This window comes from Pan troglodytes, chromosome 10 (assembly GCF_028858775.2).
Source record: "Pan troglodytes isolate AG18354 chromosome 10, NHGRI_mPanTro3-v2.0_pri, whole genome shotgun sequence".
Taxonomy (NCBI): Eukaryota; Metazoa; Chordata; class Mammalia; order Primates; family Hominidae; genus Pan; species Pan troglodytes.
The window spans coordinates 15,690,230-15,742,180 of NC_072408.2; the positions used below are offsets into that span (position 1 = coordinate 15,690,230).

At 42.5% G+C, this 51,951-nt stretch overlaps 2 long non-coding RNA genes and 1 other non-coding gene across 3 annotated transcripts; 2 read left to right on the forward strand and 1 right to left on the reverse strand.

Annotated features, from left to right (window-relative positions):
- Nucleotides 1-1,726: 1,726 nt before the first annotated feature.
- LOC134807461 (uncharacterized) lies at nucleotides 1,727-17,870 on the reverse strand. Its single transcript, XR_010147979.1, has 2 exons — nucleotides 17,431-17,870; nucleotides 1,727-2,063 (listed from the first exon to the last, which is right to left on the reverse strand). It is a non-coding gene; the product is annotated as an uncharacterized LOC134807461 (long non-coding RNA).
- Nucleotides 14,199-15,999, forward strand: LOC107967434 (uncharacterized). The gene is made up of 2 exons (XR_001707823.4): nucleotides 14,199-14,948; nucleotides 15,457-15,999. It is a non-coding gene; the product is annotated as an uncharacterized LOC107967434 (long non-coding RNA).
- Nucleotides 17,871-47,594: 29,724 nt separating the features above from the next.
- Nucleotides 47,595-47,726, forward strand: LOC112205157 (small Cajal body-specific RNA 11). The gene has a single exon (XR_002939008.3). It is a non-coding gene; the product is annotated as a small Cajal body-specific RNA 11 (non-coding RNA).
- Nucleotides 47,727-51,951: the final 4,225 nt, after the last annotated feature.

Below are 51,951 nucleotides of genomic sequence, written 5' to 3' on the forward strand. Positions count from 1 at the left end.
GCAGGAGAATGCTGTGAACCCGGGTAGGCGGAGGTTGCAGTGAGCCAAGATTCCCCCACTGCACTCCCGCCTGGGCGACGGAGCAAGACTCCGTCTCAAAAAAAAAAAAAAAAAAAAAAAGAATGCAAACTCCATGAAGGCAGGATTGTTTTATTGTTGTGGTCACTTACTCTGCTCTAGTTCCAATGCCTAGAACAAAGTTACAATAATAACTAGTGTTTGCACAGCATTTACTATGTGCTTTGTAACTAGGATGATTATGTAATTTATATTTCTAAGTGGGGCACTTTTGAGAGTAAAGAGAAGGCTCTATTAATAATTATGCCAGAATGATGGAAATAATGAAGACTGTTCCAAGCCAGCTAGGATGCACGGCCACTCTGTGTGTAACTATTCTAGATGTTTTACATGTATTTCCTCATTTAATCTTCATTACAACACTTGAGGTAGTTACTGTTGTTATTCCCATTTTACAGATAAGGAAACTGCAGCATAGACAGATTAAATAATTTAGTTAAGGTCACACAAGCAGTATTTGGGGAAGCCAGGATTTGAGTCCAGGAAGTCAGGGTTCAGTGCTCATGAATATCCTGATATAGAATAAAATATTTGTAGCTGAAAAGAATGAACCAGACATATCCTCTCTGATATTCTCTGTTGTTTCAAGTTCTCTCTATCAGGATATTCTGAAAACGGGTTATTCACTGTTTTCCTCCATAAAGAATAGCATAACTACATGACTCATTAATAGCTCTGTCCAAACGAAAGAAAAATCTGAGAGCAATTTGGAGCTTAATGTGAAATGGTGTACTCACAATAGATTCATATATTAGCTCATTCAAATAAATCTATTCTAGGTATGGGTAAATATAAAAGCAGATACAAATTAATGGAAAGCAATTTTATGTTTAGCATACCAAACAGTTAGCTTTTCATTGAGGACTGCTCAGGCCTCAAACTCTCTATGTTTTGGGGTTGCTATCTGCCTCATGATGCAAAGTGGAGGGTTTGACTTCCGGGAGGACAAAGCCATTTTCTCCTCTGAGAAAGCCTCCTACATAGTTGCCTTGTGATTTTCCAGGAATAGGAGGGCAGGGAGTGAGGCCTCATGAGTCTGGGCTTTCGGCTGAGGTCGAGAGAGAAGACAGGGATGGTAACCAGAAAATTTAGAGTGGATGTAGCAACCTCCAGAACTCATTGCTGTCAACTCAACCTGGGCATCATGACAAGCAGAGAAGTGGATTCTTTGATAACAATAATAAAAAGAGTTCAACCCTCCCTCCCCCAGCCCCAAATACCAGATATTTAGATTATTCTGGATGATATTTTTACAATACTGACTAAAATTCTTTCCAACAAAATATAAGGTCCATTATATGTGACACATTTCTAAGGACATAGTTATCTCAAGTATAGAATTGATGTGGAGAGAAAGGGGAGTGAGACAGAGTAAGGAAAATTTATTCCATTTTTCCACTATTAGAGCCTAACACAATCATTATCTCAAGATTATGAGTGATTTTCTCTGGAAATTTTTGAACTTTCTCTGGAAATTTTTGTTGGAAATTTTTTCTAGAAAATTTTGTTTCTCAGTCTGTCAATGTCCAGATATCTCAATAATGAAGATATTAATACCCACATTCATAGCATTGTTATTTTTTTGTTAACCATTACTCAAAATTATATTTGTCCAAGACCTTCAGAAAACATATGTCTGGCTCAGGAGAAAGCACATGACATTGATATTTAATATTTAATACACCAACAGACCACAAATTTTAAGCTTCCAACATTTTTACTTGAATTATGCTCACGTATTTTCTAGAGCTTTGAAAGAACACGGAAACAAATAATAGACAACGGCTTAGTCCTTTCCCCTCACTTAGAATCTTAGCAGAGGAAGTACAAATGAAAAAACATACATCTTTGTGTGTCACTAGAGTTCCAAGTGAAGAGGGACAACATGGTAAATTTTGGAAGGTTCATGAATTTTGGAGTCAGACTTTCTGCATGCAGGCTATGCCGTCTAATTTGTTTTTCTCATTAATCCTCTCTTTCTTCACCTACAAAAATAACGATAAAACGTTTTTCATGACCTTAGTAAAGTGATCAAGATTAAAATAACCAAAGTACATATATATCCACATCAAGAACGTCCTGATAGGGTGCACTGGAAAGAGCACACAATCTGTGGCATCCTTCCCAACAGTGCTTGAGCTCAATCTATTGATGAGAAAACCTCAGACAAACACATATTGAGGGGGCATTCTGCAAAATAACTGATGAGCCCCTTTCAAAAGTGTCAGAGTCACAAAGACAAGGAAGAGCTAAGGAACCATCACAGGTTGGAAGAGACAAAGGAGACAGGACAACTAAATCCAAAGTGCAATCCTGGATTGGATCCTGAAGCTGAGAACTGATGGGAAAATTGGTGACATTCAAAAAAATGTCTATATTTACTAGGAGTATCATACCAAGGATAATTCCTTCATTTATTTTATTATTATGTACAGTATGTAAAATATTATTATTTTATTATTATGTACGATATTAACATAAGGGAAAACTGCATAAAGGGCAGAAGGGAAGTCTGTGCTATTTTTGCAACTCTTTTATAACTCTAAAGTTATCTTTTCTAAAAAGCTTATTGTGGAGACTTTTAAAACAAAATATTCTGTTTTAAATCTGCAGTTTGATTTTTAATTTTGCTGCTCTTCATAGGCTCAGTTTGTTACATCAGTGAGCCTGAAAGGCTATTTCGTTTGCAGGAACTTGTCAGCATTACTTTTTACTTCTTTTTAACTTTTCTAATTTATTCAGCCTCTTGGGCCAGGCAATTATTTGAACTGCCAGAGGTGTTGATTTTGTTGACAATCCAAAAACAGAATACAACTCCATGGCTCAGAACTTTTCTAAAGTATCAGGTTTAATAGGGCATTAACCAGCCCCTGGAGGTTTGCATGCTTCCAAACATATTTTTCACCTATTGCCTTGGTACTAATTGGAGGCAGGTGCACAGCCAGAGGCCATTAACTTCTCAAGGCCTGTAATTTCTGTTTGCGAGTGAAAGGAGAGAAAAGTAATAACAATATTAATGAATGAACGTGAACTTTTTATCATAGCAATAAAAACAATATTGCCTTTAGGAGATGCCAACTTTGGCATCTGGTCTCAATGGGGTGTTAGGAGACCTGTTGCTCAGCACAATCAGAAAGTTGCTAAAGTTTGTTAGAGTAGCACCTGCTCCCTGTCACTGTTCTCGTGGTCCACATCTGATGCTTCAACCAAGACCCTCTATCATACCGTGTCCATTTGTTTGCCAGGCACCCTCTAGCGCCGCCTCTGGTGGATCACCACAGTTAGCTCACCTTAAGAGATAACTGTTTCTTGTTACTATGTAACATCTGTCCTTCCTACTAACCTAACTCTACCTCCATGACCTCATATGAGGCATGATTTTGTTAGAAATTAACGAAGACTTCCTTTTATATTTTCAGCTATTATATTTTAGAGAAGTCTTTCAAACCAAGAGAAGTGGATTAATGGTAGGATTAAATTCACTCTGACAGGTGGGTTGAGGCAACTCCACCCAGAAATTTTTTATTCTGTGGATGTCTATCCCAGGAATGCAAGAATTTGAATGTCCTATATTTATAAGGTTGTCATTGATTACCTGAAGATGAGCCTAATGACTTACCTGCTGAGCAGACCTTCCGAAATGTTTTGTTCAGTAAACATGAAGTTAAGTAGATTTTGTATAATTTATAATTACTCAGAAATCCAAGGATTTGGTTTTAGTTGTTAATATTGCCCAGATATTCCTAATTTATGTTTTTCAGTACTTAAAAAATAGAGGACCAGATGTTTTAAGATAAATTATCTAATAAGTAACCAAGACACACGCAGTTCTGCGGAGAGTTTCTGGACTTTTTAGACCCTTAGAAAACTGAGTGCAATATACTCCAAAGGTTACAATTATAGAGAAATAAGAAAACTTTTGTTCATCAGGTTTGAACTCATCATTTTAATAATAATATAAATATAAAATAAAATATAAAATAAATATAAAATAAAAAATAACTGATTTGGCCAGGTGTGATGGCTCACACCTGTAATCCCAGCACTTTGAGAGGCCGAGGTGGGTGGGTCACCTGAGGTCAGGAGTTCAAGACCAGCCTGGCCAACATGGTGAAACTTCATCTCTACTAAAAATACAAAAATTAGCCAGGCATCGTGGCGGGCACCTGTAATCCTGGCTACTTGGGAGACTGAGGCCAGAGAATTGCTTGAAACTGGGAGGCGGAGGTTGCAGTAAGCTGAGATCGCATCACTGCACTGCAGCCTGGGCAACAAAAGCAAAACCCCATCTCAAAAAAAAAAAAAAAGTAACTAATTTAACCTAATCACACATTTAATTTGTGGTCCAGATATAGCTAGAATCCATAACTCTAGATGGTCAAGTGTGCTTTCCACCGTAGTGTGCTATTTTTTTTTAACCAATAAAATAGTTCTATGAGATGAACTAATCAGAGCCTGAAGCTCAAGACAATGGTCTGAGGTCCTGGAGTCTGAGTCATAGATCAGGAATTTGCTGAGCAAGCAACCTAAATAGTGAGATAAAGAAAATTCAGAAATTAAATTGAGTAAACAGACCAACACTGATGACTGAGAGAGAAAGCTGCCCTGCTTCTTCCCTCAGTGGATATTTTTGGGGACCATTTGCTATAGCAATGTGGCGGCCCCCATAGAGGCAGAGTAAGTATAGCAGATGCCTCGCCTGAGCAGGCAGGTGCCTGAGCAGGAGGAGTAAGGCCTTCAGCACATCTCCACAGATGGGGACAAGTCCCTGCAAAAACACTTTCTTTGAGCCTAATGACCTCCCTGCATCCTTAGGCATCATGTGGCATCATTTCCTGCCACTGAGTCATAGCCACTTGTGTCCACGGAGTCTGCAGGGCGGTGCAGGAATGTGGCTGGCCACATAAAGAAGGAGTACATTAATGTTGCTGGATTTGGAGATCTATTTATTAAATGCTCACTTGTTCCAGAGTATTTTGTCACTTGATGAGGAAAGACTATTATGACAAATAATGAAGATTATTTATTAGAACTTACTCTGTGCTAAGCACTCTTCAAAATACTCTACAGGTAGTGGCATACACGGTTGGCCTATGCAAGAACCTTTTTCATTTCCATTTCTTCTTTGTTAGCACAGCCTCCCTTCTAAGAAAGAGGCTAAAAAGGCCACGTACATCCATTCACAGCCTCCTTTGTATGAATGACCATGTGACATAGCACATCATAAGAATTAGCACTCACACTTAACATGTGTCTGGCACTGTTCTAAGCGCTCTGTCACATATATACATACATATGTAATCAATCTTCATATAAGCTCTTGATGTGGATACTATTATTCCCATTTTATAAGTGAAAAATTAACATATAGTGAGGCTTAAGTAACATGCCCTGGTCACATAGTCAGCGGTGGAGCCAGGATTCTATTTCAGACAGTGCAGCTCTAGAATCCCAGCTTGGAGCTAGCACAATGTTGACTCTCAGGAAGGAGACAAAAGGGGAAGATTTGTTGGTAGGAATTCTGGAAAAGGGTTTTCTCTCTGCCCAAAACAGAAAGATGTAAGAGAAGGCTGCTGTCCTCCTTACTTCCTAGTTTTTAAGACTGAAGTGTTGCAGGTGTGACACTTGAGGCCACAGCATCCTGCAACCATGCACGTGGCAGCACTCGGGACACAGGATGAGGTTACAGTGGAAAGATGTGAAGCACTTGGATTCATTTGACATCAAGGAACCACCCATCAAACTCTCAGGCCATCTTAAACTAACGTAATGGGAGATAAATGTTAACAGGTTTTTAACATTTATTTTTAAAGCCAATTTGGTTAGATATTCTGTTTTCTACAGCTAAAATTAGTTAAGAGATCATCTTCTGTTATTTAATCCTCAACCCAACCTTACAAAAAATGTATTTTTGTTATCCTTGTTTTACAAATAAGGGAGCTGAGGTCAAGAGTTTAATGTATGCAGCTGTTGATTGGCAAAGCCAGGATTCGAATAAAAACAGTCTTTAACCAGCATGCTATGCTACTTTCTGTCAATGTCTTCATTCAAAGACCACCAGGAACACACCTGTAGTTAAACAAGTTGTTTTTTTTTGCAGTGAGGGAAAATGCATGCCATGGAGGACCTTGTGGTGCTTCATAAGAGGGTGTTAGAAATAATTTATTATAGGATTTGGGCTGATGTTAGGTAGTTTGGAGAGGGTTTAAACAAGCAGGGTTTTGTTCTGGATTGGATGCCGTGATGGTTAATATTATGTGTCAACTTGACTGAATTACATGCCCAGACAGCTGGTAAACATTATTTTTGGTGTGTCTGTGCGGGTGTTTCTGGAGGAGATGACCTTTTCAATCAGTAGACTGAGTGGAGAAGATTACCCTCACCAATGTGAGTGGGCATCACCCAATCTGCTGAGGGCCCAGGTAGAACAAAAAGGTGGAAAAAGGAGGAATTTACTCTCTCTCTTTCTCCTTGAGCTGGGGCTCCATCTTCTCCTGGCCTTGGACATGGAGCTTTGGTTTCTTGGGCCTTTGGACTTGGAGACTTACACCAGCCTCCTCCTACCTCCCAGCCCTGGGGTTCTCAGGTCTTTAGCCTCGGACTGAGAGTACAGCATCAGCTCCCCTTGTTCTTAGGCCTTCAAACTCAGGCTGAATCACACCCCTGGCTTTCCTCATTCTTCAGCTTGCTGATGGCAGCTGATGGGACTTTTCAGCCTCCATAATTATGTGAGTCAATTCCCCTAAAAAGTTTCCTTTTCTATATCTCTTTATATTCTATTGACTCTGCTTCCCTGGAGGGCCTTGACTAATGCAGATGCTGTCAGGAAATGAGACTAATTCTACCATTGAGTATATTGATAAATCTTTTCTAGAAGGAAGAATAGCTACAAGAAGTCTGAAGCTTTATTTGGTAAAGAAACAACACTAACCCATAGTAGTCAGAATAGGAAGATGTGTGGTCATTTTGGTGGTTTGAAAAATGTTTATGCTTCTCTGCTTTTATTGTGTGTCCATGATTGCGAAGTAGTCTTGTTTTCATCTTGCTCCTTGTCTGAGGTTGGTGTTCTGTGAAATTTTTCTGCTGCACAGGACAAGGCCATGGAGAGGTCCTCTGAGTGTCAGGTTAGCTCCCAGATGTCAAGGGATGCTTTTCTCGTTCTTGTTTATCCATTTTCAGAAACTGAAGTTTTTTTCTTAAGGTGAGTTTTTTAAATACCATTTTAAGATGTTTTAAAATTTTGCTTTGCTTTGGTACTTTTAATACATGTAGCAAACATCTTCCTAACAATGATATTCATTTTCATACTTTCTTAATCTGAATATGCTGAAAATAATTTGAGATTTCTTAATCACGTAGGGTCATTGTTGTAAAAGATGTTCTCTAAACACAGTTTAGAAATACAGTGCAATGGATACTGACATGTATATGATTGTTTTTTCCTTGACTATTTAATTCCAGACTGAGATAGTTGTATATTTTGATTTCTCACTATTATCGGCTTTCTTTTCACTGATGTCACTTTTTGGTTTTTATATTTTTTTCCCTTCAACCTCTTTAGACCTGCTGTATCTAATCCACTGTGAACATGAAAACTGTAAGGCCAATTACATCTAAATTTAACATTATGCTTGATTAGAGACCATAGACAAAGTTCATGGAGTTTGTAAGATTAAAAACAGTTATGAAGTTGGAGCATGGTACTGTAGGTAATGGATCCACTTTAAGAAATTTCTGTTTGAGGCGCAGTGGCTCATGCCCGTAATCCCAGCACTTTGGGAGGCTGAGGTGGGCAGATCATGAGGTCAGAAGATCGGGACAATCCTGGCTAAAACGGTGAAACCCCTTCTCTACTAAAAATACAAAAAATTAGCTGGGTGTGGTGGTGGGCGCCTGTAGTCTCAGCTACTTGGGAGGCTGAGGCAGGAGAATGGCGTGAACCTGGGAGGCAGAGCTTGCAGTGAGCCAAGATCGCACCACTGCACTTCAGCCTGGGCGACAGAGTGAGACTCCATCTCAAAAAAAAAAAAAGGAATTTCTGTTCGAGACCGGGTGCGGTGGCTCACACCTGCAATCCCAGCATTTGGGGAGGCTGAGGCAGGCAGATCACTTGAGATTGAGAGTTCGAGACCAGCCTGCCCAACATGGTGAACCCCATCTCTACTAAAAATACAAAAATTAGCTGGGCCTGGTGGCGCACGCCTGTAATCCCAGCTACCCTGGAGGCTGAGCCATGAGAATCACTTGAACCCAGGAGGTGGAGATGCAGTGAGCTGAGATTGTGCCACTGCACTCCAGCCTGGAGGGCTTGCCGATGCACAAGAACCTTTTTATCTACACCCTGCTGTAAAAGAAGTTCACTAGACACATTTCTGGCCAAACCATCTACAAAAGTAGCTGTTTGTACTGATTCAGTAATAGATGCTACAGCAACACTAGCAGTTGCTAGGATGACTATGGCTGAGACTTATAAAGGCTACAAGTGTAACTGTGAATCTCTTGTGTCTGACCTGGAACAGGGCACGTTCTAAGGTGTCAAGGGCAGAGGAACCTTGCCAATCATGCGTTAAACTGACTAGTAGGAAAGCCTCAGATTGTCTCCTCAATACCATGACATTAGGAATATTTAAATTAGATATAATTAGAGATACAAGAGGCAAACCAAGCCTGTCCCTGCACTCAGGTCACAAACGTGGAGTTTTGGGGTGTAATAGAAATATTGGTTCCCATAAGGAAAACATATGGATGGGTAGTGCAAGTCAGGCACTGATCAGTGTCATTATGGAAAACGGTCATAGTATAGTTGTGACTAGAATTATGATACGTCCCACACCAGATGTTAAGGGGGGTGCTGAGATGTCCCAGGTGCCATAAAGTGTCTTGAGGTGGGATGGACTCTACTTGGGGTCTGAGATATCCCATCCCCCCTTCAGCCCAAATTATAGGGGAATGGGACTTGGCTATGAAACTATCATTGATGCCATGATAGACGCAGACATCAGTACGATCGCCCTGCAAATGGCTGTGGGGGTTCCAGTCTAAAATGTTATAATTGCCTAACTGGAGGCTACGAGCCTGTTCCCCATGACAGATCTCCCAGCTAAAGTGGAATCCATTATTTTCCTGGCTTTGTTCTTTAGCACAGGCAGGAATGTTTGGGAGAGTGGTATTGATTGCATTGGCAGTTTGAGGCTACCTGGAACTAAGGCTGTTAAGGCATTTCCTTTGCCATGATGTAGCCATAATTGTGTTTGGGCAGGTACACAGTAAGGGTTAGAACTTTTATAATTTGCATACAGTGGGAGGATAGCAGAGTGATATGTAGTGTTACCTGGCACTTAGTCCCATGTGTGCTATTAATGAGGGACCCCACTGCGGGTAAATCTATCCCTCCCAGCCAAGCAATTATGTTATTAGAGGCTGGGAAGCAGGTGTCTGCCCAGGTGGCAGGGCAAAAGAAAGCCGTATCTAAGATATGAGCCCAACAGAGTATAGCAGGTACAGGTTAAAGACAAAGTGAGAGCATAAAAAGAATCAATACACTACGCGAGTTGTGATGTACAACAGAGAGCATAGCATGCAACAAATTATCTGGAGTGAATGGTGTCTGTGTCCAGAGCAGGATTTGCTCGGCCTCCTAAGTTATCCTCTTCAGGATCCCCTAGGTAATATCTGGGGCTTGTGTCATCCGAGGAAGCCGCATCATCCAGGGCTGTTGGTCCTGTAGGGTCATTTTCTTCATTTCTGGTACCGGGTTGGGTCCTAGCCACGCCGCGGTATGCTTTGATGCGTCGTGCTGGAATCCAGAGAGGACCCGAGGGGGTGTGAACACAAACATATCCTCTCCTCAACGTTAACAATTCATTTGGACCACACCATATATTACTGTTTACGTCTTTCCATAAAACTGCATGTTTTACATCTTGAGAGGTTTTAGCAAAGTGCTTTTCTACAGCTGATTAAAATTTATCATCTAAATTTTAAAAATTAAGGGTAAATAAGGCTTGTGCTAGTAGTGTTGCAGGGTCCTTACTCATATTCCCACTTTTTTGTTTTCTGAGCATATTTTTAAGGATGGAATGGATACATTTTACTATGGCCTGTCCTTGGGGGTTATACGGGATGCCTGTGGAATGTTGGATGTTCCGCGTGTGACAAAATTGTTGAAATTGTGAGCTGGCATAAGCCAGACCGTTGTCAGTTTTCTTTTTTGTGGGCCACCCCGTAAATGCAAAAGTTAAAAGAAGATGTTTAATGACATATCGGGTGGACCCTACAGGAAAGGCATGAGCGTTAATTGAGAATTGGTATCAATGGATACATGTACATATCTAAGTTTTCCAACTTCAGGGATATGTGTAACATCTGTTTGCCATAACTGATTAAGTTCTAGTCCTCTAGGGTTAATACCTGTTGAAGGAGAGGATGTACCTGTGAGCTGGCAATCTGGGCATCGTAGGATAATTTGTTTAGCTAGTCTCTGGGTAAAGTCGAAATTGTTTAGATAAGTTTCTCCAGTTTTGGTGAAAAAATTGATGTGACTGGGGGGCTTGGTCAAGCAGTGATGTCTTAACCTGTAGGTCTGATTGATCATTGCCATATGCCAATGGGCCAGGCAGTGAGCTGTGGGCTCGAATATGTGTGATAAAAATAGGATGTGTACGTTGATCTAGGAAATGCTGAAGTCAGAGAAAAAGTGCACACAGGGTGGGCTCCAGAGCGGACTTAATGAGGGCTGTGTAAAGGTTCTGCAATAAATTAAACAGAGTAAGCAGAGTCACTAACAATATTGATGGGCTGAGCAGAAAAAGTTTCCAAGGCCAATATTAAGGCTCCAACCTCAACTTTTTGAGTGCTAATAAATCCAGAACGAGTGAGGGAATTATGCCGTCTCCACCAGACAGCTGCTTTTCCATCTTTACCAGAGCCATCAATAAACAGTGTTAAAGCGTTAGGTATGGGGGATTGATCTATTTTTGTAGGCAAAACCACAGAAGTACGAGATAAGAACTGAAGGAGTTTGTCAGCAGGAAGGGCATGCTTTATATGGCCTGTGTAATCAGAGAGTGCTATTTGCAGGTCCATAGATAAGGGCAATACTGCTTCAAATTGCTTTTTACTTTAAGGAATTCTGATGATATTAGGGTCATAACCTAGTAATAGATTGCCTTGTCTGCAGCCTAAATAGATGACTTTACTAACTAACTGGATATAGGGAGAGACTGTTTTAGTCCCAGTATGTGAGCAAAAAACCCATTCTAGGACAGCCCTGGGGTCATCTGTCCTATTAACCCTGTAGAGGTGTGTTTAGTGGGAAAAACAAATAATTGAACTGAATACCATGGATCAATGCAATCTAGTTGCCTCTAAGAAATAGCTTGCTCTATCTCTTCAATTTCCCTTTGTGCTGCAGGAGTTAAATACCTAGAGAGTCTAGGGCAGCATTGCCTTTTAAGATAGACAACAGGTTCTGTAACTTATCAGTACTTATGCCCAAGGTTGGGCGAAGCCAGTTAATATCACCTAGTCGGACTATTTCTGATAATCGTTCAAGGTATGTAAGTTGCCAATATTTAATTTAACATTTTGGGGTCTTACTGACCGGGTAGTTAGTATATACCCAAGATATTTCCAAGGAGAGGAAATTTGTACTTTTTCAGGTGCTACGATTAAACCTCTTAACTGTGTATTCCTTATGACAGAGGCACGTAACTTTAAAAGTACTGGCTCTGTTGGGGCTGCTAGTAAAATATCATCCATAAAATGAATAATCTTGCAATTAGGAAATTCTTTTCTACTGGGCAGCAAAGCCTGATTTACATGATACTGACACATGGTAGGACTGCTCAGCATTCCTTGGGGTAGCACTTTCCAATGAAATCGGTGAGCTGGCCTTTCATTATTGATAGCTGGTATTGTAAACACAAATTTTTCTCTGTCCTGTTCTGCAAGGGGAATAGTATAAAAACAGTCTTTTAAGTGAATAACAATTATAGGCCAATCTCAAGGAATCGCTGCAGGGGAGGGGAGCCCCTACTGAAGGGGCCCCATAGGTTGCAAATTAGCATTGATAGCACGCAAGGCGTGCAAAAGTCTCCATTTACCAGACTTTTTGGGGATGACGAAAATGGGCGAATTCCAAGGGTTGTTTGACGGTTCTGTATGGCCGGCTTTTAATTGCTCCTCAACTAATTCATGGGCTCTTTGCAATTTCTCTCCCTTTAAAGGTCACTGTTCTACCCAAATAGGATTTTGAGAGAGCCACGTCAGGGGTAGGGGAGAGATAATAACAATGGCCATTATTAGAAAGAGGTCTGCAGAGTGACCGCAATTAACCCTCTCGTAAATGGGCTGGTGGCACCACCTACTGGCCTGCAGGTCAAACTGCACAGCTCAATGTAAAACCTGCAGAGAAAAGTGCACCTGGCTATCTATAGAAGCAAAACAAAAAGACCCTACCCAACATTTCCACAGTCACGCCCCCAGGGGAAGGGGAATAATAGTGGGAAAAAAAAACATCAAAATGAAAATAAATTTAAAAATAAGAAGTGTCAGCTTCCCCAAATGAGAAGAAACCAGAGTAAGGATTATTGCACCATGAAAAATCTGAATGCTGTGACACCACCTAAGGATCAATAGACCTTAACCAAGATGAACACTCAGAAATGACAGATGAAAAATACAAAGTATGGATTGCAAGGAAGCTCAGTGAGATCCAAGAGAAGCTTGAAAACCAACACAAAGAAACCATAAAAGCAATCCAGGAGATGAAGAGATAGATATCTAAAAAACAGAAGTTCTAAAAATGAAAAATTCACTTAAAGATTTTCAAAATATATTTGAAAGCTTTAATAATAAATTAGGTCAAGCAGAAGAAAGAATTTCAGAGCCTGAAGACTGCTCTTTCAAATTAACTCAGTCAAATAAAAATAAAGAAAAAAATAATTTTTAAAAAATGAAAATTCAAGAAATATGGGATTATGTAAAGTGACCAAACCTATGACTTATAGGCATTCTTGGAAGAGAAGAAAAGATAAGCAACCTGGAAAGCATATTTAAAAGAATAATTCAGAAAAAATTATCTAATCTTACTAGAGAAGTAGACTTCCAGGTACAAGAAAGTCAGAAAATACCTTTAAGATACAAAATGCCACTGCACTCCAGCCTGGGCGACAGAGCAAGACTCTGTATCAAACAGAAACAAAAACAAAACAAAGATATGCTTGCAAAAATATGAAATGGCAGATGCACATGGTTATTTGCACCATTATTTTCAAAAGTCAAACTGGAGCACCATCTGAATATTCGTCAAATTCAGGACTGATGAGGCAGAGCAACAAAATGGATTATTATGCAGATATACAAGAGAATGCGGAAGCTCTGTAAAGTAGGGTGTGAACTCCAGGACACAGGGTGAAGTGAAGAAAGCAAGGTGCAGAAATTGCACACAGTATGCCATCTTTTGTACTGGGGAAAGGAATACAAAGCAGCGGGGAAAGGAATGTGTATGCATGTATATGTAAATACAGTCATTAAAACTGAAAACAAAGTGGCACAAATAAACCTAATTCCCTATCGAGTTGGCATTGCTGCCTTAACCACACAGAGGAAAGTAACTGACTTCAGAGCACAGTATCTTCACTGTATTTCTTCAGTATGATATAATCCAAAGACACAAATACTGCATAGACATCTCAATGTCACTTGAAGTGAAATAACATAAAAATGGGAACAGACTCCTGCTGCTGCTCCAGAAAGATGAACATGAGAAAGGGACCATTATCTCTAATGTTTTCTCATGTAGAAAATGCAGGGAATAGCTTAAATCGAAGTTCAGCTTTGGGAGCTGATAATTGAGTGAAAGGCTTCTTCCTTGATTGCCCTGGGAAGAAATCATTTTTGGTTTGCAAGACCATGAAAATGAGACAATAAATACAACAAATGAAATACTTTACACTCAAAAAATATTTTTAAAAAAACAGACAAAATATAGAAAATAAGTATAAGTAACACATTCAAAGAGACATTAAACGACATTTTATTAATTTTAAAAGCTATCGATTATAGAAATAAAAATTTGCCGTATGAAATTTCCGTCCTAAGGGTCGGCCCAAGTCCAGGACCTGTCTGGGAATTGTGGACATATCGGTAGGACACGGGCAAGGATTGCCATCTCGCTCAGCACCTGTTTCCATGAACGATGAGAATAACCCATCTCTCCTGTTTTAAGTGTGATTTGTCATATACATCAATAGGCATCTTGGCTCAACATACGAAAGCCCCTTTCCACAGAGATAGCTGCCTCCAGCCTGAAGAAGTTGCCACAGGAGGTAGAAGGAGGTCCCTTGCCCACGCCTGGGAGACCCAGCCAGAGTGGACAGGGAGGCGGCCCGGGCCGGGGTGCCAGACTCAGCAAATAAACACAGCACTCCCAGGTAACTCTGAATTTCAGATAACCAACGAATAACTTTGTATGATACTATATTTGTACTCAAAAGTAACTCGTTTATCTGAAATTCAAAGTTGACGGCGCATGCGTTACTGTATTGTATCTGGCAACGCTCCACCTTGGTTTTCCTAGCGGGGTTTGTGGAAGAGGCTCCCCCTGCCCCGCAGGTGCCGCCCCGAGGAGGTGGAGGAGGAGGAGCCGGGCACTGACTGGGGACCCAGGTGAGTCTAGCAACTGACAAGGCCCAACGGTCAAAACCGCCTCAGTAATGCGCTCGTCCAAAGCACGCACTTAACGCTCAATCCTGGTGTCGCGTCCCGTTGCCAGGCAACGAAAGCAAGCGCTGCAAAGACGAAGGGGAGCGCCCAAGGATGAGGAACGTTCCAAGACACTGAGTGATTTGCTGAAAATCACACATCTAGTAAGTGGCAGAATCAGATAAGGAAACTGCAGCATAGACAGATTAAATAATTTAGTTAAGGTCACACAAGTAGTATTTGGGGAAGCCAGGATTTGAGTCCAGGAAGTCAGGGTTCAATGCTCATGATTATCCTGATATAGAATAAAATATTTGTAGCTTAAAAGAATGAACCGGACATATCCTGTCTGATATTCTCTGTTGTTTCAAGTTCTCTTCATCAGGATATTCTGAAAAGGGGTTATTCACTCTTTTCCTCCATAAAGAATAGCGTAACTACATGACTCATTAATAGCTCTGTCCAAATGAAAGAAAAATCTGAGAGCGATTTGGAGCTTAATGTGAAATGGTGTACTCACAATAGATTCATATATTAGGATGGAAGGGTGCGCGAGATCATTTCTCCTGGATAGACAGACCCCCACTCCTGGGGGGGGGGGGTCACTCCTTGATTGAAAAAGAATGTTGCTAATTATACTCATGTTTGTCTTATGTTATTTACTAATTCTAGAATGCAAAGCCAGAATGCGAGCAGTGACCACCACACTTGACCAATCTGTTGTTGCACACATTTGTACTCTTCAATCAACAAAACCTGATGCAAAAAACAGAAAAGGGGGAGATGTACATGCATTTTCCCTCACTGCAAAAAAAAAACACAACTTGTTTAACTACAGGTGTGTTCCTGGTGGTCTTTGAATGAAGACATTGACAGAAAGTAGCATAGCATGCTGGTTAAAGACTGTTTTTATTCGAATCCTGGCTTTGCCAATCAACAGCTGCATACATTAAACTCTCGACCTCAGCTCCCTTATTTGTAAAACAAGAATAACAAAAATACATTTTTATAAGGTTGGGTTGAAGGTTAAATGAAATAACAGAAGATTATCTCTTCACTAATTTTAGCTGTAGAAAACGGAAGCCAATCAAAAGAGCTCCCAGTCCAAAGCTGGAACAACTTGAACAACAAAATAAATAATGTAGCATTGGATTACAAACCAACCATAAAACAAATATCCATGAGTCTATACTGATGTCAATAAATGAATAAATGTGGGAAAATAGACAAATCTCCTTTCTCATACAGAAGGATTCCAAATAATTTGTGTAGATATTTCACTTTTAACTTGTTCTGTGGCTATGCATTAAGTCAGGATTTCCTTTCTTGCATAAGGAGGACAGGGAAGTTTATTGGACAGCATGTCAGTTCTCTTCACTCCATGTAACAACAAAATGAGGAAATTATGAAATGGTAAGCATCAACACAAATAGGCTGGCCATGGGGAAATAGGAGAGTTTTTAAAAAATGTTGTTTCGTTTTGTTGGACCAAATATCTCTAGTTTCTTCAAGGCATAACTCATCCCCCAGTTTTTCCTTGACAATATGGAGCTCACCTCTGCACTCTCATAGCCAACTGAACTCATGGCAGGATGCCATGTTACTTGGGTTAATTTCTGGAAAGCTTCTACATACCTATTAGGGCCATCTGAAAACCTGCCAAGATCCCCCTTAGTTTGCAATAAATCCTGAAGAGAAAAGGGCACCTGGATCTTAACAGGGCCATATTCATCAGGCATCTGTTGTAGGGGCAGGAGTGAGACTGGCACCTGCCTAAAATGAGGATTTCTAGAGGTACCTAGAGGTATCTCTGGGGCTTGCTTCCCTATTTCCTTGGGATTGCCCCTTGTAACCTCTCCTGAGATGGCCACTAGGAGGGCTGAATCAATCCTACAATGTTGGCAAAGATCCGGGTTAACATGCAAGGCAAAGAAGGCCTGCACATAAGGGACCTAGGACCCTTTGCCCTCATGTTTACAGAAAAGCTTCCTTCCTGAGGCAAGGCTTCTCTTCTGTGCCTCAAGGTGCTTGGCACTAAGTTGGCAACCAAGTAAATTACAAGAACATTTTCACCACAAATTTACATACAGACACCAAGACACACCTTGCTACATCTGTGCTACTCCTACACTTTTGATGACCAAGCCAAATGCTCATTCTACCCAGTAATATCTCTGGCTTGCAACAACATCCTTTACATTTAACATCGTATATGAAAGAGATAGGAACCATGATAGCCATGAAAGAAAGAAAAGAACAATAGGAAAGGCTGAAGGTCCTAGTGCGGGCACCCTAATGGGCAGTTGGGAACTGGAGTTAGTCCAGGAGCCTTTGAATAACACCAAAGTGTAGCCTTGGCCAGATACCCTCAGTTGCCCCAGGACCTCCTTCCAGTCCCATGAGATGGCTAGACCTCCAGGAAGGGAAATTGGGTTAGAACAAAGCCAACATTCCCAACACCTGAGGTTGATGGGGGATTGACAGTGTCCCTCCCCAGCAAGCCTGTCCTTCATGTCTTAAGTTCTGCAGCTGCACTAGTTGCTTTTAACTGCTTGACAGAAGCCTGGTATTTTTCTTTCATTTTGACTATTGTGGAGTTTAGAGACTCCAAAAGAAAGGACAGAAAGTAGATCCACTTTTACTCACCCTTTTCAGATCCCAGATGAGCCTCCAAAATGTTACAGTGTCACTGCCAGTGGTGCCAAATCCTGCCTATGCAGACAAGTGGAAGGTGAACAAGACAAAGAAGAGCTTTATTGAGTGTTACAGCTCAGAGAAAATCCACAGTGGGTTGCTCCTCTCTGTAGGCAGATCATCCAATCAAGTGTCCAGCTCTCAGCAGAGAGGAGGCTCTGAAGAGGGTAGCTCCTCTCTGCCCACTGGTTGCCCCATTGTCTGCTGTTCTTAGCAGAGCGGAGACCTTGGAGAGGGTGACTCCTCTCTGCAGGCAGTTCATTCAATGTCTCTGCAGGTCTCTGAAGCTCTCACAGAGAAGGTAGCTCCTCTTTGCAGCTGGTTGTCCAGTCCTCTCTCAGTCCTCTGTCCTCTGCCCTTCTCTGGCTGAGCCCAGGGCTTTTCTCTGCCCTCTACTTTACTCTGGCTGAGCCCTAGGCTTTTATGGACCTCAGATGGGAGGAAGTGCCTGCCGATTGGTCCATGGCTGGCCATGGGTGGGCCCAGAGGAGATACCACATGTCCCCGCTCCAGTCTGTGGGACTGGCAGCCGGGCCCCCAGCCTTCAAGGCTTCCCTGGCCTGAAGGAGAGGCCTTACTGGGGACCACCCCCTTCCACCCAGGAATCTGTGCACCTCCCCACTGCCATTTATGGTCCCTGGCTCAGCTGCAACCCCACCCCGAGATTGAAGCAGGTGGTGGGAGAGAAGAGAGGCCAGGCAGTGGAAGCATATCCCCTCAAGCCTGCAGGGACTGGGGGGCCTTCCCAAGGCCTGATGGTGCAGGCTGCAGAGATGCCTGGCCCTGTGCCTGGGAGGGTGGCTGCAGAGGCATCCGGGGAGCTCCCACCCTACCAACTCAGAAGGGGTGGGGGTCCCACTTGTCCCCAGCTCCTGCCTGTTCTGTGGATTAGGAGGCCCAGGTATGTAGCCATGGGTGGGGCAGCTGCAGCTGCACCTGGGAGGGCAGATCCTGTCTGCTCCAGGCCCCCTCCAAGAGCACAGGGAGGCTCAGATCCACAGTGGCAGTTTGGACAGCTGCAGCCTTGCCCAGGAGGTGGGGCTCCTTCCTGCAGGAGACCTGGGTCTGCAGCCACCATTCTGGCAGCTGCAGCAACACCCAGGGAACTCTGGCCTCAACTCAGAAGGGGGCGCAGCTCCCACGGGCTCCTTGGAGTGTGCAGCCCCTGCTGCAGGCAGTGTGATGGCAGCAGCTACTGCCATCACTGCTAACCAAAAATCAGTCATGCGGCTCCAAGTAACTAAGACTAAGAAGAAGACTAAGAAACAGTCCAGCTGCATGTCTAGGGAAAAATGAAAATGGAGTTTGGACATAGCGTCCATCAATAGATCAAGAAAATGGGGTATATGGGCTGGCTCAGTGGCTCACACCTGTAATCTCAGCAGTTTGGGAGGCCAAGGTGGGAAAATTGCTTGAGGCCGGGAGTTTGAAACCAGCCTGGGCAACATAGCAAGGCCCTGTCTCTAAAAAATTAAAAAATTTGAAATTAGAAAAGTGAAAATGTGGTATACATATACAATGGAATATTATTAAGCCATGAAACAGAATAAAATCCTGCAATTGAAGCAACATGGATAGAACTGGAGGTCATTATGTTACATAAAATAAGCCAAGCACAGAAGGAAAATATCACATGTTGTTGCTCATATGTGGGAGCTAAAGAAGTGGTTCTGATGAAGATTGAGAGTAGAATGATGGTTAATGGATGTTGGGAGGGGTAGGAAGGAAGATGAGATGGAGAGGCTAATTAATGGGTACAAATATATAGTTAGATAGAAATAAGATCTAGTGTCTGATAGATCGATCCGGTGACTATAGTTAACAATACTCTATTGTACATTTTAAAATAGATAGCAGAAAATAATTCAAATGTTCCTAGCATAAAGAAAAAATAATTATTTAAGATGGTGATATCCCAATTACCCTGTTTTATCTTTACACATTATATGACTGTATCAAAATATCACATGTGGGCCGGGCATGTTGGCTCATGCCTGTAACCCAGCACTTTAGGAGGCTGAGGCAGGAGGATGGCTTGAGCCCAGGAGTCTGAGACTGACCTGGGCAATATAGCAAGACTCCGTCTCCACAAAAGACATGGTAGCATGTGCCTGCGGTCCTAGCTACTTGGGAGGCCGAGAAAGGAAGATCACTTGAGTCCAGGAGTTTGAGGCTGCAGTGAGCTATGATCTCACCACTGCATTTCAGCCTTGGCAACAGAGTGAGACCCTATCTCAAAAATAACAAAACAAAAACAACAAAAAAATCACATTTACCCCGAAAACATCTTCATCTATTATATATTAATTAAAAGTTAAAAAGAAGAAAGAAAGCAAAGGAGAACACATAGAGACATAGCGTCCCTGTCATAATGAGAAAACTAGGAAATAAACATGCAACTTGGCCAGGGTCAGATAGAAAATACCATGGCAGAAATGGGACTAAAACTTAATGTGATCTGCCAGGAATCAATATATCAGCATAATGGAGTCAGATTGGCTCGGTCATTTTTCTGGCTTGCCCTTCCTGCGTTGGTGTGGCAATAAGGGAGTCTCTTCTGGGGGCATGAAAAGAGCTGGGAACTTGCTAGCTGTCCATATGAAGATTATGCATTTTTTAACTGCTGTGACAGATATTGTTTATAAATTGTTCTTACGAAAATATTTATATTGGGTGACCCGGGTGCAGTGGCTCACACCTGTAATCCTAGCACTTCAGGGAGGCTGAAGTGGGCAGATCACCTGAGGTAAGGAGTTAGAGACCAGCCTGGCTAACATGGTGAAACCCCGTCTCTACTAAAAATATAAAAAGTAGCTGGGTGAGGTGGCGCATGCATGTAATCCCAGCTACTCAGGAGGCTGAGGCAGGAGAGTCACTTGCAGTGAGGTTGCAGTGAGCCAAGAACACATCACTGCACTCCATCCTGGGTGACAGAGCAAGACTCTGTCTAAAAAATGTGTGTGTGTATATATATATATATATATATACGTGTGTATATATATATATATACGTGTATATATATATACGTGATATACACGTGTATATATATATATGTGATATACACGTGTATATATATATACGTGAAAAAATATATATGTGAAAAAATCCCCTCAAAGTTAGAAGACAGTCTCTCACATGAGCTGATATGTTTCCTTACATTATACAAGAAGAACAATGTAAAGCATTTTTTAAAAAAAATTATCATATGTTTTGGTTTCGAAGAAGCCGAGAGCTAAATTTTATATAAATCTGTACCTTGGCCACGCACGGTGGCTCACACATGTAATCCTAGCACTTTGGGATGCCAAGGTGGGTGGATCACCTGAGGTCAGGAGTTCAAGACCAGCCTGGCCAACATGGCAAAACCCCTCTCTACTAAAAATACAAAAATGAGCCAGGTGTGGTAGCACATGTCTGTAATCCCAGCTACTCAGGAGGCTGAGGAAGGAGAATCGCTTGAACCCAGAAGGTGGAGGTTGCAGTGGGCCGAGATCGTGCCACTACACTCTAGCCTGCGTGATGCGAGCAAGACTCCATCTCAATTAAAAAAAAGAAAAATCTGTAGCTTTGTCATATATGTGAATATGTTCCTTCACACTCCATACTCCAATTACTTATCATCTGTCATTTTATTTGTACATTAACATTTTTTTTGCTAATTTGAATAAATAAATTCAAATTTGGGAATTTATTTGGGATTTGAGAAGTTGTTATAGATTAGTCATAAAAACATGAGTGATAAGCAATATAAGAACTATACGAGGGCCAGGTGTGGTGGCTGTCTATAATCACGCACTTTGGGACGCTGAGGAGGAAGGATAGCTTGAGCCCAGGAGTTCGGGACCAGCCTGGGCAACATAGCAAGACCCCATCTCTAAGAAAAGTATATTTGAAAAAAAAAAACTGTGTGAGAAATAAAGTTATGAAGCAATACAGGAAGGACCTAAAATTTGAAATAGATAACATATTAAATAATTCCATGCCTCCAATCATAATAATACTGGAAGGATAAATTTGGGTTGATTCGAGTGATAGCTGAGGTAGATACAAATTTTCTCAATCTTTTTAATTTCTTTCTTGCCAAACACACCTATTCTGTTGCCTTTGCTCCCATGGTTTTGTTATCTGACTCTTCTCATGTCCACTATTCTTCTTCTTCTTTTTTTTTTTTTTTTTTTTTGAGACAGGGTCTCACTCTGTTGCCCAGGCTGGAGTGCAGTGGCGTGATCTCAGCTCACTGCAACCTCTGCCTCCTGGGTTCGAGCTATTCTTGTGCTTCAGCCTGCCTAGTAGCTAGGACTACAGGTGTGTGCCATGGCTAATTTTGGTTTTTTTAGTAGAGTTGATGTTTCACCATGTTGGTCAGGCTGGTCTGGAACTCCCGGCCTCAAGTGATCCTCCCACCTCGGCCTCCCAAAGTGCTGGGATTACAGGCGTGAGCCACCGCGCCTGGCCTCGTGTCCACTATTCTTATCAAGCTAATTTCTCCAGTATTCCATCATTCCATAGCTCTATTTTTTACTAATCCACTAGACTCGCTTTCTTCACCTTTATATTGCCAGCACCTATGTTAAGGGCTAATGTAAGACCTGCCTGTCTACAGCAATCACTTAATAAATGATGAAAAGGGAATTATTTAGAATTATTAAAAGCAATGTGAGATGGTACAAGGAGCACTGTCTATATGTCAGAAAGCCTAAAAATGTTCATACTTCTGTCACTTCAACACTGCAACCCTGGACAAATACATTAACTTGTCTGAGCTTTAATTTCCTCAACTATCAAATCAAGACGATATGTGGCTTAAGGAGAAAGAAACTTGAATGCCAGAAACTCTTATTTCTCTCTGTCATATTGATGATCTATTAAAGTGGAACAAATTATACCAACACTTAGTGGCTTACACAAGGCACATTTAATTATCTCACAGTTTCTGTGGATCAGGAGTTTGCGAGTAGGTTACCTTGGTACTCAGGTCTCTCGTTTGGTTTCAGTCAGGCTGTCTGCAGGGGTTTGCTCTTCTGAAAGCTGGGCTCATGTCAGAGGATCTGCTTCCAAGATGGAACACTCACATGGCTATGGGCAGGAGGATTCAGTTCCTTGCCGTGTAGGCCTCTCCATAGGATACTTGTGTGTCATCACACAACAAGTATTTGCTTAAATATTCATGCAACCTCCTTAGAAGAAGATAGCCATTAAAAAAACACACACACACACAGTAACAATAGCACGTAACCTTGGTTTCCTGTGGGAAGGGCCACTCCCTGGTTGTCTAGAGACAGTGGAAACAACTTAACCCTGACTATTCTTCCTCAATTTCTTTATGCTTGCTTTTCCTCTACTTGTCTTTAAATGATGGTATTCTCCAGAGTGTATCTGTGGCTTTATCTCATAATATACACTTGCAATAGGAATTCTCATATATACCTCTATATTCCAACCACCTTTATGTTGACATCTTCTAAATCTGCATGTTTAATTAGGCCTCTCTCCTAAGAAAATTATATTGAATTCCCTACAAAACATCTGCAAGCATGAAGGCAGAAGCAATTCAAACTCAGTTTTTAAAAAGTAGATATTCTTTTTTTTTTTTTTTTTTTTTTTTTGAGAGAGAGAGAGAGAGAACCTTGCTGTGTCTCCCAGGCTGGAGCGCAGTAGTGTGATCTCGGCTCACTGCAACCTCCACCTCCCCTGTTCAAGCGATTCTCGGATTACAGGTGGCTCACTCCTGTAATTCCAGCCTCCTAGTAGCTGGGACTACAGGCGTGCACCACCACACCCAGCTAATTTTTGCATTTTTAGTAGAGACAGGGTTTCTCCATGTTGGCCAAGCTGGTCTTGAACTCCTAGCCTCAAGTGATCCACCCACCTTGGCCCCCCAAAGTGCTGGGATTAAAGGCAAGAGCTACCGCGCCCAGCCTAAAAGGAGATATTCTTGATTTTGTAAAATGACTCCAGTATTTACCCAGTCACTCAAACCAAAGAACAGATGCCTAGAAATCTCACTCTTCTTTTCACATCCTGCCTTTCCTCCACTGTAGGACAGGCAAGAAATGATATCAGGGTAAGATAGTAGATATACAGAGAAGGGGATGGAATCCAGAGAGTTATTAGGATGTAAAAGTAGGGAAGATAATGAATTGAACATAGGGGTTGCAGGAGAAGAATGGGAATACAGTTGGCTCACTCCAGTAATTCCAGCACTTTGCGAGGCTGAGGCAAGTGGAACACTTGTGGTCAGGAGTTCGAGACCAGCCTGGCCAACATAGTGAAACTCCGTCTCTACTAAAAATACAAAAAAATTAGTCGGGTGTGGTGGTGCATGCCTGTAACACCAGCTACTCGGGAGGCTGAGGCAGAAGAATCGCTTGAGTCTGGGAGGCAGAGGTTGCAGTGAGCCGAGATCGCACCACTGCACTCCAGCCTGGGTGACAAAGCTAGACTCCATCTCAAAAAAAAAAAAGAAACTTTAAGAAGTTGCCAGCCAGGCACAATGGCTCATTCCCGTAATCCCGGAGGATTGCTTGAATCTAGACGTTCCAGACCAGCCTTGGAAGGATCAGTTGAGCCTGGGAATTTGAGACCACTAGCCTGGATAACACAGTGAGACTCTGTCTCTACAAAAAATTTTTTAAAAATTAGCCAACTGTGGTGGCGTATGCCTGTAGTCTCAGCTACTTGAGATCCTGAGGTGAGAGGATCACTTGAGCCCCAGAGTTTGAGGCTGCAGTGATCCCTGATCATGCCACTGGATGACAGAACAAACCCTGTCTCAAAATAAATAAATGAATAATAAATAAATAAATACACTTATTCATCTCCATCTCCAGCTACTTGGGGAGGGGATAGTGAGTTGACAAGATAAATAGAGCAGATTTTGTTTGTTTGTTTGTTTTTTGGAGACAGAGCCTTGCTCTGTCGTCCAGGCTGGAGTCCAGTGGTGCAATCTCAGCTCACTGCAACCTCTGCCTGCTGGGTTCAAGCGATTCTCCTTCTTCAGCCTCCCGAGTAGCTGGGATTACAGGCACACGCCCAGCTAATTTTTGCATTTTTAGTAAAGACGGAGTTTCACCATATTGGCCAGGCTGGTCTCAAACCCCTAACCTCAAGTGATCCACCTGCCTTGGCCTCCCAAAGTGCTGAGATTACTGCTAACCTGGCCTAGAGCAGATTTACTATACTGTAGAGTTATAAGAGCCCATTTGGAATTTTGGTTATAAGTTTATAGTGGTCATTGTTTGTATTTTTTTTTAAGAGATGGATCTCACTCTGTTGCCCAGGGTGGAGTGCAGTGATGCAATCATGGCTCTCTGCAGCCTCAACCCCTCAAGGGATCCTCTTGCCTCAGCTCCCAAGTAGATGGGACCACAGGCATGCACCTGGCTAATTTGTTGTTGTTGTTGTTGTCCAGGCTGGTCTCAAACTCCTATCCTCAAGCAATCCCCCTGTCTTGGCTTCCAAAGTGTTAGGATTACAGGAGTGAGCCTATAGTGGTTATAATTTTATAGTCTCTGATCTATTGTTTGACTGTCTCTAGTGCTCAGCTGCTCAGGTGCAGGCATGGAGAATACTGATGGTTAGGGCTAACCAGGTTTAGAATTTTGGCAGGTGGAATCAATGCAAAGACTGACAGGAAAGCAGCTTCGGGTAGGAAGGAGTCTCTGAGCTGGATAAGAAGGAAAATGGAGAAAGGTGGGTTGCGAAAAGCCAGAAAGGTAATGAAGCAGCCATCTTGATAAGGTCATCAAATAAGTGGAGTGTGTGTGCTTAAACAAACAAGCTAAAGAATAGTATGTTATTAGAGGCTGGTCATGGTGTCTCACAACAGTAATCCCAACATTTTGGGAGGTTGAGGCGGGCAGATTACGAGGTCAGGAGTTCAAGACCATCCTGGCTAACATGATGAAACTCCGTCTCTACTAAAAATACAAAACATTAGCCGGGCACAATGGCACACACCTGTAATCCCAGCTACTCGGGCGGCTGAGGCAGGAGAATCACTTGAACCCAGGAAGTGGAGGTTGCAGTGAGCCAAGATCATGCCACTGCACTCCAGCCTGGGAAACAGAGCAAGACTCCGTCTCAAAAAAAAAAAAAAAAGTATGTTATTGTCAGACACAGGATGGATTAACTATTTTGAAAGCAAAGTAGTTACAATTGGTAACAATGCAAGTGTGTGACCAACGGAGTCCCAGCTGAGGTAGAGGAGAAACACAGAAATGAGGAGGCCAAGTAACTAAAAGGTAAGCCCCATCATTTGGTCTTCTGTTACAGAATTTTTTTTGTGTTCTACATGTTTCTTCTATCAGACTAACTTTAGAATAATTTTGTGGGGTTCCTAAGATCTATTAGAATTTTCAAACTGTCACTAATGGAACTTTAAAAACCAGATAAAAAAGATCGTCTTCCTTCTATTCTCCAGGTATGTGTTACTCACATGTGTCCTTTTCTATTGTTTTGTTTTGTTGTTTTTTTGAGAGAGTCTTGCTGTTGCCCAGGCTGGAGTGCAGTGGTGTGATCACAGTTCACTGTGGCCTCGACCTCCTGGGCTCAAGTGATCCTCCCCCCTCAGCCTCCTGAGTAGCTAGGACCACAGGAATGTACCACCAAACCCAGCTAGTAAAAAAAAAAATTTTTTTTTAGAGATAGGGTCTCCCCCATGTTGTCCAGAATATTCCTGAACTCCTGGGCTCAAGCAATTCGCCTGCCTCAGCCTCCCAAAGTGCTGGGATTACAGGGGTGAGCCACTGTGCCTGGCACATGTGTTCTTTCCTTCTCTGCCAAGTTTCTCAAAAATAATAGTGTAATACTCTTTAGTCTGTGTCCTTATCTTCTGCTCCTCACTCCTTTGGAAACCCTTTGCTAAGGACACTCATGGGTTCTTTTCTATCATTATCTTCCTTTACCTATTTGTAGCATCCACGTGTTTGACCACACTATTCTTTTCTTTTTTATTTTATTTTATTTTATTTTATTTTTTGAGATGGAGTTTCACTCTTGTCACCCAGGCTGGAGTGACCTCAGCAATGGCGTGATCTCAGCTCACTGCAACCTCCGCCTTCTAGGTTCAAAAGATTCTCCTGCCTCAGCCTCCCAAGTAGCTGGGATTACAGGCATGCACCACTATGCCCTGCTAATTTTGTATTTTTAATAGAGACGGGGTTTCACTATGTTGGCCAGGCTGGTCTTGAATTCCTAACCTCAGGTGATCCGCCTGCCTTGACCTCCCAAAGTGCTGGGATTACAGACATGAGCCACCACGCCTGGCCCACATTATTCTTAAAACTCCTTGACATGCATAACATATATTGTCCTCTATCTTGTCTTCTTATTTTTCTTCTCTAGGCTTCTTTTACTCTGTCCAGCCCTAAATACAGATGTTTTACAAGGTTATCCTCTGTTAATCATTCATTCATTCAATAGATTGAGTAAAAACAGTCTTTTCTAGGAACTGAGAATATGGAAGGGAAAAAAACAAACACTATCTTTGCTTTCTTGGTGCTTAAATATTAGTTTACTCATAAATACACTTCCCAGGAGAGTTCATTTATTTTCACAGCTTCAACCTATAATCAGGAGTAATAGTCATAATTTATTTAACAACTGATATCATCCAAGCACCAACTAAATCAGAACAGGGTATCAACCAAATAGACAACGTCACACTCTGTTGTACTGGCTGAATATCAGCCCACCCTATAAAACATCAATATTATGATAATATAATGACATCTTTGAGTGCAGATGGGAGCCACAGGGCCGCTCAAATTCTAGCTCTGTGGCATCCTGCTTGTGTGACCTTGGGCAGTTACTTCACCTGTCTGTGTACCAGTTGTTTTCCTCTACAAAATGAGCATAATAAAGTAACTCATCATCAAGGTTGTTATGAAAATTGAATGAGATAATACACATGAAGCATTTAGAACTGCTTGGCATATTATAAGTATTCAATAAATGATCGCTGTTATTATTTATTATTCCAGAGCTATGTCTCTAATCCTATCTTTTTCTTCCTGAGCAGCAAAGTTATAGATTGTTTATTCCGCCAAATATACCCTAAGTGCTTATTCCTACAAGGAACTCTCAGTATAATTAGTGGAGGTAGACTTCTAAACAAACAGGAACAATAAATTTTATATATACTTGATTATACGTACTGAGTCAGATGGTAGAACTAATAAAAACGGAAAACACATATAGGGTCCTCACCATGTGCCAGGTACTAAGTGTTCATATGTGTGAACTCATATGATCTTAACAGCTGCCGCACCAAGCAAGTACTATTATTATCCTCACTTTATAGATCAGAAAACCGAGGCACAGAAGGTTCGAGTGACTTGACCAAGGGAATATAGCTACTAAGTTTTAAGCCACTCTGCCTCCAGAGCTTACGTTTCTTGTCACATCACTGTACCGTCTCACCAAAGAGGAAGCAGTCTTTTGTGACAAAAGGAGCATTTCTTACAACTTTCTTTACATATCACATCTATTTTTTTTTCAGATTTTACAATTCAAAATATCCCCTGCAGGAAACAAGCTGTGGACTCCTATTCTGCCAGTTAATGTAAAGCAATGCATCCTTTCTATACTTGGAATCGACACCCTAGTGGTGACTTGTTTTCTGATTTACTCTTTTTAAACATCTGATCCTCCATCATGAAAGATATATTTCTCACTTTAAATTATAAAACGAATTTTCTGGAACAAAATAATCTCTTTGAGCTTGAACAGTCCTCCTTCCTTGCCTAATTACTAAAGAGCAAACAAATACAATAGAAGCCAGAGACAGATGAACTGGAGTCATTTCCTGACTACCTACCTCATCCCCAGGACTCAGGGCAAGTGAACACACAGATGTACACATCTGTGTACAGACTTGGATGCTGGACTTTAATCTGCCTGTAGAAAGTCTACACTTCCTACAGACTATAATAAGAAGGGTGCTACTTCTATGTCCAGTGTCAAGGATAATCACTTAGATTTACTGAGACCCTGTACTTGCTGAGAACTGGCATCTTCTGAAACTGGCCAAGGCAGCGTTTCTCAAATTTAGGTTCTTAAATTCTCAGCGTACACTACAACCTTTCATACACTCGTTCATCTGGAATCACTGTTTCATAACCAATAGTTGCCAATGTTCAGGGAAGCCTGAATGAGAGCGCTGGCACGGGGTCAAAGAAAGATTCGTGGTAGCTTCATAAAATTAAAACTATGGGACAGGCCAGGCACGGTGACTCACGCCTGTAATCCCAGCACTTTGGGAGGCCGAGATGGGCGGATCACGAGGTCAGGAGATCGAGACCATCATGGTTAACACAGTGAAACCCCGTCTCTACTAAAAATACAAAAAAATTAGCCGGGTGTGGTGGTGAGCGCCTGTAGTCCCAGCTACTCGGGAAGCTAAGGCAGGAGAATGGCCTTGAACCTGGGAGGCGGAGCTTGTAGTGAGCCAAGATCCTGCCACTGAACTCCAGCCTGGGCGACAGAGCGAGACTCCGTCTCAAAAACAAAACAAAACAAAACAAAACAAAAAAAACTATGGAACAACTGAGGCATCCTGGAATGTAAGATGGAATTTTAAGCTCAAGTTTCCATTGCTGTATAAGTTACTGCCATATTTATTATGTGGTACATATTTATGAAATCTCATCTTTGTGTGAATCAGTGTGACACATCTTACTAGAAATAGTCACTGAAACCTTCTTAGGAAAAAGTAAGTGTGGTGGTTTGTAATACAAGTAGATGATCACCACAGGTTCCTTCTAATTTTATTATTTTATCATTGATTTTTTTCCCCTAAGACTGGTTCAACTTCATAGATCTTTGTTAATGTCTTTGCAAACTTCCGTAATTCACAGATTTCAATGTACTCTATCTCTTTTGGCTTAATTTCGTATCCAGATCTCATCTATGATAAAGGATACATGAAGCCTCTGCAGGATTTCAATTAGAAGGAAAAAGAAACCAAATTTCATGGACCATGACAACTTTAAAACCCTAGGGGCAGATTTGATGTTTTTAGCAATCAAAGGTGGTTACTTCTGCTGTGCAGATTTCATGGTCCAAAGATTACAACAGCTTGCTATACATCAAGCTAGCCAGTCTTTGTGCCTATCTCCCTGATGACATGTGACTTCAGACAAGTTCCCAAGGTGGCCCCCTCACTACAGTCAACACCTCCTGATCCTGGTAATCACACCTTCCCCCAGGCTTCTCAAGCAAAGGAATGGGACAGCTCCTGAGCTGTTGCTAGCCCCAGGACACTTCACTCTTTCTTTTTGGCTCCTTTAAGCTTCACTTTTGCAAACATTGTTTTATTAAACATCTCTCAAGTTTCCTAGGTAAAGTGTGCCATCTGTTCCTGCCAGGATTCTGACTGTTTTTATGAAAGCAATAGGAGATACATCCTTACTTTCCCCAGATTTTGTAGGCATTGGTAATATTTGGTGATTGTCTTTATGGGCCAGGATGTGGATGCATGAGTTATTATGGTTTACAGAACTAGCAATAAAGCAGACATGAATACCTAAATAGACTAGAAGGTAGGCACATCTCTTGCACACTCAACTACAGTATGCAAGTACCCAGAACCTGTCTTTGGGCCACATGCCCTTCCCACTGCATCAAGTATTAGACACGGCCAAGAACTCAGAGGAAGGCCAGTACTTCAAGTATCTACTCTTTTTTTCATCTTTACTGGGGCTGGATGCTGGTTTGTGGACTAGAAGAGCCAGGAAGGGTGTATCTGAATGGAGAGGGATTGTTGGAGAGGAAATCTAAGGAGTTCATTACTTCCATCACTTTAGGTAGCTTTAAAAAAGAGAGAAAATAGGCCGGGCGTGGTGGCTCACGCCTGTAATTCCAGCACTTTGGAAGGCCGAGACGGGCAGATCACCTGAGGTCAGGAGTTTGAGACCAGCCTGGCCAACATGGTGAAATCCCACCTCTACTAAAAATGTAAAAATTAGCCGGGCATGGTAACATATGCCTGTAATCCCAACTACTTGGGAGGCTGAGGCAGGAGAACTGCTTGAACCTGGGAGACGGAGGTGGCAGTGAGCCGAGATCACGCCATTGCACTCCAGCCTGGGTAACAGAGCAAGACTCCATCTCAAAAAAAAAAAAAAAAAAAGAGAGAGAGAGAAAATAACAGGTTGTTAATTTGTCCATTCTTATATCTAGACATATATGCATAAAATAGCTATTTTGTAATATTAAACTTTTAAAATAATTTTAATCATCATACAATCTATCTTTCTGCTTATTTAAGTTTCTTTCTACCTAACAGCCTTTAACCAGACAATAGTTATTAACCTTTTGACCAGGTAAAATGTATTAATAAATACTTTTGCATTGGTCATTTTGTAGAAAAAAAAGAAGAAAGGAGAAAGAAAAGAAAGAAAAGGGACAGTCTTCTAGTCTGCTTATTTAAGTTTCTTTCTGCCTAACAACCTTTAACCAAACAATAGATATTAATCTTTTAACCAGATAAAATGTATTAATAAATACTTTTGCATTGGTCATTTTGTAGGAAAAAAAAAATAAAGAAGGAAAGAAAGAAAAGGGCCAGTCTTCTAATTCATGGAACTATAATAGATCTTTCCCCAGTGCACATGGCAAGTCAATGCACCAAGATACCAAGTTGCAACAAAGAAAGATGTTTAATGGCAAGGCTGCCTGAAAAGGAAATAGGAGGAAACCTCAAACCTCTCTCCCCAAGTAGTTTGGGGCTAAGGATTTTAAAGGTTTTGGAGTGAGCCAAAGTGTGGAGATCATTGATAGGTCAGAGTTCAGGGTGAAGTCATGGGACACAGGAAGAACCTGCCTTCTCAGGCTGATTTGGCTCCTCTGGGGGTAGGGGGGTGGCCTTCAAACTGGTTAGCTCAGCTATTTCGCTGGAATTTGGGGTCTGAAAAACATCTTAAGCAATTCTTGAACAAAAGCCTTATGATTCTAATGTCAGGGACCCTATCTATAGTAACAATGGGGATTCAAATGGTCAGCGTCTAATGCTACTGACTATCGATTACAAGGAAGGGGGCCAAAGAGCAGCCTGATTAATGATTAATTATAATTATATTTCTGTCCAGAATTCCTCTTAACTCTGTGAGGACAGCTTCATTTGGGCTGAAATAGGTAGGAAAGACATAATAAGAAGTAAACCGACCGGGCACGGTGGCTCAAGCCTGTAATCCCAGCACTTTGGGAGGCCAAGGCAGGCAGATAACTTGAGGCCAGGAGTTTGAGACCAGCCTGGCCAACATGATGCAACCCCATCTCTACTAAAAATACAAAAATTAGTTGGACCTGGTGGCAGTCGCTTGTAGTCTCAGCTACTTGGGAGGCTGAGGCACGAGAATCGCTTGAACCCTGGAGACGGAGGTTGCAGTGAACCGAGATAGCACCATTGCACTCCAGCCTGGGCAACAGAGTAAGACTCTGTCTCAAAAATAAAAAAGCAAATCAGTCAACATATTTGGCTTGGATTGTCTCTTGGTGCTTGATGCTTTCACTTTATGCTACAATTTATTAAGTATACTGAGTATCTTATAAAATTTGGTGGATGGCCGGGTGTGGTGGTTCACACCTGTAATCCCAGCACTTTGGGATGCCAAGGTGGGTGGATCACCTGAGGTCAGGAGTTCAAGACCAGCCTGACCAACATGGTGAAACCCCGTCTCTACTAAAAATACAAAAATTAGCCCAGCGTGGTGGCAAGCGCTTGTAATCACAGCTACTCCGGAGGCTGAGGCAGGAGAATTACTTGAACCCGGGAGGCGGAGGTTGCAGTGAGCCGAGATTGCGCCACTGCCCTCCAGCCTGGGGAACAAGAGTGAAACTCTGTCTCAAAAGAAAAAAAAAAAAATGTAGTGAATAGTTTGCAGCTCTTGCTGTGCTTGTGACAGAAGTATGAGCCAGTTGCTTAGGATAAAGCCAGAGCTTCTACACCATGACATACTCGTGGTAGACAAATGAATTACTCTACGGGATTTCTGAAGGCAAGATTGGTGGACCAATCATATTCTCTGATAGATTAATTACATATATTTTCTCCCAGGTTCTGATTGGCCATTAAGTAGAGGATTTGAACAGTGATTTTTGTAATGATGATATAAAATGAAAGCTTGGGTCTGGGCACAGTGGTTCATGCCTGTAAACCCAGCACTTTGGGAGGCCAAGGCGAAAGGATTGCTTGAGGACAAGAGTTCAAGACCAGCCTGGGCAACATAGCAAAACCCTGTCTCTAAAAAAAAATAATAATAGTAAGAGCTATGCCAGGCGCAGTGGCTCATGCCTGTAATCCCAGCACTTTGGGAGGCCGAGGTGGGCAGATCACTTGAGGTCAGGAGTTCAAGACCAGCCTGGCCAACATGGTGAAACCCCATCTCTACTAAAAATACAAAAATTAGCCAGGCATGGTGGCAGGCACCTGTAATCCTACCTACTAGGAAGGCTGAGGCACAAGAATCACTTGAACCCAGGAGGTGGAGGTTTCAGTGAGCAGAGATTGTGCCAATGCACTTTAGCCTGTGCAACAGAGCAAGACTCCGTTTCAAATAATAATAATAATAATAAAGAGCCATATGAGAGATTATACAACTGGGTGATATAGTTTGGATATAAGGCCTCCACCCAAATCAATCTCATGTTGAATTGTGTAATTCCCACTGTTGGAGGTGGGGTCTGGTGGGAGGTGATTGGATCATGTGGGTGGATTTCACGTGATGGTTTAGCACTATCCCCTTGGTGTCGTCCTCACAATAGGGAGTGACTTCTCATGAGACCTGGCTGTTTAAAACTGTGGCACCTCACTCTCTTTCTCTTGCTCCTGCTCCCACCATGTGAGACACCTGCTCCCTCTTCACTTTTCACCATGATTGTAACCTTCCTGAGGACTCCCCAGAAGCAGATGCCTGTGTCATGCTTCCTGTACAGCCTGCAGAACCGTAAGCCAATTAAACCTCTTTTCTTTTTAAATTACGTAGGCTCAGGTATTTCTTTCTTTTCTTTCTTTTTTTTTTTTTTTTTTTTTGAGACAGGATCTCACTCTGTCACCCAGTCTGGAGTGCAGTGGTGCCATCATGGCTCATTGCAACCTTGACCTTGACCTCCTGGGCTCAGGTGATCCTCCCACCTTAGCCTCCCAAGTAGCTGGGACTACAGGTATGCATCACCACACCCGGCTAACTTCTTGGTTTTTTTTATTAAGACATGGTCTCACTACATTGCCCAGGCTGGTCTTGAACTCCTTGGCTCAAGCAGTGTGCCTGCCTTGGCCTCCCAAAATGCTGGGACTACAGGTGTGAGCCACCATGTTTGGCAAGTATTTCTTTATAGCAATGTAAGATCAGCCTAATATACCAGGTAAACAGTAGGGATAAAATAAGCTAGAGTCTTAAAGTAATAAGGAACATTACACCTTACTGAATATCCAAATCCCTGAGTATGTAAATGTACAATTTCTTAGTCATATCCAAAGTTACATTTTGATGGAATCATATGCTTCCTATTAATATCCTCATCCCACAGAGTAATCATTTTTGCCAACTTCAGTGAATGTTTACACAATATATCATTTCAAGGCAGTTTTTTAAATAAGGAAACAGAAGTTACTTCCTCCATGATGAAAAAATAAATAACAACAGAGCCATGCTGAAATATAGATTCTGGATGGTCAGCTGGGCTCACTCACTAGCTAAGTAATGTTTTCCTTTACACCAGTCTTAAAATAAAGTTCAAGCAGTCCTCTAGGGAAATAATAAAACCAGAAAATGTGGCCAAGCGTGGTGGCTCACGCCTGTAATCCCAGCACTTGAAGAGGCTGAGGCGGGAGGATTGCTTGAGTGTGGGCGGCAAGCCACCCAGGCACCGAGGCAAGAGACAGAGGACACGAGCTGTTCCAGTATAATAAAATATAAAACAAGAATAGTTATACCAGATATGGATCTTAGATATGATTATATATGAATATCATTAATCATTAGTTTGTAGCAATTACTTTTTATTCCAATATTATAATAATCCTTGCTCTATAATCATAGCCTAGGAAAAATCAGGCCATACAGAGATAGGAGCTGAGGGGACATAGTGAGGTGTGACCAGAAGACAAGAGTGCGAGCCTTCTATTATGCCCGGGCAGGGACACCAGAGGGCTCCTTGGTCTAGCGGTGACGCCAGCGTCTGGGAAGATGTCCATTACCAGGCGGATCGTGGTCCAGCGGTAGCAAAAGGTGTCAAGGAACAACACCCGCTACTTAGCAGACCGGGAAAGTGGAGGGGGGGTCTCCCTTTCCCAGGGGGAGTTTAGAGAAGACTCTGCTCCTCCACCTCTTGTGGAGGGCCTGACATTAGTCAGGATCGCCCGCAGTTATCCGGAGGCCTAACCGTCTCCCTGTGATGCTGTGCTTCAGTGGTCACGCTCCTAGTCCGCCTTCATGTTCCATCCTATACACCTGGCTCTGCCTTCTAGATAGCAGTAGTAAATTAGTGAAAATACTAATAGTCCCTGATATGCAGAAATAATGGCGTAAGCTGTCTTTCTGTCTGTCTCCTCTCCCTCTCTGCCTCGGCTGCCAGGCAGGGAAGGCCCCCCCGTCCAGTGGACACGTGACCCACGTGACCTTACCTATCATTGGAGGTGACTCACATTCTTTACCCTGCCCCTTCTGCCTTGTATCCAATAAATAACAGCGCAGCCAGACATTCGGGGCCACTACCGGTCTCCACGCATTGGTGGTAGTGGTCCCCCGGGCCCTGCTGCCTTTTCTCTTGTCTCTTTGTCTTGTGTCTTTATTTCTACACTCTCTCGTCGCCGTACACAGGGAGAGACCCACCGACCCTGTGGGGCTGGCCCCTACACTTGAGCCCAGGTATCTGAGATCTGTCTGGGCAACATGGTGAAACCCTGTCTGTGCAAAAATTACAAAAAATGAGCTGGGTGTGGTGGCACACATCTCTAATCCCACTTACTCGGGAGGCTGAGCTGGTAGAATCACCTGAGCCTAGGAGATCAAGGTTGCAGTGAGCTATAATTGTACTACTGCACTCCAGCATGGGCAACAGAGGGAGACCCTATTTCAAATAAAACAAACAAACAACAAAACCCCAGAAAATGTTAAACCTTAGAATGATTAAGAATCTGCTATAGGGATGGGCATGGTGGTTCATACCTGTAGTCCCTACTACTTAGGAGGCTGAGGCAGGAGGATTGCTCAAGACTAGGAGTTTGAGACCAGTCTGGGCAACATAATTACATCCCCATCTCTATAAACCAACAAAAAAATTAGCCAAGCACAGTGGCTCCCCCCTTGAGTCCCAACTGCTCAGGAGGCTGAGGCAGGAGGATTGCTTGAGCCCAGGAATTCGAGGCTGCAGTGAGGTATGATCACACCACTGCACTCCAGCCTGGGCAATGGAGCAACACTATGTTGCTTAAAAAAAAAAAAAGAAAAGAAAAAGAAAGAAAGAAAAGAAAAAGACTGCTACATGTATCTGATAAAACAAGGACTATAATCAGGGGTTAAAGGGAATACCCAGTGTAGCGTATAGCCCAGGTGATGGGTGAAGGTATCTTTCACCAACTAGACATGCTCATGTCCTTGGGAAAGAGGTGAATTTAAGATAAAATCACTAGCGATGGATCAAGGTGATGACAAAACCATTTCAAGACCTATAGGCCTTCGATGGTCCTTCTTTTGGGAGTGTTTTGTATTCTTTTCTGGGATGATTAGTCTGGTGAGTTCACAAGAGAAGTCAGAGGAGAGGCTTGAGAAAAGTTTATTATACTAGATCCTAGAGACACAGAGGCATGGCATGGCATGCAGGGCCACATGGAAAACACCGGGGTGGTCAGGATGCTGAAGACAGGAGCAAGCGAAGGTTTAGGACAGAGCGTTTCTTGCAGTTTTGGGAAAGGGAAGAGGTAAGACAGAGTGGGGTAAGTTTAGGATTGGCTAATTTGAATACTCTAAGCTATAGGCGTGGTTCCTAGTTGCCTGGTATCTAGTGTACTCTAGATATCTAGTCTCTAGATATCCCAGCACTAGATACCAGGCAACTAGGAACCACGCCTATAGTCTAGAGTACACCTAGAATATACTAGATACATGGTGCCTGGTGTCTAGTGCTGGGATGATTACTATAGAGAAATAGTGCCTCTTGGGGTTTATGAACCAGATAGAGGAGGTTTGGCTCTCGACTGATTAGTCTGCATATTAAAGATGTGCTCCTGGCTGAGACTGCTATCTCTAAGAATTGGCTGGCCCTAGGAGAGACAGTCTCCACTTAGCCAGAAAGATTTTTTAACATGTTAAAACATCATAATTTTTTTTTGTTTTTGAGACAGAGTGTCGCTCTGTTGCCCAGGCTGGAGGGCAGTGGCGCAATCCTGGCTCACTGCAACCTCCACCTCCTGGGTTCAAGCAATTCTCCTGCCTCAGCCTCCCGAGTAGCTGGGATTACAGGTGCCTGCTACCACACCTGGCTAATTTTTGTATTTTTAGTAGAGATGGGGTTTCACCATGTTGACCAGGCTGGTCTCGATCTTCTGACCTCAGATGATCTGCCTACCTCAGCCTCCCAAAGTGCTGGGATTACAGGCATGAGCCACCTCACCTGGCTGATATACATAAAATTTTATATGTGTATACACACACACACTACAGAAGGCCCTCCTGTGCATCATATCAATTGCCCATATTCATGTGCAACATTATTCTTTATTTTTATTTTTTTGAGACGGAATCTCACTCTATCGCCCAGGCTGGAGTGCAGTGGCACGATCTTAGCTCACTGCAACCTCCACCTCTGTTCGAGAGATTCTCCTACTTCAGCCTCCTGAGCAGCTGGGACTACAGGCTTTTGCCATCACTCCCAGCTACTTTTTATATTTGTAGTAGTGACAGGGTTTCACTATGTTGGCCAGGCTGGTCTTGAACTCCTGAGGTCAAGTGTTCCAGCCGCCTCAGCCTCCCAAAGTGCAGGGATCACAGGCATGAGACACGACGCCCAGCCTGCAAAATAAATTTATATATATGGCCAGGCCATGTGGCTCATACCTGTAATTCTAGCACCTTGGGAGACTGAGACAGAAGGATCACTTAAGGCCAGGAGTTTGAGACCAACCTGGGCAACATACTGAGACCTCATCTCTAAAAAAAAAAAAAAAAAAAAAAAAAAAAAAAAAAAAAATTAAAAACAAAGAACTAATATATGAGTTGAATTACAATTGGCTAATTAGCATCTTGTGTTTTGTTGACGTTTAATCCAACATTTATTTACTTTGATTTTGCAGGAATTTGGCACTGGGGAGATGGGTATTTTGGAGGCATTTGTTTGATTTTAGGTTTCAAATAGTTTGTAGACCCTTGAAAAACTCATAGACCCTAGTGTTATCTCAGACTCCCGGCCATAACCTAGTCTATCAAATTGCCTGATGTCCTGAATCTACCTTCACATTGTTTAGGAATGATGGCTTATGTAACCCCCAACTTTTGATGAGTATCTTAGCATCTGTCAACTTGGTAAGACCAGACTAATTTGCTAATTTGCTGTTGACAAATGGGCTGTGTAATCCCCTGGCCTGCTCTGATACCAGGCACCAACTCACCTGACCCACTATGGGCTGGGTAAAACTGTCCTGCCCTCCATGGAACAAGTAGGTATTTACCATGTGCGGATGCCCAAGCAAAAGAAGGGATGGCCTGGTCCCAAGCAATGTTGAGAGAATTAAGAATTTGTTGATGGGCTTGATTGGTAGCTCAGTCTAAGATGCTTAATCAGTCCATCAGAACAACATATATCAAGAGGCTATTATGTTTCAGACAATCTTCTAAGACGATAATGGACAAAATAAACAATACAAATCCTATCATTCTCTCTCACTCACAAATTTCACAAAAGAACAATATCTGATTGTTTTTCATCATCCCCAATTTTTTACTGCTCATTCAGTCTTCAATCCAATATGTTTACCACTCTACTAAATGCCTTATTTACTTCTATACTGTTAAATTCAATCAGCACTTTTTATCTTATCTCTCTGTAAGCACTCCCTCTTTCTGAAAACTTGCTAATTTTTTGTCTCTGTATAAACCACTCCCTTTGTTTCCCTTTTCTCTTTGGGTATCTCTTCTAAGACTCATTCTTTCCTCTCCCATAATTCACATATCTGTGCTTCTCCTTCCTCTATCATTTTCATTTCTACAGACTTTCCATGTTGGGGGCCTCATGTGCATGCGTGGATTCATTGAATTAATATGAGGCTGATAATCACCAGATTTATTATTTCCAACTCATACCTCCGTATACAATTATTTACCTGTCAGCATGTCCCAAAGTAAACTCATTGTTTTTATCACCCTATTTTCTTTTCTCCTCTATTTTCTCTCTTGGTGCCTGGGATTAACCCTCTCCTCACCTGTGCCAACTCATCAGCCAAAGGTAGATGCTACCCCCCACCCACCGTATTCACTAGCTCCTTTTATCATGAAGGCTTTATCCCTTTTATCCAGGCCTAACTGCATTAGCATTTAGGAAATCTTTTAGTCTCCAGTCCACCCTTTCTAATTCATCCTCCACACTGCTGCCAGAATATTTCTAAGTAACAGGTTTGTTCTGTCACATTAGCATCTCCACGTAAACAATAAATAAATAAATTGCAAGTTTGATGAAGTTACTCCTACTTTTTTGTTAGAGACATGGTCTCCCTATGTTGCCCAGGCTGGAGTGTAGTGGCTATTCACAGGCATGATTATGGCACACTACAGCCTCAAACTCAAGTGATCCTCCTGCCTGAGCCTCTTGAGTAGCTGGGACTAGAGGAACACACAACCATCCTCAACTTTAGTTATTAAGTTGGTGCAAAAGTAATTGCTGTTTTGCCAAAACTGCAATTACTTTTGCACCAAACTCATACTTCCCCTTTCAAAAAATTATTTTAGATTAGCCAGGCATGGGGGCGTGGGGTTGTAGTCCCAGCTACTTGGGAGATTAAGTCAGGAGGATTGCTTGAGCCCAGGGGTTTAAGGCCGTAGTGTGCTATAAGCTCCAGTAAGCCGCCTTTGAACCTTTAAGCTGATTTAAGATGATATCCTCCATGTGCTTTCTGTGCATGCTGGTGTCAAAGTTTGTGTTTGAAATTGGGTATCGTTGGTCTCTCCTTCCTCTAGGAGCATTTTTAAAGGGAAAGGCTGTGTTTCACTAACTTCGTAGCACCTACAATGGGGTTCGACAAACAGCAGGCGCTCAAAAGATATGTGATACAGAAACAAATGATCTCCCTTGCTTGAGGAAGATATGGCCAACCTAGCCAGTCACAGTCACCAGAAAGTAAGATTAAATTCTGTAGCCTTTGTGCTATAGAGTTCTGTTCCTACCCAAAACAACAACTTTATCAGAAACTGTAGAGCTGAGCTAAGCCTGAGTAGAGGAAAACCAACATGCTCATTTCAGGAATAAACATGGAAATTCAAAGTCTAGAACAAGAGCTGGGCATGGTGGCTTGTGCCTGTAATCCCAGCACTTTGGCAGGCCAAGGTTGGCGGATTGTTTGAGTTCAGGAGTTCAAGACCAGCCTGGGCAACATGGTGAAATCCTGTCTCTACAAAAAAAATGCAAAAATTAGCTCAGCATGGTGGCTCGTACCTGTAGTCTCAGCTACTTGGGAGGCTTAGGTGGGAAGCCTTGAGCCCGGGAGATGGAGATTGCAGTAAGCTGAGATCATGCCATGACACTCCAGCCTGGGTGACAGAGCCAGGCCCTGTCTCAAAAACAAAAGTCTAGAACAACAGAGACTAGAATTGAGGTATTTTCATGAGACTAGAGTTTAGAATACAGACCTAGCAGAGCTCATCAGAGCATAGGTAGGACGGAAATAAGCCAAAAGTGTCCTGGGGTGATGGCGAGAAACATAAGCTAGTATTTGGGCTTTGAGTTTAAATGCTATTAGGTACATGTTTGTGAGTCATACTGGCTTATGGGACCAGGGACAGGAGAGACAGCCAGTTAGGCAAGGAATTACAGCCACTGGGTAAGACCCAGGCTCAGATGCAATTTGTTCTTTGAATATGACTGTTAACAAGGAGCAAAGCTCCAGTCAGTGTAGAAAATGGTGGTTTGCTTTTAATTCGCTTTCCTTTTGCAACTTTCATATCTAGTCATTCACTTCTTCAAGTTGATTCTTCATAAACTGTTTTATAGCTGTCATTCTAATTCTCACTACCACCTTACTATCAACATTCTTCATAGTGAAAAGATGAGTAGGGAGAATAATATTGACCCTCTTTGGGGAATTTGAGGAAAAAAAATGCCCAGTAGCTATAGGATTAAGAATATAAAATAGAAAGTGAAGAAACGGGCAGGTATGATGGGTTGCATGCAAGTTAAAATCTTATAGAACATAAACTGAGTAAGCCAGGAATTCAGCTGACAAGGTGAGCAGAGGAAACCCTTAGAGAGAAAAGGAGATATTCAGAGAGACAGAGGCTGTGTGGTCCCTGAAAAACAGACAGAAAAAGTAGCCAATCACTACAGCCATCTCAGTTATTCAATCCAACACAAATGTAGGTGTTGCTCTGAGGTATTTTGTAGATACGTCTAAAGTTCATAATCCATTGATTTTAGGTATGGAAGATGATTCTAGATCATTGGGTGTGCCTGATTGAATTAGCTGAAAGAAGTTAAGAACAGAAGTGAGGCTTCCCTGAAGAAGAAATTCCACCTACGGAATATAGCATTGTTCACGTACTAGAGTTCTAGCCTGCCCTTCTTGACAGCCTCCCCTGCAGATTTGGGACTTCCCCTGCCATCCCCCATAACCACCTACGCCAATATAGCTCCACCTACAGTCCTCTTTCTCCCGTTTAACCCTGACTGTTAAACTCTTTCTTACAGATTGCTCAACCCTCACAAAATGTTTTGTAAGTCATTGTTGGAATAAGGACTTGAGCGCTTGAGGCCATCCTATCCAGGTTGATCCCATTGCTGTGGAATGTTACAGCACAGGGGTCCCACAGACGTAGCTTTATGATCACTGTCCCAGGCTATTACATGTGGAAGGACAGTTTTTAGACACTCAGAGAACCATGCCCTCTCCTCTGCTAGATTTCAATTTTACTGAAATTTTCTTAATTCCTTAAAGCTGTGAAATATCCTATAGGGTAATAAGAAAATGCTGGAGAATATAGAATAATGAAATTTTATATTGCTTCCTAAGTTTAAAATAGTATTTCTTTTCTTCAATTTTAATTATTAAAGATAGCCAATGCTTCTTTCTCTCATCTACTCTGTCTTCCTGGAGATAACCACAGCTAGTAGGTTGGAGTTTCTCTTTAGCCCTTTTGCTAAGCATATGTATATATGTATGGATATGTTTGAAAAGAAGGCTATATGTGTCTCTGTGTGTTATCTATCTACACACACACACACACACACACGTTAAAACATAAATGAGATCAAGCTATGCAAATTATTTGTCCAGTTTTTTGTTTTTGTTTTGAGACAGGGTGTCACTGTGTCACCCAGGCTGAGTACAGTGGCACAATCACAGCTCATTGCAGCCTCAATTTCTCAGGCTAAGGTAATCCTCCTCCATCAGCCTGAGTAGCTAGGACTACAAGCACAAGTCAGCACACCCGGCTGCTTTTTTTTTTTTTTTTTTTTTTTTTCAAAGACAGAGTCTCACTCTGTTGCCCAGCCTGGAGGTCTGTGGTGAGATCTTGGCTCACAGCAACCTCCGCCTCTTGGGTTCAAGCAATTCTCATGCCTCAGCCTCCTGAGTAGCTGGGATTATAGGCACCCATCACCAAACCTGGCTAATTTTTGTATTTTTAGTAGAGACAGAGTTTCACCATGTTGGCCAGGCTGTTCTTAAACTCCAGACCTCAAGTGATCCTCCCGCCTCAGCCTCCCAAAGGGCTGATATTACAGGCATGAGTCACTGCATCTGGCTGACTCTGATCTTTTAGATGTTGGCATTTTAAGATGAAAAGTTTGGCTGATCCAAAGGTAGCAAGTTACCTCAACTGACTGTTCACAGTTGCAGATGAAACTCCTTGTTCTGTTCTTTCCCTACCTTCCCACTGCTGCACTTGACTAGTCTTTAAAAAGAAGTCCTTAAAATGGGCCAGGCTTGGTGGCTCACGCCTGTAATCCCAGCACTTTGGGAGGCTGAAGTGGGAGGATCACCTAAGGTCAGGAGTTCGAGACCAGCCTGGCCAACATGGTGAAACCCTCTCTCTACTAAAAATACAAAAATTAGCTGGGCATGCTGGCAGGTGCCGGTAATCCCAGCTACTAGGGAGGCTGAGGCAGGAGAATTGCTTGAACCCAGGAGGCGGAGGTTGCAGTGAACCTAGATTGTGCCATTGCACTCCATCCTGGGCGACGAGAGCAAATCTCCGTCTCAAAAAATAAAATAAAATGAACAAAAATGATGAAAGAGCTGAGAAAATTTGATTAGAGCTGTTAACATCATTGCGATATTTAGGATATTTAAGAAAACTTGTTTTGCCGTTTTGTAGGTTTAATTTATTAGATTTACTTGCAAATCTGCCATGTAAAGCATTTAAGCTGGTTAAAAGAGTTTATGTTAATATGCACGATGTAATTTAAAACATTAAAATTAGTGTAAGCTGGGTGCTGTTGTGTGTGCCTGTAGTTCCTGCTACAGGGGAGGCTGTGGCAGGAGGATCACTTGAGCCTAGTGGTTTGAGTCCAGCCTGGGCAACATAGCAAGACTCCAGGAAAGGAAAGGAGAGGAAACCAGAGGAGAGGAGAGGAGAGGAGAGGATGGGGGAGGGGAGGGGAGGAGAGGGGAGGGGAGGGGAGGGGAGGGGAGGGGAGGGGAGGGGACGGGGAGGGGAGGGGAGGGGACGGGAAGGGAAGGGAAGGGAAGGGAGGGAAGGGAAGGGAGGGAAGGGAAGGGAGGGAAGGGAAGGGAGGGGACGGGAGAAAGGAGGGAGGGAGGGAAGGAAGGAAAGAAGGAAGGAAGGAAGGAAGGAAGGAAGGAAGGAAGGAAGGAAGGAAGGAAGGAAGGAAACAGTGTAATCAAATTTGCCAATAGGATTTTTTAGCCAGTTGTGGCAGCTCAGGCCCGTAATCCCAGTGTTCTGGGAGGCTGAGGCAAGAGGATCCTTTGAGGCCAGGAGTTTGAGACCAGTTTGGTCAACATAGCAAGTGTCCATCTCTACAAATAATATTTTATTTATTTTATTATTTTTTAATTAATTAATTTTTTTTTTCTATATAGAGACGAGGTGTCACTGTGTTGCCCAGGCTGGCCTCAAACTTCTGGGCTCAAGTGATCCTCCCGCCTCGGCCTCCCAAAGTGCTGGGATTATAGGCATGCATCACAGTGCCCGGCCCTCTACAAATTATTTATTTACTTATTTACTTATTTTGAGACAGGGGCTCGCTCTGTCACTGGGGCTGGAGTACAGTGGTACGACCTTGGCTCACTGCAACCTCTGCCTCCTGGGCTCAAGCGCTCCTCCCATCTCAGGCTCCCCAGTAGCTGGCAATACAGATGCGTGCCACCACGCCTGGCTAATTTTTTGTATTTTTGGTAGAGATGGGGTTTTACCATGTTGCCCAGGCTGGTCTTGAACTCCTGAGCTCAAGCCATCCTCCTGCCTCGGCCTCCCAAAGTGCTGGGATTACAGGCATGAGCCACTACGCCCGGCCTCTACAAATATTTTTTTAAAAAGTAGTCGGGCATGGTGGTATATGCTTGTAGTCCCAGCTACTTGAAAGACTGAGGTAGGAGGATTGCTTGACCCTAGGAGTTTGGGACTGCACAGTGAGCTATGATCATACCATTGCATTCTAGCCTTGGTGATAGAATGCCGGATCTGTCCCACAGACCCTGGCCGAGCGATGGATGAAAGGAATACTCAGACACAGGTATGCAGTGTCAGAGCCGCTAGGGGACTGCTGGCAGAGTAAGCAGTCTTGAGCAGCTGGAGCTGCTTGCATTTATTTAGTACAGACATAATGCGAAAGTCTGGAGCAAACACAATCTGCAGGTAATTAACATTATTGTTCCCCCTTACCTGGAGCAGTCACTCGGGGTTGGCCAAAGATGGTTTCTGGACAACATGGGTAAACAAGCCTATTTAGATAAATTCTGCTATACTTCCTTGTACCTATTTCTTGCCCTCTGCCTCAGGGTAAGAGAACAGGTGCCTCCAGCTTATTCTCCCCAGAAGCTTTGCAGAGCCTTCTGACATTTCAAAAGGTCTGCTTCTTTCCCTATAGGTTCTTCCACCACTCTGACCTATCCCCCACAACAAAGCAAGATTCAGTCTCAAAAATAATAATAATTCTGTTTTTAAAAATATAATCTCTATCTTGGGTTGCTCCAATATTAAAGAACAAGTGAAAGTGGTTGTCATTTAATGCAAAAAATTAGATTTGTAAGTCATATAACACAATTTTTAAGTTGGAAATAGGACTGGGCATGGTGGCTCACACCTGTAATCCCAGCACTTTGGGAGGCCAAGGCAGGCGGATCACTTGAGGTCAGGAGTTCAAGACCAGCCTGGCCAACATGGCAAAACCCCGTGTCTACCAAAAATACAAAAATTAGCCAGGCATGGTGGTGCATGCCTGTAATCCCAGCTACTCAGGAGGCAAGAGAGTTGCTTGACCAGCGGGGAGGCAGAGGTTGCAGTGAGCCAAGATCATGCCACTGCACTCCAGCCTGAGCAACAGAGCAAGCCTCCATCTCAAAAAAGAAAAAAAAAAGTTTGAAATAAAGGCTTAAAATTCCAAAATACTATGAATAATGCTTTCTGTGATGAAAAGTTTTTTTTTGTTTTTTGTTTTGAGATGGAGTTTCGCTCTTGTTGTCCAGGCTGGAGTGCAGTGGCACGATCTTGGCTCACTACAACCTCCGCCTCCTGGGTTCAAACGATTCTCCTGCCTCAGCCTCCCAAGTAGCTGGGATTACAGGCGCCCGCCACCAACCCCAGCTAATTTTTGTATTTTTAGTAGAGACAGGGTTTCACCATATTGGCCAGGCTGGTCTCGACCTCCTGACCTCAGGTGATGCACCCACCTCGGCCTCCCAAAGCGCTGGGATTACAGGTGTGAGCCACTGTGCCCAGCTGCCAACTTTCATTTTAAAACTTCATATAATATTTTATCCATGTACATGGATTGCCAAAGCTTATTGAAGGCAGAGACTTTTTTGAATTAAAAGTTTTCTTTATATATCTTCATGATGTCACAATGCTATGCACATAGTAGAGTAATCAGCAAATATTTGAAAGAATAAATAAATAATTAACAAACTCTATTTCTCATGAAATCTTAAAAATAATTATTGTTGGCTGGGCACGGTGGCTCATGCCCATAATCCCAGCACTTTGAGAGGCCAAGGTGGGTGGATCACTTGAGATCAGGAGTTCGAGACCAGCCTGGCCAACATGGCTAACCCCCATCTCTATGAAAAATACAAAAAATTACCAGGGCATTGTGGTACATGCCTGTAGTTCCAGCTACTCAGGAGGCCGAGACAGGAGAATCACTTGAACCCAAGAGGCAGAAGTTGCAGTGAGCTGAGATCACGCCACCGCACTCCAACCTGAGCGACAAAGCAAGAGTCTGTCTCAAAAAATAATAATAATAATAATAGTCATTGTCTCTGTTACAAAGTGATTCTCAGTAATGTATAAGAAACAGTGAACATTACAGACTATTGCAATAGACTAAGCAAAAGTTATTGATGGCTTGAACTAAAGTGTGTCAATGGCTTCCAGCCTAAAGGCACCAGGAGCACACCTAGCGTTGAACAAATTGGGTCTATTACTCATTGCAGTGAGGGGAGAGCACACATCATGGGGAGACACGAGCTATGAGTTGTCTCAGTAAGAGGGTGTTAGAAAGAACGGTAATAGAAGTTGGACTTTGGTAAGCGTATAGAGCACCCTTCATGTAACTAACTCCAGCCGGGCGTGGTGGCTCATGCCTGTAATCCCAGCACTTTGGGAGGCCAAGGCAGGAGGATCACTGGAAGTCAGAAGTTCGAGACCAGCCTGGCCAATATGGAGAAACCCCATCTCTACTAAAAAAAAAAAGCTAGCTGGGTGTGGTGATGCATGCCTGTAATCCCAGCTACTCAGGAGGCTGAGGCGGGAGAATCACTTGAACCCAGAAGCCAGATGTTGCAGTGAGCAGAGATCACGCCATTGCACTCCAACAGAGTGAGACTCCAGCTCAAAATAAAAAAAACAACAAAAAGACATAACTAACTCCATCTTACTAAAAAAGACGCCATTTTACATTTCATAGGGCACTTTGCCAATAAGAATAACACGTTTTGTTTAATAAATTAATTTTTTTAAAGGCTGCATACAACCAGATAAAAACACAAACACACTCTTTCACTATCAGTTCTCACCAAATACTCTATGAATATGAAACAGATTAGGCCTTCGACAACTCAAAACAGCCATCCTAAGTGACACTTTCTTGCAGTCACTCATGATAAAAACCTGGCATCTGCCACCAAAGGCTCTACCACCTCCCAGTTTTCCTTACATGACCAGCAAACCACCCACCCCAGACCCGGACTCCTTTTATCATCTTCACTCCCACTAAACTAGTTCATTAACCCTTTCTCCTAGCTCTCTCTCTCTCTTTTTAATGTTAAATGTTACTTTGTTTATCGTAAAATACTTAACCTATAATATTTATATATTAATTTAATATACTATAATAATGTATGGTTTACAATATTGACTGACTTATAAAGTGACTTGAGCCCGTGTCTCTGCAGCTCTGACTACCAAAGAAACAAAAAGTACTTTAAAAAACTGGCCTCCTTAAGAACTCCATATAATCTGTAACTTTTGTGATTAAAATAACAATTGATAAAATCCTAACATTGTAAAAACACACAAAAATACATAGACTTGGTTATTTCTAACCTCACACCACTCATGACAGTCAGGTGATTTGGAGGGAAGGTGAAATAAAATGAAGATTTGCTCTGGATTAGATGTTGTTAGGGAATCGGGTCAATTCTGTAATTGGGGATGTGAATAGATATTATCTCAGGGAGGGCAGGTTAGAACAGGGATAAAGTTGTAATTGGTAAAGAAGTTAGCAGTCACTTGTCCTGGACTAGGCCATTTCTGCTCCCCGGCGCTCAGTCCTAGCAGAGTAGTCTGGCAGGACACACAGCAATCTCCCTCTCAGTTTAGGAGGGCCGTCTCCTAAGAATAGGGCTGGCAGGAAAGGACAATTTAAGATTAAAAAAGAAAAAAGAAAATGTAGCAGTCATTCCTTTTTAGCCAAGAGAGGGATGTTTGATATTTTGTGTTTGATATTTTGTGGGTGGCACAGTGAACATATTTGTTTGTTCGTTTTGTGTATTTAGAAAAAATTATGAAGAGGCTTTGCTTTCTCTTATTTTATCATAGTCTTAGAGTAACTTTTTCTGAGGTTGGGAGACTGTTACGTCCAATAGGAAAATAATTTGTCTTAGCTGTGAGTATCAAGCCAGCTTTCAACTGTCAGGGGCTGCTTTCTTTTCATCTTTCTCAGGGGATAGTAGAGGAGATAGAGAAACGTAAATTCAAGAGATAGTTAGAAAACAAAATTTATACAACTAGCCATGGGGGCAGAGGGTGAGGTCAGGGGTAATTTCTAAGTTTCTGGCTTGCAAACAGAAAGGATGGCAGTGCCATTCAGGGAGACAGCATCAACTTTCTATTATTGTCTAATTTAATACTTACCAAAAATAATAATAATATTATTATTATTATTATTTCGAGACAGGATCTCACTCTGTCATCCAGGCTGGTGTGCAGTGGTGTGATCATGGCTCACTGCAACCTCCGCCCCCTGGGCTCAAGCAATCCTCCCACCTTAGCCCTCCTGAGTAGCTGGGACTACAAGTCCACGCTACCAAGCCCAGCTAATTTTTGTAATTTTTGTACAGATGAGGTTTCGCTCTGTTGCCCAGGTTGGTCTCGAACTCCTGGGCTCAAGCGATCCACCCTCCTCAGCCTCCCAAAGTGCTGAGATACAGGCAAAAGCCAAAGATACGTGAAATGTTAATATTAATGGACCCATTTTACAGAGAGGAAAGAAATTAAGGCTTTACAGAGATTAAATATCTAACCCATTGTCACATGGAACCAGAACTCTAGTTTAGGTTTACTTGACTTCGAAGTCATACTGACAGGCCCGGCACGGTAGCTCACTCCTGTAATCCCAGCACTTTGGGAGGCTGAGGCAGGCAGATCACTTGAGGCCAAGAGTTTGAGACCAGCCTGGCCAACATCGTGAAACCCTGTCTCTCTGAAAATACAAAAATTAGCCAGGTGTGGTGGCACATACCTGTAATTTAAGCTACTCAGGAGTCTGAGGCACAAGAATCACCTGAGCCCAGGAGGCAGAGGTTGCAGTGAGCCAAGATCATGCCACTGTACTCTAGCCTAGGTGACAGAGTAAGACTCTATCTCAGAAAAAAACCAAAAAAGTCATACTGACTTAAAAAATGTATATAATTCTACTATCTAATTCAGGCTACTTTCATCACCCTCAAAAGAAAAATCTCATACCCATTAAGTAGACACTCCTCATTTCCCCCTCCCTCCAGTCCATGACAACCACAGATCTTTCTGTCTCTATGGATTTTCCTATTCTGGACATTTTATATAAGTGGAATCATACAATGAGTGACTTTTTGTGTCTAAATTCTTTCACATAGCACAATGTCTGCAAGGTTTATCCATGTTGTAGCATGCATCAGCACTTCATTCATTTTTATGGCTGAATAAAATTCCATTGTATAGATATACCACCTTTTGTTTATTTATTCATTAGTTGATAGTGTGTCTACTCTTTGGCCATTATGAATATGCTTTTTTGAACATTCCTGTACAAGTTTTTGTTTGAACACATGTCTCTAATTCTCTTAGATATATACCCAGGAGTAGAGTTGCTGGGTCATACGGTAATTCTATGTTTAACTTTAGAGGAACTGCCAAACTGTTTTGCACAACTGCGGCACCATTTTATATTTTCACCAGCCAATATATGAGGGTTCCAATTTCTACAGTACTCGTTATTGGGTTTTTTTTTTTTTGTTTCTTTGTTTATAGCCATCCTAGTGGGTATAAAATAGTATTTCATTGTGGTTTTAATTTGCATGTCCCTAGTGACTAATGATATTGAGCATCTTTTCATGTGCTTATTGGCCATTTGTAAATATTTGAAGAAATGTCTACTTAAGTCTTTTAAGTGGCCATTTGGCCATTTTTAAATGAGGTTGTTTGTCTGTTGTTGTTGTATTATAAGAGTTTTCTTCTCTCTCACTCTCTTTTTTTTTGAGACAGAATCTTGCTCTGTCACCCATGATAGAGTACAGTGGTGTACACATGGCTCGCTGTAGCCTCGGCTTGCTGGGCTCAAGAGATCATCTGCCTCTGCCTTCTATGTATCTGGCACCACAGGCTCACAGCACCCTGTCCAGCTAATTTCTTTAAGTTTTTTGTAGAGATTGGGTCTCACCATGTTTCCCAGGCTAGTCCTGAACTCCTGGGCTCAAGCAATCCTCCCTCCTCAGCCTCCCAAAGTTCTGGGATTACAGACATTAGCCACCATGTCCAACCTAAGAGTTCTTTATATGTTCTGGATACTAGACTCTCGAGCAGAAAAAATACACAAACTGTTTTTCCCTCTGTTCTCATACCACAGCAACAGTCAACAGAGAACACTTCCGTAATCAATGCAAGCAATCTATTCTGCAGCAGGCACAAGCTGGGTATCTTCCAGTTCAATTCAGATACTATCTACCTGGACATAGTTTCAGATCCCACAGGTTGAGGGTTCAGTCCCACAAGATCATCCCCACCCTCCCACCAGTCACAAGTCCAGGCCTCTGGAACTGCTGACCAGTTACTTCAAGTTGGGGTTCCCATGACCTTTGTTGGGTTTGATTAATTCATTAGGACTGCCCACAGAACTCAGGGAAATACTTATGTTTACTGGTTTATTACAAAGGATAATGACACAAATAAACAGCCAGATGAAGAGATACATAGGGCAAGGTCTGGAAGGGTCCTGAGCACAGAAACTTCTATGCCCCCCCGAGTTCTGGTACGCCACCCTCCCAGGACACAGATGAGTTTGGATTTTTTTTGTTTTTGTTTTTGTATTTTTCTGTAGACCTGCACTGTAGACATGGGTGAGTTTTTGTTTACCTTCTTGTGTTTAGCTCTCTGAAAGCTCCCTAAACCCTGTCCGCTTGGGCTTTATGGAGACTTCATTGGATAGGCATAACTGAAGCGTGGACAACCTGTAAAATTGTGATTAGAAAAAAGGGTATGATCAAGGCCGGCCACAGTGGCTCACGCCTGTAACCCCAGCACTTTGGGAGGCCGAGGTGGGCAGATCACCCGAGGTCAGGAGTTCGAGACCAGCCTAACCAATTTGGTGAATCCCCATCTCTACTAAAAATACAAAAATTAGCCAGGCGTGTTGGCAGGCGCCTGTAGTCCCAGCTACTCGGGAGGCTGAGGCAGTAGAATTGCTTGAGCCCAGGAGGCGGAGGTTGTAGTGAGCTGAAACCGCGCCACTGCACTCCAGCCTGGGTGACAGAGCTAGATTCTGTCTCAAAAAAGAAAAAGAAAAAAGGATATGATCTAATGCTGATAGACTGGGGAAACCCAGTAAGGCGTGTCTGTTCAGATTCTTCTTGGCCTCTCTGTGCAGCATTCCTTCACCCAGGATATGGGCAGGACCCTGTCTGGAATGAGGGTCTCGTGATCTACAATCCAACAAGATAGGTCAGTTTTTTGTTTATTTTTTGTTTTTGAGACAGCCTCAAGAGTAGCTGGGACTACAGATGTGTGCTACCATGCCTGGCTAAGTTTTGAAGAGATGGGGTCTCACTGTGTTGCCCAGGCTGGTCTTGAACTCCAAGGCTCAGGGCGCCTGCCCGCCTCGGCCTCCCATAATGCTGGGATTACAGGCGTAACCATCATGCCCAGTCAGATTATTTCCTTATAGCCAGTGCTTATATGGAAAGGAGGGGGAATTAGAGTAATATTTTTAGGTTTTATGACTGGTTTGGGGGAAAGGAGGTGCTGGTTTCTTTGACCGCCTTGTGGAAGAGAGATTCTAGTTTCTATGTGGCCTCAGGGAAGAATGAGGTGCCAGAGACAGGAGGGCTGGAGAAGGTCAGAGAGAGAGTTTTGCTTCTGAGGCCTAAACCATCCAACCTTATAACAAATGACTGTAACAAGGGTGAGGGGGTTTATAAGCCAGGAACTATGGACAAAAACCTATATATATATCATAATATCACAACCCTTATCAGATATATGATTTGCAAGTGTTTTCTCCCACTTCTGTGGGTTGTCTTTTCACTTTCTTACTAAGTGTCCTTTGATGCACAAAGATTTTTAATTTCGATGAAGTCCAACTTATTTATTTTTGTCTTTGGTTGCTTGTGCTTTT